The 66,001-nt window shown below is 41.4% G+C and overlaps 3 protein-coding genes across 4 annotated transcripts; 2 read left to right on the top strand and 1 right to left on the bottom strand.

Moving 5' to 3' along the window:
- Window positions 1–7,289: 7,289 nt before the first annotated feature.
- Window positions 7,290–27,033, bottom strand: LOC128701399 (uncharacterized). The gene is made up of 6 exons (XM_053795109.2): window positions 26,966–27,033; window positions 20,703–21,580; window positions 14,792–15,030; window positions 11,474–11,566; window positions 9,640–9,837; window positions 7,290–8,841 (listed from the first exon to the last, which is right to left on the bottom strand). Exons 1-6 carry the CDS (start codon window positions 27,031–27,033, stop codon window positions 7,891–7,893), a joined length of 2,427 nt encoding a protein of 808 aa, XP_053651084.2. The 3' UTR covers window positions 7,290–7,890.
- A 12,044-nt stretch (window positions 27,034–39,077) lies between these two features.
- Window positions 39,078–44,251, top strand: MED10 (mediator complex subunit 10). Its single transcript, XM_053794835.2, has 4 exons — window positions 39,078–39,310; window positions 41,154–41,237; window positions 42,007–42,082; window positions 43,284–44,251. The coding sequence occupies exons 1-4, from the start codon at window positions 39,189–39,191 to the stop codon at window positions 43,398–43,400; spliced, it is 399 nt and encodes a 132-aa protein (XP_053650810.1). The 5' UTR covers window positions 39,078–39,188; the 3' UTR covers window positions 43,401–44,251.
- Window positions 44,252–47,157: 2,906 nt separating this feature from the next.
- Window positions 47,158–64,009, top strand: Polr2C (RNA polymerase III subunit RpII33). Of its 2 annotated transcripts, XM_070100258.1 has the most exons (6): window positions 47,158–47,447; window positions 52,318–52,489; window positions 52,849–53,029; window positions 54,432–54,638; window positions 54,966–55,158; window positions 62,224–64,009. In XM_070100258.1, the coding sequence occupies exons 1-5, from the start codon at window positions 47,362–47,364 to the stop codon at window positions 55,145–55,147; spliced, it is 828 nt and encodes a 275-aa protein (XP_069956359.1). In that variant the 5' UTR covers window positions 47,158–47,361; the 3' UTR covers window positions 55,148–55,158; window positions 62,224–64,009. The 2 variants fall into 2 exon arrangements, with proteins under 2 accessions (XP_069956359.1, XP_053650805.1); XM_053794830.2 differs by lacking the exon at window positions 54,966–55,158 and having other exon boundaries at window positions 47,159–47,447.
- Window positions 64,010–66,001: the final 1,992 nt, after the last annotated feature.

The raw sequence follows: 66,001 nt of genomic DNA, 5'->3' as shown, positions 1-66,001 counted from the left end.
TAATAGCTTGTTTGGTCAGTAATGACCCACATAGAGACAGCAACGAGGGAAGCATATTTGGACCTCCTTCTGGGGTCCTCTTCAGCAGATGTATGACACACAAGTCTTCTTACTGGTTCACGAGGCAGACATAAGATCAGTCATCTTGCTAGAGTGTCAAACTTTTAACAGGCTTGTGTTTGTAGCACCTCCCTAGGTAGTTGTCCTCTGACAACCTCTGTACTCTACCGCCAGAGTGCAAAACGTTTAACAGGCTTCCGTATCGCATTCTTTACGGACCTACTGAAAGACTGTTTATTTTTTCCTCATCCCGCCTGACTAATTGAGACCAATTAGCAAGGGTAATTAAGGTGTTAATTAAATGGTTCTTGACCCAAGGCAAAGGAGGCCCGAGTCTCGTACCCCAGGTGATGTATGACTCTTGAGGGTTTAACGTTTTCTCAGGAATACACTACTAACACTGGTGTACAACGTCAGCATATTTTAATTACTATCACCGAGAAGCGCTAGACCCATATGGGCCAAACAGCACCTGTAGGGGAGGGTAGGATAGCCTTATGGAGGGGCGCTAAGCCCGTACGGATAATAGAGCACCAGTAGGGGGGATGGATGATGGAAGGTGTTCAGGGTCAATTCTGGGAAACTGGAGCACAGATCCAATTCCCTAGATCAAGAGCCCCCCCTCACCAGCGCAAGGAACCTCCCTTGAGGGGTGGGGGGGAGAGAGTAGGGAGGCAATGGGATTTGATGCGAGGATGAGGAGGTCGCTTCAACACCCCCCCCCCCAAGGCTGCAGATACACTTTACATAGTCAGCTAGATAAGGAGAGACAAGGTCAACGTGTGAGGGGTGGAAGTGGGGGAGGGGGGTTGGGGAGGGTTGGGGGAGGGGGTTGGGGAGGATAGGGGAAGGTGGGTTGGGGTAGATGGGGGTGAGGGGCTCCTGTTTTTACCTCGGCTCATTTTCCTTATTTATCAGGCGCCTTGTTTTAATTTACCAGAGTATCAACTGGTACTCCACCCTTGTATCCTGCCTTGTATCCTGCCTTGTATCCTGCCTTGTATCCTGCCTTGTATCCTGCTTCTCTAGCGATAAAGATACATAATAATATACACTTGGAAAATCCTAGAGAGATTAGTACCAAACTTGCACAAGAAAATCACTCCCTATGAAAGCAAAAGACTCGGCAGACGATGCAACATTCCCCCAATGGAAAGCTTAGAGACAACACAATAAGTGTCTGGGGCCCAAGACTGTTCAACTGCCTCACAGCACTACATAAGGGGGATTACCAATAGACCCCTGGCTGTCTTCAAGCAGGCACTAGACAGGCACCTAAAGTCAATACCTGACCATGGTTCATATGTCAGTTTGCATGGGACCAGCAGTAACAGCCTGGATGATCAGACCCTGATCCACCACGAGGCCTGGTTTCAGACCGAGCCGCAGGGGCGTTAACCCCAAAACTCTCTTCAGGTAAACTCCAGGTAAACCTGTAGTGTAAGGCAGGCCAGGCAGGCAAGCCAGACAGGCAGGCCAGACAGGCAGGCCAGGCAGGCAGGCCAGGCAGGCAGGCCAGGCAGGCATTCCAGGCAGGCATTCCAGGCAGGCAGGTAGGCCAGGCAGGTAGGCCAGGCAGGTAGGCCAGCCAGGCAGGCAGGCCAGGCAGGCAGGCCAGGCAGGCAGGCCAAGTAGGCAGGCCAGGCAGGCAGGCCAGGCAGGCAGGCCAGGCAGGCAGGCCAAGCAGGCAGGCCAGGCAGGCAGGCAGGCAGGCCAGGCAGGCAGGCAGGCAGGCAGGCAGGCAGGCAGGCCAGGCAGGCCAGGCAGGCAGGCAGGCAGGCCAGGCAGGCAGGCCAGGCAGGCAGGCCAGGCAGGCAGGCCTGCTCAAGGGTCATACAGCACTGCTCGAGGGTCATACAGCACTGCTTGAGGGTCATACAGCACTGCTCGAGGGTCATACAGCACTGCTCGAGGGTCATACAGCATTGCTCAAATCATACAGCACTGCTCGAGGGTCATACAGCACTGCTCGAGGGTCATACAGCACTGCTTGAGGGTCATACAGCATTGCTCGAATCATACAGCACTGCTCGAGGGTCATACAGCACTGCTCGAATCATACAGCACTGCTCGAGGGTCATACAGCACTGCTCGAATCATACAGCACTGCTCGAGGGTCATACAGCACTGCTTGAGGGTCATACAGCATTGCTCGAATCATACAGCACTGCTCGAGGGTCATACAGCACTGCTCGAATCATACAGCACTGCTCGAGGGTCATACAGCACTGCTTGAGGATCATACAGCACTGCTCGAATCACACAGCACTGCTCAAGGGTCATACAGCACTGCTTGAGGGTCATACAGCATTGCTCGAATCATACAGCACTGCTCGAGTCATACAGCACTGCTCGAGTCATACAGCACTGCTCGAGTCATACAGCACTGCTCCAGGGTCATACAGCACTGCTCAAGTCATACAGCACTGCTTGAGGGTCATACAGCACTGCTCGAGGGTCATACAGCACTGCTTGAGGGTCATACAGCACTGCTCGAGGGTCATACAGCACTGCTCGAGGGTCATACAGCACTGCTTGAGGGTCATACAGCACTGCTTGAGGGTCATACAGCACTGCTCGAGGGTCATACAGCACTGCTCAAGTGAGGGGGTCATACAGCACTGCTCGAGGGTCATACAGCACTGCTTGAGGGTCATACAGCACTGCTTGAGTCATACAGCACTGCTCGAGGGTCATACAGCACTGCTTGAGGGTCATACAGCACTGCTCGAGGGTCATACAGCACTGCTCGAGGGTCATACAGCACTGCTTGAGGGTCATACAGCACTGATTGAGGGTCATACAGCACTGCTCGAGGGTCATACAGCACTGCTCATACAGCACTGCTCGAGGGTCATACAGCACTGCTTGAGGGTCATACAGCACTGCTTGAGGGTCATACAGCACTGCTCGAGGGTCATACAGCACTGCTTGAGGGTCATACAGCACTGCTCGAGGGTCATACAGCACTGCTCGAGGGTCATACAGCACTGCTTGAGGGTCATACAGCACTGCTCGAGGGTCATACAGCACTGCTTGAGGGTCATACAGCACTGCTCGAGGGTCATACAGCACTGCTCGAGGGTCATACAGCACTGCTTGAGGGTCATACAGCACTGCTTGAGGGTCATACAGCACTGCTCGAGGGTCATACAGCACTGCTCAAGTCATACAGCACTGCTCGAGTCATATAGTACTGCTCGAGTCATACAGTACTGCTTGAGTCATACAGTACTGCTCGAGTCATACAGCACTGCTCGAGTCATACAGCATTGCTTGAGGGTCATACAGCACTGCTCAAGTCATACAGCACTGCTTGAGGGTCATACAGCACTGCTCGAGTCATACAGCACTGCTCGAGTTATACAGCACTGCTTAAGGGTCATACAGCACTGCTCGAGGGTCATACAGCACTGCTCAAGTCAAACAGCACTGCTCGAGTCATACAGCCCTGCTCGAGGGTCATACAGCACTGCTCGAGGGTCATACAGCACTGCTCGAGGGTCATACAGGGAGGGTCATACAGCACTGCTCGAGTCATACAGCACTGCTCAAGTCAGGGAGGGTCATACAGCACTGCTCGACGGTCATACAGCACTGCTCGAGGGTCATACAGCACTGCTCGAGGGTCATACAGCACTGCTCAAGTCATACAGCACTGCTCGAGGGTCATACAGCACTGCTCGAGGGTCATACAGCACTGCTCGACGGTCATACAGGACTGCTCAAGGGTCATACAGCACTGCTCGAGTCATACAGCACTGCTCGAGGGTCATACAGCACTGCTCGAGGGTCATACAGCACTGCTCGACGGTCATACAGGACTGCTCAAGGGTCATACAGCACTGCTCGAGTCATACAGCACTGCTCAAGGGTCATACAGCACTGCTCAAGGGTCATACAGCACTGCTCGAGTCGTACAGCACTGCTCGAGTCATACAGCACTGCTCGAGGATCATACAGCACTGCTCGAGGGTCATACAGCACTGCTCGAGGGTCATACAGCACTGCTCAAGTCATACAGCACTGCTCGAGGGTCATACAGCACTGCTCGAGGGTCATACAGCACTGCTCGAGGGTCATACAGCACTGCTCGAGGGTCATACAGCACTGCTCAAGTCATACAGCACTGCTCGAGGGTCATACAGCACTGCTCGAGGGTCATACAGCACTGCTCGAGGGTCATACAGCACTGCTCGAGGGTCATACAGCACTGCTCAAGTCATACAGCACTGCTCGAGGGTCATACAGCACTGCTCAAGTCATACAGCACTGCTCGAGGGTCATACAGCACTGCTCGAGGGTCATACAGCACTGCTCGAGGGTCATACAGCACTGCTCGAGGGTCATACAGCACTGCTCGAGGGTCATACAGCACTGCTCGAGGGTCATACAGCACTGCTCGAGGGTCATACAGCACTGCTCGAGGGTCATACAGCACTGCTCGAGGGTCATACAGCACTGCTCGAGTCATACAGCACTGCTCGAGGGTCATACAGCACTGCTCAAGTCATACAGCACTGCTCGAGGGTCATACAGCACTGCTCAAGTCATACAGCACTGCTCGAGGGTCATACAGCACTGCTCGAGGGTCATACAGCACTGCTCGAGGGTCATACAGCACTGCTCGAGGGTCATACAGCACTGCTCGAGTCATACAGCAAAGTTCAAGGGTCATAGAGTGCTGCTCAAAGATCATACATTATTATAATCATGGGAGAGTGCTAAACCCGTAGGATTGTACAGTGTATGGGGGGATGGAAGGCATTCAGGGAACTGGAGCACAGATCCAATTCCCTAGATCAAGATCCCTCCCTTGAGAGGAGGGTCATACAGCAAGTCAGTGAGAGTGTCTGAGTTAAAGGAGGGGTCCATCAGCAAGAAGGGAAGGTAAAGTAAGGGCAGTAGAGTGATGACAATGTTGGATCGAGTCTTACAGCACTGCTCGAGGGTCATACAGCATTGCTCGAGGATCATACAGTGCTGCTCGAGGGTCATACAGTGCTGTTCGAGGGTCATACAGTACTGCTCGAGTCATACAGAGCTGCTCGAGTCATACAGCACTACTCGAGGGTCATACAGCACTACTCGAGGTTCATACAGCATTGCTCAAGCGCCATACAGCGCTGCTCGAGGGTCATGCAGTGCTGTTCAAGGGTCATACAGTGCTGCTTGAGTCATACAGAGCTGCTCGAGTCATACAGCACTTCTCAAAGGTCATACAGCACTACTCGAGGGTCATACAGCATTGCTCATGCGTCATACAGCACTGCTCGAGGGTCATACAGTGCTGCTCGAGGGTCATACAGTGTTGCTCAAGGGTCATACAGTGTTGCTCAAGGGTCATACAGCACTGCTCGAGTCATACAGCACTGCTCAAAGGTCATACAGCACTACTTGAGGGTCATACAGCACTACTCAAGGGTCATACAGTGCTGCTCGAGGATTATACAACACTGCTCAAGGGTCATACAGCACTGCTAAAGGGTCATACAACACTGCTCGAGGCTCATACAGCACTGCTCGAGTAATACAGCGCTGCTCGAGTCGTACAGCATTGCTCTAGTCGTACAGCACTGCTCGAGTCGTACAGCACTGCTCAAGGGTTATATAGTGCTGCTCAAGGGTTGTACAGTGCTGTTTGAGTCGTACAGCACTGCTCGAGGGTTATATAGTGCTGCTCAAGGGTTGTACAGTGCTGTTTGAGTCGTACAGCACTGCTCGAGGGTTATATAGTGCTGCTCAAGGGTTGTACAGTGCTGTTTGAGTCGTACAGCACTGCTCGAGGGTTATATAGTGCTGCTCAAGGGTTGTACAGTGCTGCTTGAGTCGTACAGCGCTGCTCGAGGGTTATATAGTGCTGCTCAAGGGTTGTACAGTGCTGTTTGAGTCGTACAGCGCTGCTCGAGGTTCATAAAGCACTGAGATTTTCCACAATAGATCATTAAATATATTACAAGTGATATTGTCTTATAAACTCCTGTGCTAAACAAATATGCAAAAAAGGTATATATAAAAGAATAAAATCAAATTCATTATTATTATTACAACAATCAAAATAAACCACCAAACCCACAAGGGTCATAGTGCTGAAATCAAATTATTAATCACTGAAAACAAATGTTATAAGTAAATAACAAAAAAAGGCACAATACCGTGACTGGAACGATACACAAATAACCCGCACATAAAAGAGAGAAGCTTACGACGACGCTTCGGTCCGACTTGGACCATTTACAAAGTCATGGTACATGGTACGTTAATGTACTGTACGTATGTAGCAAAATACCTATGACATTCTGCCAATCAGTTGAAACTGTATCGTAATTAAGGACTCTTGAAGACCTCAGTGCAGTTTATATAGAACTGGGAAAAAGTCCAACATAAGCATGACTTGTTCTTTAGATAATTCCCTTCCACCACTTCCGAAGTGGTGACATTAATGCTGGTGAAGAGCTTTTAATCCAAGCTGCTGGAGCTACTCTCTCAGTCCTTGGGTAAAGCCTCATCACCTTCCATATTTCCCAGGTGTTGTAGTCTTCCTTAGTGAAAATAAATCAACTTCTTGAATATTAAACTCATATTATTCAACTTAACTTTGAATTCAACTCTTACTGATGCTAAGGGTTTAGCATTTTATTATAAAGCAAAATTATACCATGAGGTTGTATGATGTGCAAGAAAGGTATAAAATACTGACACTATGAAAGTAAAGACACATGTGCAACATCTGGATATCTTTATTGTAGATGTTTCGCCATCCAGTGGCTTTATCAATACAAATTCTAGGACATAATTGGAAGACTGTAGAACTATATACAAAAGATGAGGTAATCAGTCCCTCGGCCTTGGAGTTAGTGTTCACAGCATCGTGGTGGAGGAGAATCTGGAGCAAAGGCAAGAAGACTGGCGGTTATATAGGCGTCAGTGGATAAGGACATGCAGCAGACGAGGACACAGTCACTGGTAGGCGGGATTCCCCAGTGGAAGTAGGTCCTTCCCAAAGAGATGGGTTAGTAGCAGCAGCCGTGAAGAAGGTCTTGTAGATGTCCTCTGAACCAAGATTCCATGATGTTGCAGTAATCAGTCCCTCAGTTCAGAGGACATCTACAAGACCTTCACGGCTGCTGCTACTAACCCATCTCTTTGGGAAGGACCTACTTCCACTGGGGAATCCCGCCTACCAGTGACTATGCCCTCGTCTACTGCCCGTCCTTATCCACTGACACCTATATAACCGCCAGTCTTCTTGCCTTTGCTCCAGATTCTCCTCCACCACGATGCTGTGAACACTAACTCCAAGGCTGAGGGACTGATTACCTCATCTTTTGTATATAGTTCTACAGTCTTCCAATTATGTCCTAGAATTTGTATTGATAAAGCCACTGGATGGCGAAACATCTACAATAAAAATATCCAGATGTTGCACATGTGTCTTTACTTTCACAGGTTGTATGATGCTTTACATGCATGAGTAACCACTAAAACTCAAGGGGTCATACAATATCTGGGGAATGAAAAGCAATGAATCTTTTACTGATAGCAAGACAATCAACCTCCCTTGAAAGTTGACAGTAAAAACAACAAGACTAGCTGCTAAAATTTACAAAATGTGACAAAATGAAGAGATTAATGAGACAGATACTTATTTCATGAACAAATACTTATTTCATGACAAAATAAGAAAAATTCTAATGAGGATTTTCTTTCACTTTAGGAGTAACATGGTCTCAGCAAGTGCAGAAACTCTTATATAGTGTTAGAAACATATTCTTTATCTGTGTTTTCCTGCAATGTTCTTAACCTGGAGGAAACTTTAATCTAATTCACTTACAAAAAGTTCTTTAGTCTTCTTGTAACCTTCAATGTTTTCTGTTTTTCTTTGGCACAGTTTTTTTTATTTTCAGACTGTGAGCAGACAGTCTTTCTTTTAGAAGTATCTGTATTGTCATATGTAACTTCATCTGAGTCATCATCACTCAAATTTAAATAATGACTTTGATCACTCCCATGAGAGACAACATCTTGGAATGCATCTCTAACCATCTTTAACTGATTTGAATTCCATACAGCTAAGTGACTTTGGCCAGACTTATTGTCCTTGTCTTTAAATTTTTGCCACTCATCAATGTTTTCTTTGAACTGAAAAATTTTTTCCTTTAAACATTCAAGCAAAGATTCCAAATGTTTTATACAAATATTTAATTCATCATGGGACAAATTATTTGTGCCTCTTTCTGGTACAGGAACCTGTACAATTGTTAAAGTCAGTTTTTGTTCAGGCAGATAAGGTCTTGATGTAATCTGAGGGCCGACATCAGCAATAATTTCATATACTTTGCCTCTGTGAATTATAACTTCTAGTCCTTTAATTGGTGCAACAGCCTCTTCAGTATTAAGCTCAGGGCCCAAAGCATTATCTTGACTCGTATTAACTAAGAATTGGTTGGCATCTCTAGGTTCACCAACCTTCAATGTACTATGGAGGTATGCAGAGTCCCTCTTGACATTCCAGTACTTTCCCTTAAACTCCACAACATCAACAATGTCATCTAATTGACACTCTCCTCCTGCATCAGCAAACATGGCCTCTACATCTATATTCTCAAATGTTTCAGATTCATCATTTTGGAGCTTTCCAGCTTCCCCATTTATCTGCGTCTTTAACTTTATTTTTTCCATGACAGTTTTTAAGATTTCACTGAAGTCAGTCTCAGTTCTTTTAACTAAAGAATCTTGTATGCCACAAAAATCAAGTCCTACCTTTTCTTTTCTCATAATCTGAAATATAAATTAAATAAGTTTAGTTTGCTGTACAAATGCAATTTTGTCCATATTATCCATGATGTTATATGTGTTCAAAAAAAAGAGTATACATATATGTGTTGTTACTTGTTGCAGTTACAAGTGTTACAGCTACATGTGTGTTTGTCATGATTAATAATATTTCCTCACTGATATCTGATCATCATTTGTGAAGAAATATTTAATCAGAATTTTAGAATATTTGGTATCAAACATAAATGATAACACATTATGAACATGTATCTTGGACCTCTAGTTTCAGACAAGTGGTAAAACCCAAAGATGACAATGAAGCCAAAATATGAGACATTCTGAGATGGGTAAACATGTTAATGATGATTATGTCACAATGAGAATATAAAAGCAGAGTGGATGATGGGCTCAAACTGCAGTCTGTTAACTGACAAGTTAAGGTTAAGTAAGGTTTGTCAGGAAACATGACAAGCATTTCCCGATCCTTGTCTTAAGTCATATAATAACCCTCGGCTTTAGCTTTTGGTAATCTGACAGAGGCCTTTAGCTGGCTTACTAGTCAACCCCTTTAAAAATTATAGTTATGATTGTAAACATTAAGTGTTCTAATTGACAGTCTTGACACTTTACCATCTAGACTAACCCGGGCATTTATTAAGAGTCTGAGGTAAGTCCTGACGGTAGAGCACCAGGCTGTCAATTTACGGACCACAGTTTGAGCCCCTCATCCACCCTTCTGTTTATTTATTAACAGTTTATTATAATTAATTTGAGTTTATGTGAATATACATTTACTCTCACCTTTTCTAATTCTGTAATGGGAAAATACTGCCTGAAGATCTGTTGGAGGTCAGGCAGTAAGAACTGTAGTGACAGTTCCAGCTCCTGAGTAAAATCTTCATCCAGTTGTAAGGGGAAAGTTCCCTGCTCATGCAGAGTATTTATTATTGACTCAGCAGATTCAGCAAATGTGAAGTGTAGCAATCTGAAGCAGTCATCCTAAAGAACCACTTACTCTTATTTAAAGTTGGCAAACAAATTTGGCATTGTTCTAGCTACAATTACAGTACTATATGTAACCTATGAAAATAATAAATAGCAAAAATTTACATTTAGCAATGAGAAAAATTTTACATGAAACAGTTAAAAGTGCTGTAGTACTATCAGTATTACAATTAAGTCAGATACAAGAAAATTAGTTTTAATTCTTTCATGTCATTTCACCAGGTTAGCTACCAACATACGTCATTTCTGAACAAAAGTAAACATGCTCAAATGAGTTTCATTACTGTATTTCATTTTTCTTAGATAAAGTTCATAGTGTTTCCATATCCATAACTTATTGTCCATGAAAATGGAGACAAGCAGCTGTTAAAGGACATAATTATGATAGGAGTGAATGGAGACAAATGGTTTTTAATACTTGACGTGCTGTTGGAGTGTGAGCAACAGGGATTCAGGGAAACCGGTAGGCTGGACTTGAGTCCTGGAGATGGGAAGTACAGTGCCTGCACTCTGAAGGAGGGGTGTTAATGTTGCAGTTTAAAAACTGTAGTGTAAAGCACCCTTCTGGCAAGACAGTGATGGAGTGAATGATGGTGAAAGTTTTTATTTTTCGGGCCACCCTGCCTTGGTGGGAATCGGCCAGTGTGTTAATAATAATAATAAAACATATATACATACATAAAATATGCAATAATTTTAAAACATCTGAAATTTTGGAAAGTTTCCAAACATAGTCGAGAGATGTAGAACTCATGGAGGATGTAAAGAGAGTGGCATGCAGACGACATAATAGCAAATCAGGGAGCTGTATAAATACACATCAGCTTAAGCAGGGAATAGTTTTTACTTTGGCCACCAGAGGAAAAAGGTAGTGCTAAACACCTTCTTGCCTGAAAGATCTCAGAGAACAATGGAGATATTCAAAATGTTTTTAACCAGTAAAATTGCAACTTAGGTATGTACTTTAAAAACTAGACAAATCCTAGATTTTCAACCTATGGAGTTAAAGGGTTGTTATGTACAGTACTGTAGCTCATAAAACTTACTAATTCTTCACAGAGATCCTTGAAAGTGTAACTAAGAACCATTACCATGGGATATAACAAGTGAAATAATAAGAAAAATTTTAAGAGATTCAGCATTTTGAAATTAAAATGTAACTAGAAAAATAATGAAAAATGATTCTTGAATTCCTGCAAGCTAAATGCTGATACAACAGTTTAAGTGTAAAGTTATAAGATTTATAACTTTACACTTATTTGGAGACACTGTATAAAACTTTACTGTACTGTACTTTCCCACAACATCAGCATCTGCGGAGATTAAGCTCTAAATCCCCTCCTCCCTTGACACAAACTCAAACAGTACACAATAGCTGAACAAAAAAAAAATGTGTCTGTAAATTAACAGTCTACAGTGCCATTATTCGGTAATTGTAAAAAAGCAACCAATGACTCACAAAAATCATAACATTAATACAAACAAACGAGGGAACAAGCGTGGACGGAACTCACGACGAGCGATTGCTAAACTTTACACACTGATCTGGAGTTAGAGATCTCTTGCCATGGGTTCAATTCCCTCCTGTTCCCTGGTTTATTTAGAAAATTGAATGTTATTTTCTCATTACCTGATAATTAAACCGACGCTGAAATGCCTTCCAAATAAAATCTGGCAGATATTCAAGAACAATGTCTCCGTCAAAGTGTTCACTGTTCAAGTACTAAAACGAAAAGAAATAGTAAAATATATTACAACTGTGTGTGTAAAATGCATAATATTTATCAAAATGACTTTATAAATGTGTAAACACACTTCTACAAAAACATTCAACAGTAAATCTGTCTTGTCATTCAATGTGTGTTTACCTGGAGTTTACCTGGAGAGAGTTCCGGGGGTCAACGCCCCCGCGGCCCGGTCTGAGACCAGGCCTCCTGGTGGATCAGAGCCTGATCAACCAGGCTGTTGCTGCTGGCTGCACGCAAACCAACATACGAGCCACAGCCCGGCTGATCCGGAACTGACTTTAGGTGCTTGTCCAGTGCCAGCTTGAAGACTGCCAGGGGTCTGTTGGTAATCCCCCTTATGTGTGCTGGGAGGCAGTTGAACAGTCTCGGGCCCCTGACACTTATTGTATGGTCTCTTAACGTGCTAGTGACACCCCTGCTTTTCATTGGGGGGATGGTGCATCGTCTGCCAAGTCTTTTGCTTTCGTAATGAGTGATTTTCGTGTGCAAGTTCGGTACTAGTCCCTCTAGGATTTTCCAGGTGTATATAATCATGTATCTCTCCCTCCTGCGTTCCAGGAAATACAGGTTTAGGAACCTCAAGCGCTCCCAATAATTGAGGTGTTTTATCTCCGTTATGCGCGCCGTGAAAGTTCTCTGTACATTTTCTAGGTCGGCAATTTCACCTGCCTTGAAAGGTGCTGTTAGTGTGCAGCAATATTCCAGCCTAGATAGAACAAGTGACCTGAAGAGTGTCATCATGGGCTTGGCCTCCCTAGTTTTGAAGGTTCTCATTATCCATCCTGTCATTTTTCTAGCAGATGCGATTGATACAATGTTATGGTCCTTGAAGGTGAGATCCTCCGACATGATCACTCCCAGGTCTTTGACGTTGGTGTTTCGCTCTATTTTGTGGCCAGAATTTGTTTTGTACTCTGATAAAGATTTAATTTCCTCATGTTTACCATATCTGAGTAATTGAAATTTCTCATCGTTGAACTTCATATTGTTTTCTGCAGCCCACTGAAAGATTTGGTTGATGTCTGCCTGGAGCTTTGCAGTGTCTGCAATGGAAGACACTGTCATGCAGATTCGGGTGTCATCTGCAAAGGAAGACACGGTGCTGTGGCTGACATCCTTGTCTATGTCGGATATAAGGATGAGGAACAAGATGGGAGCGAGTACTGTGCCTTGTGGAACAGAGCTTTTCACCGTAGCTGCCTCGGACTTTACTCTGTTGACGACTACTCTCTGTGTTCTGTTAGTGAGGAAATTATAGATCCATCGACCGACTTTTCCTGTTATTCCTTTAGCACGCATTTTGTGTGCTATTACGCCATGGTCACACTTGTCGAAGGCTTTTGCAAAGTCTGTATATATTACATCTGCATTCTTTTTGTCTTCTAGTGCATTTAGGACCTTGTCGTAGTGGTCCAATAGTTGAGACAGACAGGAGCGACCTGTTCTAAACCCATGTTGCCCTGGGTTGTGTAACTGATGGGTTTCTAGATGCGTGGTGATCTTGCTTCTTAGGACCCTTTCAAAGATTTTTATGATATGGGATGTTAGTTAGTGCTATTGGTCTGTAGTTCTTTGCTGTTGCTTTACTGCCCCCTTTGTGGAGTGGGGCTATGTTGTTGTTGTGACTTGAGGCAGAACTTCCACTCTTGCCTTATAAAACAATAACTTCCACATAAGATTTTAAACTTAGTATTGCAATAACATTGACAAAAATCAGTTTAAATAAAATAAATTAAATAAATACATATATTTAATTTATGTTAAAAAATACCAAACACAATTAAGCAACCATTTATCATTAAAAACTCTTGCTCTTAATGTTCAAAAAATATCAAAGTATTTTATCCACAATGGTAAAGTACCAAACATTCTGAAAAAAACACCCTGACCTTGATCACTGTAAATACTGCGGAACCACTTAAACTTGTGTGTGTCAGACCTAATTCATGTCTGCATAAATAACTCACTATGATTATAAATAAATATAAACATGTAAATAGTTCATTACCATAGTAACTTATTCAGTTATCAAAACTTTGGGGCCCAGTCCCTGGATCCATTATGTATCTCTGTAATGTTGAGGTACAGTCCTTGGACCCATTATGTACTTTTGTAATCTTTTGACTACCATTTACAGGATGGGTACGAGGTGCATAATAAAGATATTAAGCTAACTTTCCCTCATTAAAATTATTGAAAACTTCACCTTATAATTTACAGTGGAACCCAGGTTTTTGTCTTTAATCCGTTCCAGAAGGTCGGCCGAAAACCGATTTGTACTAAAACTGAAGTAATATTTCCCATAAGAAATAATGTAAATCCAATTAATCCGTTCCAGACACCCAAAAATGTTAACAAAAAATACATTTTATGGAGAATAACTATAGTTTTACATACACTACCACCATCACAACCACTACCACCCTCTACCTCCATCATTACAACCCTCTACCACCATCACTACCACCTTCTACCACCATCACTACCAACCTCTACCACCATCACTATCAACCTCTACCACCATCACTACCACCCTCTACCACCATCACTACCACCCTCTACCACCATCACTACCACCCTCTACCACCATCACTACCACCCTCTACCACCATCACTACCACCCTCTACCACCATCACTACCACCCTCTACCACCATCACTACCACCCTCTACCACCATCACTACCACCCTCTACAAGTAACAAAGGCAGACTGAGTCATGACCACATGAACGGCCGCGTCCCGCCGGCAGGCGGACGTGTCTGGTATGGACGATTTCTGAGCGGGTGTACGAAAACTGGGGAAAAATTTCGCTGAAAAAAGTGGTCGAAAACTTAACTGTATGATAACCAGACCAGACAAAAACCAGGGTTCCACTGTTTATTATCAAACAAATTTGTCTCTTCATGGGTTGCCTTGAAGCTGCTGAAGGGCTTTTGGTCTAAGGAACTTGGAGTAACTCTCCCCTTTCATAAATCAAATCTGATAACCACTCTCCCCTCCCACACCCCAGGCATTGCATCACCTTCATGGATTCTAAGTAAGTTTATTTAGGTACAGATACACACAAATTATCATACATAGTAACATGTGTAAATTACCTAGGATAACACAAAAAAGCCAAGATAAAGTGACTTATTTCCATTCGGGTCCTTGCCTTGTACACGAATATTGTACAACAACAAATTGTTACATGACTTACCAGTAACTTTGCTGTCATGTAGAGTCTTACTGTTAATTCATGTTGCATATCATCTCGGTGTAATGGCTCAAACTGCACAAAACCTTCCAATACATCAACGAGTTTCTTCAAATAATCCTTGTCCTTTACATGACTCACCCTGAACTTAACAAGTTGAGAGTGTTGTCGTATGCTATTCATATACCTTGACACTGGAAGGTATGGCTCTTTATTTCTCGTCTTGAATACTTTTTCAATTTCTGCAAAAGTCAGTAATCAGTATTACATTCAATAACATAAAATAAACATAAATATGTACAGCATTATATTTGAAGGATGAAACACTTGTGAAACACTTGGGAGTCTTTACTGAGGAAACATTTTTGTCACTACTGGTTTCTTCAGTCCAATACAGAGAAGAACAGTGGAAGATGATGGAGATGATGGAACATTCCAGTAGATATTCCTTGATATTCACTTGAATGTTCCACTCAATTGGATATCTATGCCAGAAAAAATAGAGATCATTTATTGCCTACATAAAGGTAACAGAGCATTTAAACAACTAGGACTGCCTCACAGAATTTGGAATGTATTAACAGAAGCATAGAAGAGAGACACCTGATAACATATACAGTGGACCCCCGATTAACGATATTTTTTCATTCCAGAAGTATGTTCAGGTGCCAGTATTGACCGAATTTGTTCCCATAAGGAATATTGTGAAGTAGATTAGTCCATTTCAGACCCCCAAACATACACGTACAAACGCACTTATATAAATACACTTACATAATTGGTCACATTAGGAGGTGATCATTAAGCGGGGGTCCACTGTACTTCCAAATACTGGCCATAAGATACTGGAGTGAGAAAGATAGTGTAAAATAGTTTCAGTGAAAATAAGTACCATCGACACAATAAGAATAGTGTGTCTATATCCATAGACCAAGACTAGTCATCCAGTCACAAACAGAAATTAGAAACATTGCCAGAAAATGTATAGAAGTTTTCAAGAGGAAACTAGATGACCATCTCTGCCCAGTGCCACAGTAACAAGGAAGGTTAATATAATGTTTAGGGATCCACCGTGTTGGGTGATAATTTATAATATTTAACGTGTACAATATTAAGTGGGCTAAGATTACCGACTACTAGACACAACTTGGGTATTAGTTTAAATTTTACAATGCGTACAACTTGTGAATAACATAGAATAAATATTTCTTGTGCAAATTGTTATTTTGGGTTATGCTTTATTACATTAAAGTTAATTAATTTTGGTTGCACAGCACATCTGAACCAATCAATGCTTTTTAATAAGTAGAGCCTAAAATCAATATTAACTTCCATTCTTCTACAATACCATATGTTACTAAGTATGATAATTGTACTTCTTGTAACTGTACCTAAATAAACTCATTTGTAAAGAAAAATTTGTCCTTATCTCTTCAGTTCCAATTTTCTTATACTACTTATGTTTACCTGGAGTTTACCTGGAGAGAGAGCTCCAGGGGTCAACGCCCCCACAGCCCAGTCTGTGACTAGGCCTCATGGTGGATCAGGGCCTGATCAACCAGGCTGTTACTGCTGGCTGCACGCAATTCAACGTACAAGCCACAGCCCGGTTGGTCAGGTACCGATTTTAGGTGCTTGTCCAGTGCCTGCTTGAAGACAGCCAGGGGTCTATTGGTAATCCCCCTTATGTATGCTGGGAGGCAGTTGAACAGTCTTCGGTCCCTGACACTTACTGTGTTGTCTCTTAACGTGCTAGTGACACCCTTGCTTTTCATTGGGGGGATGTTGCATCGTCTGCCAAGTCTTTTGCTTTCGTAGGGAGTGATTTTCGTGTGCAAGTTTGGTACAAGCCCCTCTAGGATTTTCCGGGTGTATATAATCATGTATCTCTCCCGCCTGCGTTACAGGGAATACAGGTTCAGAAACCTCAAGCGCTCCCAGTAATTGAGGTGTTTTATCTCCGTTATGCGCGCCGTGAAGGTTCTCTGTACATTTTCTAGGTCAGCAATTTCACCTGCCTTGAAAGATGCTGTTAGTGTGCAGCAATATTCCAGCCTAGATAGAACAAGCGACCTGAAGAGTGTCATCATGGGCTTGGCATCCCTAGTTTTAAAGGTTCTCATTATCCATCCTGTCATTTTTCTAGCAGATGCGATTTATACAATGTTATGGTCCTTGAAGCTGAGATCCTCCGACATGATCACTCCCAGGCCACTATGTTACTCCTATTGAGGCTACACTGGAGTTTACCTGGAGAGAGTTTCGGGGGTCAACGCCCCTGCGGCCCGGTCTGTGACCAGGCCTCCTGGTGGATCAGCCCCTGATCAACCAGGCTGTTGCTGCTGGCTGCACGCAAACCAACGTACGAGCCACAGCCCGGCTGATCAGGAACTGACTTTAGGTGCTTGTCCAGTGCCAGCTTGAAGACTGCCAGGGGTCTGTTGGTAATCCCCCTTATGTGTGCTGGGAGGCAGTTGAACAGTCTCGGGCCCCTGACACTTATTGTATGGTTTCTTAACGTGCTAGTGACACCCCTGCTTTTCATTGGGGGGATGGTGCATCGTCTGCCAAGTCTTTTGCTTTCGTAGTGAGTGATTTTCGTGTGCAAGTTCGGTACTAGTCCCTCTAGGATTTTCCAGGTGTATATAATCATGTATCTCTTCCTCCTGCGTTCCAGGGAGTACAGGTTTAGAAACCTCAAGCGCTCCCAGTAATTGAGGTGTTTTATCTCCGTTATGCGCGCCGTGAAAGTTCTCTGTACATTTTCTAGGTCGGCAATTTCACCTGCCTTGAAAGGTGCTGTTAGAGTGCAGCAATATTCCAGCCTAGATAGAACAAGTGACCTGAAGAGTGTCATCATGGGCTTGGCCTCCCTAGTTTTGAAGGTTCTCATTATCCATCCTGTCATTTTTCTAGCAGATGCGATTGATACAATGTTATGGTCCTTGAAGGTGAGATCCTCCGACATAATCACTCCCAGGTCTTTGATGTTGGTGTTTCGTTCTATTTTGTGGCCAGAATTTGTTTTGTACTCTGATGAAGATTTAATTTCCTCATGTTTACCATATCTGAGTAATTGAAATTTCTCATCGTTGAACTTCATATTGTTTTTCGCAGCCCACTGAAAGATTTGGTTGATGTCCGCCTGGAGCCTTGCAGTGTCTGCAATGGAAGACACTGTCATGCAGATTCGGGTGTCATCTGCAAAGGAAGACACGGTGCTGTGGCTGACATCCTTGTCTATGTCGGATATGAGGATGAGGAACAAGATGGGAGCTAGTACTGTGCCTTGTGGAACAGAGCTTTTCACCGTAGCTGCCTCGGACTTTACTCTGTTGACGACTACTCTCTGTGTTCTGTTAGTGAGGAAATTATAGATCCATCGACCGACTTTTCCTGTTATTCCTTTAGCACGCATTTTGTGCGCTATTACGCCATGATCACACTTGTCGAAGGCTTTTGCAAAGTCTGTATATATTACATCTGCATTCTTTTTGTCTTCTAGTGCATTTAGGACCTTCTCGTAGTGATCCAATAGTTGAGACAGACAGGAGCGACCTGTTCTAAACCCATGTTGCCCTGGGTTGTGTAACTGATGGGTTTCTAGATGGGTGGTGATCTTGCTTCTTAGGACCCTTTCAAAGATTTTTATGATATGGGATGTTAGTGCTATTGGTCTGTAGTTCTTTGCTATTGCTTTACTGCCCCCTTTGTGGAGTGGGGCTATGTCTGTTGTTTTTAGTAACTGAGGGACGACCCCCGTGTCCATGCTCCCTCTCCATAGGATGGAAAAGGCTCGTGATAGGGGCTTCTTGCAGTTCTTGATGAACACAGAGTTCCATGAGTCTGGCCCTGGGGCAGAGTGCATGGGCATGTCATTTATCGCCTGTTCGAAGTCATTTGGCGTCAGGATAACATCGGATAGGCTTGTGTTAATCAAATTTTGTGGCTCTCTCATAAAAAATTCATTTTGATCTTCGACTCTCAGTCTGGTTAGCGGCTTGCTAAAAACTGAGTCATATTGGGACTTGAGTAGCTCACTCATTTCCTTGCTGTCATCTGTGTAGGACCCATCTTGTTTAAGTAGGGGCCCAATACTGGACGTTGTTCTCGATTTTGATTTGGCATAGGAGAAGAAATACTTTGGGTTTCTTTCGATTTCATTTATGGCTTTTAGTTCTTCACTGCTAAAGTTATTTTTATTTTTTCATATTCATCTATAATATTATAATGTCATCAGATCTCTCATCCTCCTAGCAGCCTACAAGGGCATCTTTAACATTTATAGCCTTTTATTCATAATTTTTTTAACTCTGGGACCTGAAGTTTAACCAAGACTCAAATCTACCAATGGCATAGTAAGGCTAAGTCACATTAAGATATATTGGATTAGATGTATTTCATTAGGTTATATTTTTTATTATTTTCACAAAATATTTCAACTGTAAAAACCACTTTAATACTGTATAGATCAAATTAATTATTGGCCGAAATCTACCGAGGAGCAGCATTTTATATTACCAAAATGAAATGACCTTTGTGGAATTAGTGCTTAGTTTTGATCATAATAATACTACCAAAATGAAAATAAAGGTTTAGTTGGGTGGAGACCCTAAACTAGACATAATCAGAAAAAAATAAATTCATGGAGAAAGTCAATATTACAACTACTGCAAATTTAAAAAAAAATATATATGAACCTAGCCATGAAGACAGGACCCAAATTGAAATGTTATTTTGATTGTTTTGGGGATTATCCAAGGTAATTTACACGTATGTTAAACTATGTTTGATAATTGTACCTATGTATATCTGTACCTAAATAATCTTACTAACCATGTTATTTTCATATATAGGGGAAGTGCTAAACCCATAAAATCTATGGGTCCTAATGGAAATGTCACTGATTTTTTTAGTTTATCCTTGATAAGTTTATTTAAGTAGAGTTACACATAAATAAAGTTACATAAATTATCATACATAGCAGCATATGTGTAGGTTAACCAGGATAACCAAAAAAAAGTCAAAGTGACTTATTTCCATTGGGTAATTTACACTTGTTATTATTTTTGATAACTGTTTTCAGTTAAATTTGCATAAATGTACTGTGTGTACCTGTACCTTAATCTCCTTAATTACTCTGAGATTAAGTAACTTTATTTAGGTAAACTCCAAGTAAACTCCAGTTACAGGTACACACAAGTACAAATATTTTACCTAGTAACATGTATGTAAATTAACCTTCAGGATAACCCCCCCCCCCCAAAAAAAAAAAAAAGTCAGTGACTTATCTCCACTGAGGTGCCTGGGATACGGGAAGTAATCAGGCTTAATCTAAGGGAAGGGCAGGTCTAATCCCTTGGATCAAGAGCTTTTCAATGTCATGGATGATTAGACTGTTTATGGGAAGCACTAAACCCATAGGAATCATACACTGCCCGGGCGATAATCAGCTTCCATGTAATGGATATTTTATTGAATCTGTAACAAAATTAAATGAATCTTTAATTGGAAGTTGAGGATAAGCCCATTTCCTTGGATCAAGAGCGTCTCACCAGGCTCAAGGAATATATTAAAAAAAGTGAAGGTGCCAGGGAGGCCCCTAGAGGTGACCCCCAGGATATTATTGTAATTATTACATTCTTGGGGGGAGCAGTAAACTCGTAGGGGGTCATAGTGCCTGGGAGAGTGGATTACAATCATGTTGAAGGCAAGAGAGATAATAAGCTCCAACACCGTGGATGAAGATCCCTTCACCGGCCACCCACATGGTGGACCACGTGCAGGATCTTGCAACAGCAGTTGCAACAATTAACTTTGACTGGTCTATAATCATAATTATAATTTTAAAGTAGTGGAAGAGTAAGCAAGAGTTATCTAACAGCCTCTAACAAGTCTGGCGGTGATAACTTACTTGAACACAAGTAATTATATTCATGTTTGATGGAGTATTCGTATATCCAAGACAACATACGTTCCTCCTCAGTCAGGCTGTCCATCCTGCTGACACTGTCGCTGTCAGGTCTCTGCTGCTGACACTGTTGCTGCCAGGCCACTGCTGATGACACTGTTGCTGCCAGGCCACTGCTGATGACACTGTCGCTGCCAGGCCACTGCTGCTGACACTGTCGCTGCCAGGCCACTGCTGATGACACTGTCGCTGCCAGGCCACTGCTGCTGACACTGTTGCTGCCAGGCCACTGCTGCTGACACTGTTGCTGCCAGGCCACTGCTGCTGACACTGTTGCTGCCAGGCCACTGCTGATGACACTGTTGCTCCCAGGCCACTGCTGATGACACTGTTGCTGCCAGGCCACTGCTGCTGACACTGTTGCTGCCAGGCCACTGCTGATGACACTGTTGCTGCCAGGCCACTGCTGATGACACTGTTGCTGCCAGGCCACTGCTGATGACACTGTTGCTGCCAGGCCACTGCTGATGACACTGTTGCTGCCAGGCCACTGCTGATGACACTGTTGCTGCCAGGCCACTGCTGATGACACTGTTGCTGCCAGGCCACTGCTGCTGACACTGTTGCTGCCAGGCCACTGCTGATGACACTGTTGCTGCCAGGCCACTGCTGATGACACTGTTGCTGCCAGGCCACTGCTGATGACACTGTTGCTGCCAGGCCACTGCTGCTGACACTGTTGCTCCCAGGCCACTGCTGATGACACTGTTGCTGCCAGGCCACTGCTGATGACACTGTTGCTGCCAGGCCACTGCTGATGACACTGTTGCCGCCAGGCCACTGCTGATGACACTGTTGCTGCCAGGCCACTGCTGATGACACTGTTCAAATTCAAATTCAAAGTTTATTCTCTATAAGGATTACAATGCTGAGTTTACAGAATTTGGTTATTGTGTGGTTTACATGTAGTTAAATAATGATTACAGAGTGTACCACTAGAGCACCTAGCATGGCTAGGCATTACAGAGTGTACCACTAGAACACCTAGCATGGCTAGGCATTACAGAGTGTACCACTAGAACGCCTAGCATGGCTAGGCATTACAGAGTGTACCACTAGAACGCCTAGCATGACTAGGCATTTCGGGCAGACTTAGTTTAATTCTTTATTTTAAAATATTACAAATTATGAGGTAAGTTGGTATTATGGCTAAGTGACTAAATACTAGTTTGTGAGTTTAGCAATGTGAATGCTTTTGTTTTGGCACAGTACATAGTTTCAGTATTGGAGTATCATAGGATTCATTATTTTAAGATTGAGATTAATATTTCTGTTTATGGTCAAAACTAAAACTGGTCAAATGGGTGAGTGAGTGTAAGTGTGAACCACCAGGTGGTATTTGTGTAGTTAGTTGATGGGGTGTATCAGGGAGATAAGATGTTTTCTAATGGTAGTTTTGAAGGTGATGAATGTGTCTGCAGTTCTAGAGTTCTCAGGTAGGGTGTTCCAGATTTTAGGGCCTTTGACATACATTGAATTTTTGTAAAGGTTTAGTCGGACATGGGGAATGTCGTAGAGAAGTTTGTGTCTGGTGTTATGCCTGTGGGTTCTGTCACAACTATCAAGAAAGCGTTTTAGGTCAAGGTTGATATTAGAGTTTAAGGCCATGTAGATGTAGATTGCATAGTAGTAAGTGTGGATGTACTGAACAGGGAGTAAGTTTAGGTCTTGTAGATGAATGGTTCAGAGAACCGACATGTTGATAAATTAGACACATGTACAACTCTTGGGTATCTTTATTGAGGAAACGTTTCCTCAATAAAGATACCCAAGAGTTGTACGTGTCTAATTTATCAACATGTCGGTTCTCTGAACCATTCATCTACAAACCTGTCAGACACTGCAACTTCTTGGGATCTTAATACTTGGGAATTCTTCGCTTGCCTAATTCTTGGGCACGACCTACTTCAACATTGAACAAATGTTACACGACCTATGACTGCTGCACCTCTCCTGCCAACGGTTTATAAGCTCCTTCTCAGCACGTATGCCGTATTCTATTCAAGATTGATGGACTGACCACATCGACTCAAGGTTGAGGGACTGATTACCTCATTCTCCTCCTGTTCTTCAAGATTCTCCTTTGTATGGACTGATGAAGCCACTGTGTGGCGAAACGTTTCCTCAATAAAAATACCCAAGAGTTGTACATGTGTCTAATTTATCAAGTTTAGGTCTATGAAGAGTGGGGGGGGGGGTTGCCAGGGATGGGATTTAGTGATTATTCTTACTGCAGCTTTTTGTTGGGTTTGCAGAGATTGGTGGATGAATTTGGTAGGGTGTGCAAAAGAAGAAAATTAAAGGTGAATACAGGAAAGAGTAAGGTTATGAGGATAGCAAAAAGATTAGGTGATGAAAGATTGAATATCAGATTGGAGGGAGAGAGTATGGAGGAGGTGAATGTATTCAGATATTTGGGAGTGGACGTGTCAGCGGATGGGTCTATGAAAGATGAGGTGAATCATAGAATTGATGAGGGAAAAAGAGTGAGTGGTGCACTTAGGAGTCTGTGGAGACAAAGAACTTTGTCCTTGGAGGCAAAGAGGGGAATGTATGAGAGCATAGTTTTACCAACGCTCTTATATGGGTGTGAAGCGTGGGTGATGAATGTTGCAGCGAGGAGAAGGCTGGAGGCAGTGGAGATGTCATGTCTGAGGGCAATGTGTGGTGTGAATATAATGCAGAGAATTCGTAGTTTGGAAGTTAGGAGGAGGTGCGGGATTACCAAAACTGTTGTCCAGAGGGCTGAGGAAGGGTTGTTGAGGTGGTTCGGACATGTAGAGAGAATGGAGCGAAACAGAATGACTTCAAGAGTGTATCAGTCTGTAGTGGAAGGAAGGCGGGGTAGGGGTCGGCCTAGGAAAGGTTGGAGAGAGGGGGTAAAGGAGGTTTTGTGTGCGAGGGGCTTGGACTTCCAGCAGGTATGCATGAGCGTGTTTGATAGGAGTGAATGGAGACAAATGGTTTTTAATACTTGACGTGCTGTTGGAGTGTGAGCAAAGTAACATTTATGAAGGGGTTCAGGGAAACCGGCAGGCCGGACTTGAGTCCTGGAGATGGGAAGTACAGTGCCTGCACTCTGAAGGAGGGGTGTTAATGTTGCAGTTTAAAAACTGTAGTGTAAAGCACCCTTCTGGCAAGACAGTGATGGAGTGAATGATGGTGAAAGTTTTTCTTTTTCGGGCCACCCTGCCTTGGTGGGAATCGGCCAGTGTGATAATAATAATAATAAAAATTATTGGCTTTAGGTGTGTTGCTGCAGTTGATCCCCAAGCACAAATAGCATAGGTGAGGTATGGATAAATAAGTGAGTGGTACAGTGTGAGAAGGGCATTTTGCGGCACGTAGTATCGTATCTTGGAGAGGATCCCAACCGTTTTGGATACTTTTTTGGTTATATGCTGGATATGGGTGCTGAAATTCAGGTTGTTGTCAAGGTATAAGCCTAGGAATTTGTTGCCAGGCCACTGCTGCTGACACTGTTACTGCCAGGCCACTGCTGATGACACTGTTGCTGCCAGGCCACTGTTGCTGCCAGGCCACTGCTGATGACACTGTCGCTGTTGTCAGGTCACTGATACTGCTGCTGACACTTGCCGCCAGGTCACTGCTGCTGACACTGTTGCTGTTGTCAAGCCAATGACACTTGCTGCCAGGTCACTGCTGCTGACACTGTCCCTCTTGTCAGGTCACTGACACTTCTGTTGACACTGTTGCTGTCATGTCACCGCTGCTGACACTGTTGCTGTTGTCAAGCCACTGACACTTGCTGCCAGGTCACTGCTGCTGACACTGTCCCTCTTGTCAGGTCACTGACACTTCTGTTGACACTGTTGCTGTCATGTCACCGCTGCTGACACTGTTGCTGTCAGGTTACTGCTGTTCCTGACACTTATTATTCACAAGTAACAACTTAACAAACTCTTAAACGTTAGATTACGTGAGGCCAGCAGTAACAGCCTGGTTGATCAGGCCCTGATCCACCATGAGGCCTGGTCACAGACCGGGCCGCGGGGGCGTTGACCCCCAGGTATACTCCAGGTATACCGAACTTGAGGTTTATACATGATATAAATACAACCTGACTAATTATACACAACTTTTGTCAGTTGTATAAATAAACCAGATACACAACTATCACTTGTAATGTTGATAAATGTTGATAAATGTTGATAAATGTTGATACAGACGAGACGCTGAAAAACACACTTCAAAAATTGGAATTTAAATGTATTAGCGGAAATTTGTCGCCACGTGATCAATCCTGAAGAAGCCAGTAATAATAATAATAATAATAATAATAATAATAATAATAATAATAATAATACAGACCATAGCTGACACCCATGATATACTACTATATAAAAAGCCGCTTGTTATTACCTGGAGTTTACCTGGAGAGAGTTTCGGGGGTCAACGCCCCCGCGGCCCGGTCTGTGACCAGGCCTCCTGGTGGATCAGCGCCTGATCAACCAGGCTGTTGCTGCTGGCTGCACGCAAACCAACGTACGAGCCACAGCCCGGCTGATCAGGAACTGACTTTAGGTGCTTGTCCAGTGCCAGCTTGAAGACTGCCAGGGGTCTGTTGGTAATCCCCCTTATGTGTGCTGGGAGGCAGTTGAACAGTCTCGGGCCCCTGACACTTATTGTATGGTCTCTTAACGTGCTAGTGACACCCCTGCTTTTCATTGGGGGGATGGTGCATCGTCTGCCAAGTCTTTTGCTTTCGTAGTGAGTGATTTTCGTGTGCAAGTTCGGTACTAGTCCCTCTAGGATTTTCCAGGTGTATATAATCATGTATCTCTCCCTCCTGCGTTCCAGGGAATACAGGTTTAGAAACCTCAAGCGCTCCCAGTAATTGAGGTGTTTTATCTCCGTTATGCGCACCGTGAAGGTTCTCTGTACATTTTCTAGGTCGGCAATTTCACCTGCCTTGAAAGGTGCTGTTAGAGTGCTGCAATATTCCAGCCTAGATAGAACAAGTGACCTGAAGAGTGTCATCATGGGCTTGGCCTCCCTAGTTTTGAAGGTTCTCATTATTCATCCTGTCATTTTTCTAGCAGATGCGATTGATACAATGTTATGGTCCTTGAAGGTGAGATCCTCCGACATAATCACTCCCAGGTCTTTGACGTTGGTGTTTCGCTCTATTTTTGTGGCCAGAATTTGTTTTGTACTCTGATGAAGATTTAATTTCCTCATGTTTACCATATCTGAGTAATTGAAATTTCTCATCGTTGAACTTCATATTGCTTTCTGCAGCCCACTGAAAGATTTGGTTGATGTCCGCCTGGAGCCTTGCAGTGTCTGCAATGGAAGACACTGTCATGCAGATTCGGGTGTCATCTGCAAAGGAAGACACGGTGCTGTGGCTGACATCCTTGTCTATGTCGGATATGAGGATGAGGAACAAGATGGGAGCTAGTACTGTGCCTTGTGGAACAGAGCTTTTCACCGTAGCTGCCTCGGACTTTACTCTGTTGACGACTACTCTCTGTGTTCTGTTAGTGAGGAAATTAGGTTAGTTTTGTCCCAGGATGCGACCCACACCAGTCCACTAACACCCAGGTACCTATTATTACTGATAGGTGAACATAGACAATCGGTGTAAGGAAACACGCCCAATGTTTCTACCCTTGTTGGGAATCGAACCCGGAACCTCACCGTGTGAAGCGATAGCTTTATTAGACATTTATTACAAGGCACCGTAATAAATGTCCTGAACTGTACATAAGACTCTCTTTTCCACAACTTGCATAGCTATTTATCCTCTACTTTGATTATTACTAATAAAACAAAAATTAATATACCGTGTACAGTACATGAAATGATATAGGACAGCACAGGTTCGGTAACAGTTGTGGATGAGTGGAATAAACTCCCGAGTAATGTTATTGAAGCTAAAACCTTATGCTTTAAAAATAGACAAATACATGAGTAGGTGTGAGTTAGACCTGCCTAGCATGGGTCAGTATGCCCCCTGCAGTGCTCCTCTCATGTGTCCATGTGCAAAACAACCATATAGGGGGAGCTGAATAATAGCTCTAGAGCTCTTGTGTTGTAGTCAACACATCATCACGAGCTTGCAATTTTCCAGAAAAAAATGAGAAATTCCAAGAAAATACGTTTAGAGGATGGAACAATATTGTTCCAGGCCATGGAACTGAACTCTTCTCCACCCATAGTACCCATGGTACCTTCCGTACCCATCGTTCCAGATCATGGAACTGAACTCTTCTCCACCCATGGTACCCATGGTACCTTCCGTACCCATCGTTCAAGACCATGGAACTGAACTCTTCTCGAAATTCAATTTCATTAACAAAAACATACAGTGGGGTCAAGTAAACCATGTCCTAAATGAAACAAGCTGAGAAGATATTCTAAACAACACGGATCTGAACATTTGCCTTGAGAAAAAATGAATTCTGTGGTTCTTGAGATTTGCTAAAGACACATTCCATTAAGAAAAAGAAAGAGAAGATGTAAACTAGAAAGAGAGAGACATTCCCTATACAGACGAAGGCGAAGAGTCACAGAGCTGCTGAGTGGGGGGTCAATATATCTGAAATACGAAGGGAGGCACTAGTCATTGAAATTGCAAATATTGAACTTAAGCTGAAGGAATCTTATAGGAGACAAGAATCACAGGAAGAACTAAAAACCATAAAGGAAATTGAAAAAAAAATACATCTTCTCTTATGCCAAATCTAAGGTAAAAACAACATCCAGTATTGGGTCCCTGCTTAGGCGGGATGGAACATACACAGATGATAGCCAAGAAATGAGTGAGATACTAAAGTCCCAATATGACTCAGTGTTTAGCGAGCCACTGCCCAGACTAAGAGTAGATAATCCAAATGAATTCTTTATGAACGAAACCCAAAATTTGGTCATCTCAAAAATCTCGGATATTATTCAAACTCCACAAGACTTTGAAGAGGCAATTAATGACATGCCCATGCACTCTGCCCCAGGCCCAGACTCGTGGAACTCCATGTTCATCAACTGCAAGAAGTCCCTATCACGTGCCTTCAGCATGGACACAGGGGTCATACCGCACACACTAAAATAAAAAGACATAGCCCCACTCCATAAAGGTGGCAGTAAAGCAATTGCAAAGAACTACAGACCGATAGCACTAACATCCCATATCATATAACTCTTTGAGAGGCTTCTAAGAAGCAAGATCGCCAGCCACCTAGATACCCATCAGTTACACAACCCAGAACAACACGGGTTTAGAGCAGGTCCCTCCTGCCTGTCCCAGCTACTGGACCACTATGACAAAGTCCTGGATGCTGTAGAGTGTAGAGGATAAACAAAATACAGATGTAGTATACACAGACTTTGCAAAATCTTTCTACAAGTGTGACCATGGTGTAATAGCACACAAAATGCGGGATAAAGGAATAACGGGAAAAGTTGGTAGATGAATCTACAACTTCCTGACAAATAGAACACAAAGAGTAATAGTAAACAGAATAAAGTCTGAGGCAGCCACGGTAAAAAGCTCTGTTCCACAAGGCACAGTACTCGCTCCCATTCTATTCCTCATCCTCATTTCTGACATAGACAGAGATGTAAGCCGTAGCTCCGTGTCTTCCTTTGTGGATGACACCCGGATCACCATGACAGTGACCTCCATCAAAGACACTGCGAGACTCCTGGAGTTTACCTGGAGAGAGTTCCGGGGGTCAACGCCCCCGCGGCCCGGTCTGAGACCAGGCCTCCTGGTGGATCAGAGCCTGATCAACCAGGCTGTTGCTGCTGGCTGCACGCAAACCAACATACGAGCCACAGCCCGGCTGATCCGGAACTGACTTTAGGTGCTTGTCCAGTGCCAGCTTGAAGACTGCCAGGGGTCTGTTGGTAATCCCCCTTATGTGTGCTGGGAGGCAGTTGAACAGTCTCGGGCCCCTGACACTTATTGTATGGTCTCTTAACGTGCTAGTGACACCCCTGCTTTTCATTGGGGGGATGGTGCATCGTCTGCCAAGTCTTTTGCTTTCGTAGTGGACATCAACCAAATCTTCGAATGGGCCACTCAAAATAATATGAAGTTCAACGAAGAGAAATTTCGACTACTCAGATATGGGAAACTTGAAGGAATTAAAAATGTGTCAGGGTATACAACAAATTCTAACCATACAATAGAGCAGAAAAGTATTGTGAAGGACCTGGGAGTGATAATGTCAGAGGATCTTGCCTTCAAAGACCACAACTATGTATCTACCTGATCCGCTAGATGGATAATGAGAACCTTCAAAACTAGGGACGCCAAGCCCATGATGATTCTCTTCAAATCGCATGTGCTTTCTAGACTGGAATACTGCTGTACACTAACGGCCGCTTTCAAGGCAGGTGACACTGCAGACCCGTAGTGTACAGAGAACTTTCACGGCACACATAAGTACGATAAGGCACCTAAATTACTGGGAAATGTTGAAGGTCCTTGATCTGTATTCCCTGGAACGCATGATAATATACACTTGGAAGGTCCTGGAGGGATTGGTGCCAAACCTGCACACGAAAATCACTCCATATAAAAGCAAAAGACTCGGCAGGAGATGCAACATTCCCCCAATGAAAAGCAGGGGCGCCACGAGTACATTGAGAGACAACACAGTAAGTGTCAGGGGCCCAAGACTGTTCAATTGCCTCCCAGCATACATAAGGGGGATTACCAATAGACCCCTGGCTGTCTTCAAGAAGGCACTGGACAGGCACCTAAAGTCAGTACCTGACCAACCGGTCTGTGGTTCGTACGTCAGCTTGCGTGCGACCAGCAGTAACAGCCTGGTTGATCAGACCCTGATCCACCATGAGGCCTGGTCTCAGACCGGGCCACGTGGGCGTTGACCCCCGAAATTCTCTCCAGGTAAACTCCAGGTAACCCATGGTGCCTTCCGTACCCATCGTTCCAGACCATGGACCTGAACCCTTCTCCACCCATGGTACCTTCTGTACCCGTGGTACCTTTTGTACCCTGTTACAAAAAACGCGATTCTAAAAGCTTAGAGATCTCCAGTGAATACTAGAAAGGACTGCCCTTCTAGCATCCAGCTTGTTACTGGGTTTTCGTAACAAGTAGTCAGTATCCTTGTCCAATTATCCATTAATATTCAGTATTATTCAATAGTGCTTCAGGATTACAACTGGTAGGCTACTAACTAGAGAAATTAAAATTTAATAAATTTATTAATCATTAAGTTGTCTAGAGGTATATTATCAAATTAAATTAAACACAGCAATGAAAATAAAATCAATCTCTCGAGTACAATATTATTGTGCTGAAAGCACATATCACATTTATAATTCTTAAGTACCGTCTGGTACATTAACATTTAATAAGATATTACAAATATGTACAAGTAAGTTTGTGTAATATATACAGACTTTGCAAAAGCCTTCGACAAGTGTGACCATGGCGTAATAGCGCACAAAATGCGTGCTAAAGGAATAACAGGAAAAGTCGGTCGATGGATCTATAATTTCCTCACTAACAGAACACAGAGAGTAGTCGTCAACAGAGTAAAGTCCGAGGCAGCTACGGTGAAAAGCTCTGTTCCACAAGGCACAGTACTCGCTCCCATCTTGTTCCTCATCCTCATATCCGACATAGACAAGGATGTCAGCCACAGCACCGTGTCTTCCTTTGCAGATGACACCCGAATCTGCATGACAGTGTCTTCCATTGCAGACACTGCAAGGCTCCAGGCGGACATCAACCAAATCTTTCAGTGGGCTGCGGAAAACAATATGAAGTTCAACGACGAGAAATTTCAATTACTCAGATATGGTAAACATGAGGAAATTAAATCTTCATCAGAGTACAAAACAAATTCTGGCCACAAAATAGAGCGAAACACCAACGTCAAAGACCTGGGAGTGATTATGTCGGAGGATCTCACCTTCAAGGACCATAACATTGTATCAATCGCATCTGCTAGAAAAATGACAGGATGGATAATGAGAACCTTCAAAACTAGGGAGGCCAAGCCCATGATGACACTCTTCAGGTCACTTGTTCTATCTAGGCTGGAATATTGCTGCACTCTAACAGCACCTTTCAAGGCAGGTGAAATTGCCGACCTAGAAAATGTACAGAGAACTTTCACGGCGCGCATAACGGAGATAAAACACCTCAATTATTGGGAGCGCTTGAGGTTTCTAAACCTGTATTCCCTGGAACGCAGGAGGGAGAGATACATGATTATATACACCTGGAAAATCCTAGAGGGACTAGTACCGAACTTGCACACGAAAATCACTCACTACGAAAGCAAAAGACTTGGCAGACGATGCACCATCCCCCCAATGAAAAGCAGGGGTGTCACTAGCACGTTAAGAGACCATACAATAAGTGTCAGGGGCCCGAGACTGTTCAACTGCCTCCCAGCACACATAAGGGGGATTACCAACAGACCCCTGGCAGTCTTCAAGCTGGCACTGGACAAGCACCTAAAGTCAGTTCCTGATCAGCCGGGCTGTGGCTCGTACGTTGGTTTGCGTGCAGCCAGCAGCAACAGCCTGGTTGATCAGGGGCTGATCCACCAGGAGGCCTGGTCACAGACCGGGCCGCAGGGGCGTTGACCCCCAAAACTCTCTCCAGGTAAACTCCAGGTATGCGTGTAAGTGCTCTAAGTAGTTCACTATGTCTCACGACTCGACTAGACTTAAACAAGTGACTGACAAAGTCCTCTAATAAACTAACTTCTTGACCGACTGGCAACCAGAACAGTCTGCTTGAACAATGAAAAGAATGCTAAGCCCAATAGCCATATAACAAGCGACTGCAACACAATCAGTATTAAGGAGATAATATAACGACACTAAGTAGGGACCATCAGCAGATCCTCCACAAAAGTTACAAAACTCCCATACTACTGAATCTAAGTTCAGCATAGGAAAAACCCTGACTGTGACAATACACAGAAACCAGTACAAAATTAGGTCAGAAGCTATAGCTAAGGACCTGAGATGTTCAGAGTGTCTAAGCGACACACAACCTCAGTACAACGTCGAAAATCACTAAGTCTATACAATGTTCTGTGAACAGAGTTCTACAGAACTAACAAGAATAATGAGACAGACAATCTGTCCAACCACCAAGCGAGTCTAGAGCAGACTGAATACTTCACGAGAGGTGAGGACACCCCCCCTCGATCACGTGATAGCCCCGTGGACAGCACAGCTCAGAAGCCGGCAGTATAACGAGCGGCAAGCGATAATTACAGTAGTTTGACAATCAAGACTTGAACTGAGCACATATTATGTACATCCTAACAACATAAGTCAAATAACAATAGATTAGATTTTGCCACCGAAGTGGCTAGTTTATTGTGCACTCCATATCCATCCTGTGGACGGTAGCGCGAGAGCATATGGATACACAAAAGGCCTAGGAACTAGGCCCCAAAGGGTTAACAGGAATACATATGGATTTATATCTACATATCTATAGTTCACTTATCTGTTACAAGCAAATTTAGGAAATTTGCTTAGTATATCTGGTATCTTATTTTCATTAATAAGATATCTTGACATGTCACATAGGTTATTATACTGTCTGTCTCTGTATTCCTCAATAAGTGGACAATTAAGCACATAGTGTTCAAGAGAGTGACCATATGCCTGATCACATAATTTACATTTAGTTTGATCATCATCTGTGTGTCTCCCAAACTGCCAGAAGTACTTGTAACCAAGCCTAAGCCTGGCCACTACAACATCAGTCAGTCTGTTCACATTGCAAGTTGCTCCATAAACATACTTATCTACGTTCATGTTATCATAGTGGGTTATAGATCTACTCAGGCTTCTAACTGCATTCCTATAACAATCATCTTCATTATTTACTTCTCTCCTAATATTATTCCTAATGCTAGACACAGTTATACCAAAGTTATATTCTACGTTCTCCTTCTGGATACTCTTCTTGGCTAACATATCAACTTTATCATGAAGGAGTAATCCAATGTGTGATGGGATCCATAGCAATTGTACATTAATTCCTTTGTCCCTAATTTTTGAGTATCTATACCTGGCTTCTCCAATGAGCATGTTGTTGGAGTCATTATATGAGCCAAGAGCCTTCAATGATGACATAGAATCAGTAATGATGATAGAGTCAAGCTCAGTGTCATAGGTTAGCTTTAGCGCCATTAGGATTGCAAACAATTCAGTTTGCAGTGTAGACGTCCAGTTGTTAATTCTTATGGGCCCAGTCCCTGGACCCATTACGTACCTCTGTAATCTGTAAATACCTTTGTAACTTGTCATGATTGTGACCAGACTTACCTGGAGTTCATTACCTTTGTAAATTGTGAGTTCATTACCTTTGTAAATTGTGAGTTCATTACCTCTGTAACTTGCTCAGCTATCAAAACTTTGGAGTCCAGTCCCTGGACCAATTATGTACCTCTGTAATCTTTTGACTACCGCCCAAAGGATGGGTATGGGGTGCATAATAAACATATTAAACTAACTAACTAACTAACTCAACAAATAACAATATAACAGTCAAATAATAATATAAAGTCATACATTTACGATTTAGCTATTATCGCAAATATAAGCAATATAAAATTATATGAAAAGGTAATATACATTATATATATACATAATAATCATTGTAACCCATTCAGGGGTTGCAACATACCCATGGTACCTTCTGTACCCGTGGTACCTTCTGTACCCGTGGTACTTTCTGTACCCGTGGTACCTTCTATACCCATGGTATGTTAGGTAAAAGGACACAAGTGCAACTAATATAACATTTTACTGTGGCAACGTTTCTCTCTCTAGGAGCTTTATAGAGCTCTTATAAACAATACATGAAACGAACGAACGAACAAGTTCAGATGAGCGGGGAAGATGGGACAGACGAATAATAGCGAAGGAGAGGAGTGTTCCTAGTTGTAGAAATAGAGCCAGGGCCTTAATATGTTCCTAGTTGTAGAAATAGAGCCAGGGCCTTAATATGTTCCTAGTTGTAGAAATAGAGCCAGGGCTTAATATGTTCCTAGTTGTAGAAATAGAGCCAGGGCTTAATATGTTCCTAGTTGTAGAAATAGAGCCAGGGCTTAATATGTTCTTAGTTGTAGAAATAGAGCCAGGGATTAATATGTTCCTAGTTGTAGAAATAGAGCCAGGGCTTAATATGTTCCTAGTTGTAGAAATAGAGCCAGGGCTTAATATGTTCCTAGTTGTAGAAATAGAGCCAGGGCTTAATATGTTCCTAGTTGTAGAAATAGAGCCAGGGATTAATATGTTCCTAGTTGTAGAAATAGAGCCAGGGCTTAATATGTTCCTAGTTGTAGAAATAGAGCCAGGGATTAATATGTTCCTAGTTGTAGAAATAGAGCCAGGGCTTAATATGTTCCTAGTTGTAGAAATAGAGCCAGGGATTAATATGTTCCTAGTTGTAGAAATAGAGCCAGGGATTAATATGTTCCTAGTTGTAGAAATAGAGCCAGGGATTAATATGTTCCTAGTTGTAGAAATAGAGCCAGGGCTTAATATGTACCTAGTTGTAGAAATAGAGCCAGGGCTTAATATGTTCCTAGTTGTAGAAATAGAGCCAGGGATTAATATGTTCCTAGTTGTAGAAATAGAGCCAGGGATTAATATGTTCCTAGTTGTAGAAATAGAGCCAGGGCTTAATATGCTCCTAGTTGTAGAAATAGAGCCAGGGCTTAATATGTTCCTAGTTGTAGAAATAGAGCCAGGGCTTAATATGTTCCTAGTTGTAGAAACAGAACCAGGGATTAATATGTTCCTAGTTGTAGAAATAGAGCCAGGGATTAATATGTTCCTAGTTGTAGAAATAGAGCCAGGGCTTAATATGCTCCTAGTTGAAGAAATAGAGCCAGGGCTTAATATGTTCCTAGTTGTAGAAATAGAGCCATGGATTAATATGTTCCTAGTTGTAGAAATAGAGCCAGGGATTAATATGTTCCTAGTTGTAGAAATAGAGCCAGGGATTAATATGTTCCTAGTTGTAGAAATAGAGCCAGGGCTTAATATGTTCCTAGTTGTAGAAATAGAGCCAGGGCTTAATATGTTCCTAGTTGTAGAAATAGAGCCAGGGATTAATATGTTCCTAGTTGTAGAAATAGAGCCAGGGATTAATATGTTCCTAGTTGTAGAAATAGAGCCAGGGATTAATATGTTCCTAGTTGTAGAAATAGAGCCAGGGCTTAATATGTTCCTAGTTGTAGAAATAGAGCCAGGGATTAATATGTTCCTAGTTGTAGAAATAGAGCCAGGGATTAATATGTTCCTAGTTGTAGAAATAGAGCCAGGGCTTAATATGTTCCTAGTTGTAGAAATAGAGCCAGGGATTAATATGTTCCTAGTTGTAGAAACAGAGCCAGGGATTAATATGTTCCTAGTTGTAGAAATAGAGCCAGGGATTAATATGTTCCTAGTTGTAGAAATAGAGCCAGGGCTTAATATGTTCCTAGTTGTAGAAATAGAGCCAGGGCTTAATATGTTCCTAGTTGTAGAAATAGAGCCAGGGATTAATATGTTCCTAGTTGTAGAAATAGAGCCAGGGATTAATATGTTCCTAGTTGTAGAAATAGAGCCAGGGCTTAATATGCTCCTAGTTGTAGAAATAGAGCCAGGGCTTAATATGTTCCTAGTTGTAGAAATAGAGCCAGGGCTTAATATGTTCCTAGTTGTAGAAACAGAGCCAGGGATTAATATGTTCCTAGTTGTAGAAATAGAGCCAGGGATTAATATGTTCCTAGTTGTAGAAATAGAGCCAGGGCTTAATATGCTCCTAGTTGTAGAAATAGAGCCAGGGCTTAATATGTTCCTAGTTGTAGAAATAGAGCCAGGGATTAATATGTTCCTAGTTGTAGAAATAGAGCCAGGGCTTAATATGTTCCTAGTTGTAGAAATAGAGCCAGGGCTTAATATGTTCCTAATTGTAGAAACAGAGCCAGGGCTTAATGTGTTCCTAGTTGTAGAAATAGAGCCAGGGCTTAATATTTACCTGGAGTTTACCTGGAGAGAGTTCCGGGGGTCAACGCCCCCGCGGCCCGGTCTGAGACCAGGCCTCCTGGTGGATCAGAGCCTGATCAACCAGGCTGTTGCTGCTGGCTGCACGCAAACCAACATACGAGCCACAGCCCGGCTGATCCGGAACTGACTTTAGGTGCTTGTCCAGTGCCAGCTTGAAGACTGCCAGGGGTCTGTTGGTAATCCCCCTTATGTGTGCTGGGAGGCAGTTGAACAGTCTCAGGCCCCTGACACTTATTGTATGGTCTCTTAACGTGCTAGTGACACCCCTGCTTTTCATTGGGGGGATGGTGCATCGTCTGCCAAGTCTTTTGCTTTCGTAATGAGTGATTTTCGTGTGCAAGTTCGGTACTAGTCCCTCTAGGATTTTCCAGGTGTATATAATCATGTATCTCTCCCTCCTGCGTTCCAGGGAATACAGGTTTAGGAACCTCAAGCGCTCCCAATAATTGAGGTGTTTTATCTCCGTTATGCGCGCCGTGAAAGTTCTCTGTACATTTTCTAGGTCAGCAATTTCACCTGCCTTGAAAGGTGCTGTTAGTGTGCAGCAATATTCCAGCCTAGATAGAACAAGTGACCTGAAGAGTGTCATCATGGGCTTGGCCTCCCTAGTTTTGAAGGTTCTCATTATCCATCCTGTCATTTTTCTAGCAGATGCGATTGATACAATGTTATGGTCCTTGAAGGTGAGATCCTCCGACATGATCACTCCCAGGTCTTTGACGTTGGTGTTTCGCTCTATTTCGTGGCCAGAATTTGTTTTGTACTCTGATGAAGATTTAATTTCCTCATGTTTACCATATCTGAGTAATTGAAATTTCTCATCGTTGAACTTCATATTGTTTTCTGCAGCCCACTGAAAGATTTGGTTGATGTCTGCCTGGAGCTTTGCAGTGTCTGCAATGGAAGACACTGTCATGCAGATTCGGGTGTCATCTGCAAAGGAAGACACGGTGCTGTGGCTGACATCCTTGTCTATGTCGGATATAAGGATGAGGAACAAGATGGGAGCGAGTACTGTGCCTTGTGGAACAGAGCTTTTCACCGTAGCTGCCTCGGACTTTACTCTGTTGACGACTACTCTCTGTGTTCTGTTAGTGAGGAAATTATAAATCCATCGACCGACTTTTCCTGTTATTCCTTTAGCACGCATTTTGTGCGCTATTACGCCATGGTCACACTTGTCGAAGGCTTTTGCAAAGTCTGTATATATTACATCTGCATTCTTTTTGTCTTCTAGTGCATTTAGGACCTTGTCGTAGTGGTCCAATAGTTGAGACAGACAGGAGCGACCTGTTCTAAACCCATGTTGCCCTGGGTTGTGTAACTGATGGGTTTCTAGATGCGTGGTGATCTTGCTTCTTTGGACCCTTTCAAAGATTTTTATGATATGGGATGTTAGTGCTATTGGTCTGTAGTTCTTTGCTGTTGCTTTACTGCCCCCTTTGTGGAGTGGGGCTATGTCTGTTGTTTTTAGTAACTGGGACGACCCCCGTGTCCATTCTCCCTCTCCATAGGATGGAAAAGGCTCGTGATAGGGGCTTCTTTCAGTTCTTGATGAACACAGAGTTCCATGAGTCTGGCCCTGGGGCAGAGTGCATGGGCATGTCATTTATCGCCTGTTCGAAGTCATTTGGCGTCAGGATAACATCGGATAGGCTTGTGTTAATCAAATTTTGTGGCTCTCTCATAAAAAATTCATTTTGATCTTCGACTCTCAGTCTGGTTAGCGGCTTGCTAAAAACTGAGTCATATTGGGACTTGAGTAGCTCACTCATTTCCTTGCTGTCATCTGTGTAGGACCCATCTTGTTTAAGTAGGGGCCCAATACTGGACGTTGTTCTCGATTTTGATTTGGCATAGGAGAAGAAATACTTTGGGTTTCTTTCGATTTCATTTATGGCTTTTAGTTCTTCCCGCGATTCCTGACTCCTAAAGGATTCTTTTAGCTTAAGTTCGATGCTTGCTATTTCTCTGACCAGTGTCTCCCTACGCATTTCAGATATATTGACCTCTTTTAGCCGCTCTGTTATTCTTTTCCGTCGCCTGTAAAGGGAGCGCCTGTCTCTTTCTGTTTTACATCTACTCCTCCTTTTTCTTAGAGGAATAAGCCTTGTGCATACATCGAGTGCCACCGAGTTAATCTGTTCTAGGCATAAGTTGGGGTCTGTGTTGCTTAGTATATCTTCCCAGCTTATATCGGTTAGGACTTGGTTTACTTGGTCCCACTTTATGTTTTTGTTATTGAAGTTGAATTTGGTGAATGCTCCCTCGTGACTAATCTCATTATGTCGGTCTGGGGCTCCGCGCATACATGACTGAACCTCAATTATGTTGTGATCTGAGTATATTATTTTTGATATGGTGATATTTCTTATCAGATCATCATTGTTAGTGAAGATGAGGTCTAGTGTATTCTCCAGTCTAGTAGGCTCTATTATTTGCTGGTTTAAATTGAATTTTGTGCAGAGATTTAAAAGCCAGGGCTTAAGGAAAGATCCCAGACTTTACCTTACCAAACAAAGTTTATGTGATGGTTGTGGAAAATACTGTATATATTTTCCGGAAATACGATAATTTATAGGTAAATAGATGCCCTATATTGTATTTTTAAAAGAGGTATGTTATCGAAAAAAAAAATAGAGACTCGCCATCTTGGTTTTGAATTTTGTACAAACGTTGGTGTAATGGGAAGAATTTTTCGTGCTCTAGAGGTTAAAATTGTGCTGACACCTCTCAAATAGGAGACGAAATTGGTGGATGTGCATTCCTGCATAACTTGCGATATCAGACGACTGGACAAGACAGCTCCAGGAACCTCAGATAAGCGCTCTAGATTTGTGTGTAATTCTGGCCAGCATTATTTTCATAGATTTAGTTAGTGAGGTTTTCTGAGTATGATACACATTAATCTCCAGTCAAATTGGTGAGTGATATTAAGATATATCTTCCTTCTGTTATGTAATTGTGTATATATATAACCATTTATTATTTTTAATATACAGTCCACAAATTTATATATTTACCAGTATTCCTGGTGTATGTATATTTCATTTAATTAATAGGTCCAGAGCAACTTGTGGTTATGACAGTGGTAGGTATCGAAGGGGGACATTTTTTGCGACCTAGGTGTCCCAAATTCCTACTTGTCTATGTAATATTGATAAATAATAATTATCTTTGTTATCATTTACTGTTATGTACATAATTAGTTACATTCAGATAAATGCAATTTTCCACAATAGTAATTATGGACAAGGTTAGATTATAGTGGATAAATAAGCACATTATTCGCAGAGAAGGGAACATACGTGTTCCCTTAACAACCCAACAACAGCAGCAACAGTAACAACAGTAACAACAGCAACAGTAACAACAGCAGCAGCTGCAACAATCATGTCATCATCTCTAGAACAGTTGGAGAACCAACTTGAGACATTTATTGAAAATGTTCGTCAAATTGGAATCCTGGTTAGTGACTTCCAGCCCCAGGGACAACAAGTTCTTAACCAGAAGTTGTAAGTAACCTCAACTTGGTCTTAATATTCTGACTTATGTACTGTTATACCACCATTATTATTATTAGGATATTTAACACCCCCCTTACAGGGACCTTCCTTCACGTTGGTGACGGGCTCTTGATCTAGGGGATTGGATCTGTGCTCCAGTTCCCTGAAGCCTGAATACCTTCCATCTCACACACACATAGGCGCTGTATAGTCCCTACGGGTTTAGCGCTCCCCCGCGATTATAATAACAGTACAGTATAATCTGTTTTAACTGAAAGATATTCCTCCTGTTAAACATCATTTTATATTTTGATACCCATAAGTTATCTATATCACTGAAAAAAACAGTCATTCAAGGACCCCAATGGAAATATTTCACTTTAAATTTTTATTTGAGTTGTTCTAGGTAATTTACATTATATATGATAATTGTACTTGTGTGTATTAGTGCACAAATAAACTTACATTGGGCAAATTGCTGTTTTGGGACATAATGAAAATAATACATTTTTTGGCAGGAACGGCACGTCGGAGCCAATCAATGGAAGCAAGTTACATTTACTGACTTTTTTGGGTTAACTTAGGTAATTTACACATATGTTACTATGTAAGAAAATTGTAATCACCTAAAACTTGTGTAACTGTACTTGCATGTAGTTGTACTTAAATAAATTTACTAATGAAGCCTGGCCAGTTGCAGAGACCATAAGAAAGACATAGCAGACTTAAAACAAAGATGCAGTGGGTGGAAATAAAGACCATTGGGGGAGTAAGGTTAAGTTATGTTGAACTTTTTACAATCTTTGTTGTGTTAACATCTTCCTCATTACTGAGCATCAGTCATAAATTTCCTTCGTACTCTACAATAATAAAAATAATTATATAATTTTGTTTCTACAAGTACATGTACAAGGTATACAGACCATAGCTGACATCAATGACATACTGCTATGTAGAGAGCTGCTTGTTATACAGAGCATTTCGAGCAAATTAGGTCAGTTTTGTCCCAGGATGCGACCCACACCCGTTGACTAATACCCAGGTACCTGTTTTACTGATGGGTGAACATAGACAACCGGCATAAGGAAACACGCCCAAGGTTTCCACCCTCACCAGGAATTGAACCCAGACTCTCACCGTGCGAAGCGAGAGCTTTGCCTCCCAGGCCGTGAACCACCCCGTGGGAAACTTGTCCTTAAATTATTTTGCTTACTTGCTACATCATAAGACTGGCACCATTCATCAGCTCCATTTTTTCCACTGAAGATATTTCATGATTTTTGTGGGAAGCTAATTAGTGAACTCAGGTGAGGGTGAAGGTATCCTGCTCTACTGCGGTTTAGGCAAGAAGGCCCACCTGACTTAATTGGGAACTTTGTGTTCCTGTTTCTATTCACAAAGGGAACTCTTGTTCACCAGTCATACACATGTGCACAGATCACCAGCCATACACAGGTGCACAGGTCACCAGCCATACACAGGTCACCAACCATACACATATGCACAGGTCACCAGCCATATACATGTGCATAGGTCACAACCATACTCAGGTGCACAGGTCACTAGCTATACACATGTGCACAGGTCACCAGCCATATACATGTGCATAGGTCATAACCATACTCAGGTGCACAGGTAACTAGTTATACACGGGTGCACAGGTCACCATCCATACACAAACACACAGAATTATCAGGCAGGCCTTGTTACTGGTAAAGGCTGCTTGATGTGAGGAATGACCCCAGTGGATTTATCACTTATTCATGATTATAATAATTTGTTTTTTATTTAATTAACTTTGTATATCATGTTAACCAGTAAATTTATATATTCTTTTATCTCTTTTGTTCAGACAGAACATGATAACAAACATGCAAGACATTGACAAACTTCGCTCTGCTGTCCAAGATGTACATGTTCCTCTGGAAGTTTTTGAGTAAGTCTTTGCAATTTTTTGCTTTAGATATCCAATTTATATTGCATGCATTATCTTGTAATATTGGTTGATAGTTTTGCTATTCAAGCATGCTTGCTTATTTAGTACTGCAATAGTACTTTTGAGTATTTTCTTGGTATTTCTCGTATTTGATTCGTAAAGGATTGATATAACGGAGTAATATGAAGGGTATGACTCACGAAATGAGGGGTATCCAAGTATCTATTAAATCAGAGTAATGTAAAAAAACAGAAAAGCACCATGCTGTTACATTCCAATAAACTTTGGAAATAAAGGAGATAAAAGTACAATTCACTGTTGTTTGATCAAGGTCCATTATATTGAGGGTTTACTGTACAACATTAAAAGCTACACAAGTGCAACTAATGTGACATATTATTGTGGCAATGTTTCGCTCTCCAAGAACTTTGTTAAGCTGGCTTGACAAAGCTCCTGGAGAACGAAACGTTGCCACAATAATATGTCACATTAGTTGCACTTGTGTCCTTTTACTTTACATATTGTCGGTAATTCTACCAACATTATTACAACGTTAAAAGCAAGTCTAGAATGATTTGCTACTTTGAGAACTTGTTTTAAAAAGGACCCACACAGACTTAGTGCTTCATATAAGTATTTTTAAAAATTTGATAATTTAAATTTTGAGTGAATGCTAGTGAATATATTTATTTTGGGTCACCCTATCTTGGTTGGTTAAAGAAAGATTCTCAGAATTACCAAACAAAATCAATCAATTTTATTTTTCCAGGTACATAGATGGAGGGAGAAACCCTCAGTTATATACTAAGGATTGCATGGAGAAAGCTCTTACAAAGAATGAACAGGTGAGGCAGTCTTGTTCATAACAAAAAAAATGAAACAATGAATATACATAATAATTTTTTTTTTTTTTCAGTACACGTACTATAATTTAGGACTAGCATACATATATTTCTAGAAGTATTTTGATTTGTACTTTCACCTTCATAGCATTTCAAGTGTAAAAATCAACAGAGCTTCAAGTATTACAGTACTGTACTTTATAATTTGCTAACATATTTTTGTTAGCTATACAGTATGAAAATAAATGGTATAAAATACCGACACAATGGAAACATAAACACATATGCAGTTTAATGTGATTGTTTATTGACAATGTTTCGCCCACACAGTGGGCTTTTTCAAGTCACAAACAGATCTACCTGGGGTGGAAGGTATGTGAGTATTTATAGTCATGTTCAGAATGTTCAAATTTAGCTTATCTCTATAACCAACAATTTCAACCAGAACAATGGCTTCTATAACATAGCTGAACCACTTGCCAAGAAACTTCTTCATCGCTATCCCACATAAGGACATAGAACACTGCAGAAAGTCTGCTCACAACTTATCCAATACCCCTTCCAAGCTACCCAAGATTCTAGACTCTATATCCCCACCCAGTAGATCATCAGATGCAGCATGCTCCACCTGACCTCAACATTCTGAACCTGACTATAAATACTCACGTACCTTCCACCCCAGGTAGATCTGTTTGTGACTTGAAAAAGCCCACTGTGTGGGCGAAACGTTGTCAATAAAGGTTCACATTAAACTGCATATGTGTTTATGTTTCCAGCTATACAGTATTTTTATCCTACAAAATAAATATCTCTGATGTATGCATTTCTTTAAATAGAATTATAGATAATGAAATGGGTTAGTTTACAATTTAACTGACATCCTTAATTACCTGGACTAATTAATTAATGAGTTATTAAATGGACTTTTTGTCTGAATTGCCACTCTTGGACTCTAACCTTTAATAATAAGATTTAAGCTACCCTCCCCTTCTTTGGATCCAGCCTAATTGGCTACCATTCCCAGGTGCTGTATGACCCCTACTGGCTCATCACTTTCTATGAATATAATAACCTAGAGGTATTGTAGGTTGTTGTAAAGAAAAAGGTCTAATAACTTTAGCATTTCTCTTATAGAATTCATTGTAGTCCTGAAAGTGCTGATGTATGTAGCATTTTCTAATTAGGTATTTCATCTCCATTTCAGGTTAATGGGAGAATTGATTCATATAAGAGGTTCAAGGCAATGCTGTTAGTTGAACTGTCTCATGTGTTTCCAAATGAGATGACACGATATCGCGCAGTCAGGGAAGAACTAAGCTGAAGACAGTCATGCTCAACCTCTTTGGAAATTGCCAAGGATAACCCATGGCAGTTTCAGGGTCAACCCATTCAAATGACTGAAAAGTGCCTGAGAATAAAAGTGTCTCTCGGAAGAATTGGGTATAAAACTTGAGAGTGTTGTATCTAGTATGTCTGAGATCTTAATTTGTGTATCCATGTTAATTCTTTAGTCTGGATGGAAATTGTTCATAAAACTGAAAATTATATTTATAGCACTCCTCCAAACTAAGTACAGTACATAAAATCAAAAGTATTTTACACACAGAAAAACTTAACTCCCACTGTAGTTGTCCTTTTCCAAATATATACATATGTAAAACATTTAATCATCATTGAGGGTAGAAAGTGGCCTATGATCTTCAGACTTACAGATTAATACATGTTTCCATGAATGACAGAAGCTGTACCACGTGTTAACAGTTATGTTTGACTGAATAACTATGCAGATCTGCATGTAATCTCCCAACAGTTTTGATGTAGGTTATGTTTCATCTGGGATGGAAGTAGTATGGGAGACTATTATTACGTAACATATGCTGGTCAAAATCCAAGCGGAAGGTCTACAACTGGCATTATTTACACCAGTTATGTTATGCTAAAAATATTCTTATTTCCTCCTGTTTTTAAACAAGTGTTGTACATGATCTGAGGCATCATTTGAGTTTTAGGAAATTTTGAGAACTGTGTTCATTTTCAAATTGCATCGCACCAAGGTATAATATTTTTTATAATGTGTATGCAGTGTCCTGGGGTCAGCCATGAAATGTTGTATAGTGTGTTTTTATGCTACAGTCCCTTGCCATTTTTTTCTCATTTACTCTGTTTTGCTCATTAATAGTGACTAGTATGTAGACAAGGCATAAAAGTATGATTCTGAGTAGACATCGCTGTAATTTGGAATTTTCTTTATTCTTCTGTCTTTCACAATTCTGGCAGTTTCTGTGATCATTGACTCGAGGATTGTGGTTAATGACTCTCTCTCTCTCCCTCCCCTCTCTCTCTCTCTCTCCCTCCCCCTCTCTCTCTCTCTCTCTCCCTCCCCCTCTCTCTCTCTCTCTCCCTCCCCTCTCTCTCTCTCCTCCCCTCTCTCTCTCTCTCTCTCTCTCTCTCTCTCTCTCTCTCTCTCTCTCTCTCTCTATCTCTCTCTCTCCCCCTCCCCCCTCTCTCTCTCTCTCTCTCTCTCTCTCTCAGGACCCATGGAGAGCAATGTTTGGATTCTATGTTGTGTTTGTGTGGTCTTTAATCCGTGTTCCATGTATTGGAGTAATCTTGACTGATAGTAAACAGGTTACATATACATGTATCTTTAATGACCCCAGTGTAATTGATAGGCTTACTAATTGGATTCAAAAAACCCACTGGATAGCAAACCATTTCTTGAATAAAATGTGTTATTACCCAAAATGTTTTTCTTGTATACTTGTCAGTATTAATCACCATTTGTAACTTTAAACCGTGTAATAAAAAATTTCTTGAGTTGGATGGTATAATTCAATCCTCATATGTCTACATGAAGGAACTAAGCATCATCTAGAGACCCAGGAGCTTTATCCCCCCCGGTACCTGGATGCAAATGACTCTTGATCCCAGGCCCCCTTAAGGGAAGTTCCTTGATGCTGGTGAGAGGCTCTTGAGCTAAGGAATTGGATCTGTGCTCCAGTTCCCTGAATTGAGCCTGAATACCTTGCCTCCACCTCCCCCACCCCTCAAGGAAGGTTCCTGGATGTTGGTGAGGGGCTCTTGATTTAGGGAATTGGATCTGTGCTCCAGTTCCCCGAATTAAGCCTGAATGCCTTCCACATCCCCCCCAGGCGCTGTATAATCCTCCGGGTTTAGCGCTTCCCTTGATTATAATAATAATAATCCACCTCCCCCACACAGGCACTCTATATTCCCTATGGGTTTAGCCCTCCTCCATAATAATCTTGATCCTAGGACCTGGACCTATCCCTTTCCCAGGCTCTGTATGACCCTTCTAATGCTACCCGTGGCATTGAAGCAAAAGCTCTTGCTTTGCACAGTGAGTTCCGGGTTCGATTCCTGGCGAGGGTAGAAACATTGGGGGGTGTTTCTTTACACCGGTTGTCTATGTTCACCTTTCGGTAATAATAGGTACTTGGGTGTTAGTCGACTGATACATGTAGAAATAGATATTATTACTGACAACTGGTCAAGGCATCATATATCAACTCTTATCTCTCTCTTATCTAACTCGTAGGTTTGAAGACAGCCTGTTGCTATTGACTCATATGCCTACAAATAGGTTCATTTAGGTAAAATTATACACTATTCTGGATAACTATTATTGTCTTACATAACAGCATAAGGGTAAATTACCTAGGATAATCCCAAATAGGTAGGATGACTTAGTCTAATGTGTATTGGTGTCTAACTGCCGGGTTTTAGGCCAGGGTTCACCTGACTAATTTGAAAACTGCTTTTTCTTCTCTCTCTCTCTCTCTCTCTCTCTCTCTCTCTCTCTCTCTCTCTCTCTCTCTCTTTTACATAGGGTTTGACAAGGTTAGGTTAAGGATCCCTAGCTTTATTGACAAGCTAAGAGTTGTTACCTACATCAGCTCATTTGAAAGCATTTTTATTGTTATGAGACATACAAGTAGGGAACAGGATGAAGTTGGAGCCATTTGTGGGCCAGCTGTGAGCCATCTCTGGGCCAGCTGTGAGCCATCTCTGGGCCAGCATTAACATTTGATCAACTGACTTTATCTCGTTGACATCATTATGCTGTACGAACGTGTTCCATACTCGAGTCATCCTGGGGATAAATGATCTCAGATATAGTGATGTTCTGGAGAAGGGTACAGCCAGAGTGAAGTTGCTACTGGCTGCCCGTCTTGTGGTGTACAAGCTTGTTTCACGCTGTCCTGGAAGTGGAGCCAAGAGTGGTACTTTAACAATACTGGCCTTGTACATAACAGTAAGGCCACCCACATCTCTCTAACTCCTCTATCTCTCTGGAGGAAACTTTTGTTTCCTTTATAATTCCCTCCAATATTTGTTTGATATATCATTGTTGGACTCCCGGGAAGGATCCCAGTGGAAATAACTTCAAAATAAGTCACTTCATCTGACTTTCTCGGTTATCGTGAGTAATTTACACACGTTACTATATATGATAATTGTAGTCACCCAAATTTGTGTAACTGTACTTGTGTACCTGTGTCTAAATAAAGTTCCTTAAGGAAGACAGGCTGTATGCCCCTGTGGGTTTAGTGCATAATAAACTGGTTAGCCGGACTCGAGTCCTAGAGATGGAAAGTATAGTGTCTACACTCTGAAGGAGAGGTGTTAGTGTTGTAGTTTTATAACTATAGTGTGAGCACACCTCTAGCAAGACAATGATGGAGTGAATGATGATGAAAGTTTTTCTGTTTTTTGGGCCACCCTGCCTTGGTGGGAATCGGCCAGCCAGGCCCCGTGGCCTGGCTGGCAAAGCTCTCGCTTCTCATGCTGAGTGTCCGGGTTCGATTCCCGGTGAGGTGAAAACATTTCGACACATTTCTTTACACCTATTATCCTGTTCACCTAGTAAGTAGGTACCTGGGTGTTAGTCGATTGGTGTGGGTCACATCCTGGGGGACAAGATTGAGGACCCCAATGAAAATAAGACAGAGTTTCTCGATGACACACTGCCTTTCTTGGGTGGCTAACCCTCCGGAGTTAAAAATCCGAACAAAATCTTATCTCTTAAATAAGGAATGCTAAATAAGGGATAAGTTTAAGTGGCCCTTAAAACCTGGTAAACAACAGGCCCCCAGAAACATCTCGGTTCAGCGCACAAAATTTTGTCACTTGTTAATAAGCAAACTGTACATTTCCTGGAGGTGCGAGACATACTACAAGTGTCCTGAAGAAGACACAGGTTGTGTAGTGTTCACCTGACACATAATTCATCGTGAAGTGTCATCAAGAAGACATTAGTGATGCCATACGCCAACCAACCTTCCCTCAACCTCATGGAACTCTCAGAGGAGAACATTAAATTTTTTATAGAAGACACAGACCTAAGGTGTGTGGTGCCTTGATGCTTGTGACAAACTCAGATCCAAGGAATCGGAGCTTCCCTCTCCTTGGATCAAACCTCATTACCTCCCAATATGTATAACCCGTACAATTTTTGCCCTTCTCTCTGAATATTTAATTAATAATACCATTTCCAATTATTTTTTCACAGCAAGATGTGTTTTTCATGGTTAAGATATTACTGAGGCTGCTGTATGACCCTTGTGGGTTGAGCGTTTACTTTTCAGGGGGATGATTTTCTATTTTTTAGCTAACATACGTGTAAATTTTACCTTATTCCTAGTAATGACTCTCGTATTGTAGATAGTCTTAATGACCCTCGTGTAGTAGATAGTCTTTTTAGTATGATAATAAGATGTTATCTTCATTATAGAATAATAAGAAAATATTATAACCTTTATATTATAATAGTAGGTTGGTAGACAGCAACCACCCAGGGAAGTACTACCGTCCTGCCAGATGACTGTGAAACAAAAACCTGTAACTGTTTTGCATGATGGTAGGATTGCTGGTTTCTTTTTCTGTCTCATAAACACGCTAAGATAACAGGGATATCTTGCTACTCCTACTTACACTTTGGTCACACTTCACAGACACGCACATGCATATATATATATACATACATCTAGGTTTTTCTCCTTTTTCTAAATAGCTCTTGTTCTTTTTTATTTCTTCTATTGTCCATGGGGAAGTGGAAAAGAATCTTTCCTCCGTAAGCCATGCGTGTCGTATGAGGCGACTAAAATGCCGGGAGCAATGGGCTAGTAACCCCTTCTCCTGTATACAATTACTAAAAAAGAGAAGAAGAAAAACTTTATAAAACTGGGTTGCTTAAATGTGCGTGGATGTAGTGCGGATGACAAGAAACAGATGATTGCTGATGTTATGAATGAAAAGAAGTTGGATGTCCTGGCCCTAAGCGAAACAAAGCTGAAGGGGGTAGGAGAGTTTCAGTGGGGGGAAATAAATGGGATTAAATCTGGAGTATCTGAGAGAGTTAGAGCAAAGGAAGGGGTAGCAGTAATGTTAAATGATCAGTTATGGAAGGAGAAAAGAGAATATGAATGTGTAAATTCAAGAATTATGTGGATTAAAGTAAAGGTTGGATGCGAGAAGTGGGTCATAATAAGCGTGTATGCACCTGGAGAAGAGAGGAATGCAGAGGAGAGAGAGAGATTTTGGGAGATGTTAAGTGAATGTATAGGAGCCTTTGAACCAAGTGAGAGAGTAATTGTGGTAGGGGACTTGAATGCTAAAGTAGGAGAAACTTTTAGAGAGGGTGTGGTAGGTAAGTTTGGGGTGCCAGGTGTAAATGATAATGGGAGCCCTTTGATTGAACTTTGTATAGAAAGGGGTTTAGTTATAGGTAATACATATTTTAAGAAAAAGAGGATAAATAAGTATACACGATATGATGTAGGGCGAAATGACAGTAGTTTGTTGGATTATGTATTGGTAGATAAAAGACTGTTGAGTAGACTTCAGGATGTACATGTTTATAGAGGGGCCACAGATATATCAGATCACTTTCTAGTTGTAGCTACACTGAGAGTAAAAGGTAGATGGGATACAAGGAGAATAGAAGCATCAGGGAAGAGAGAGGTGAAGGTTTATAAACTAAAAGAGGAGGCAGTTAGGGTAAGATATAAACAGCTATTGGAGGATAGATGGGCTAATGAGAGCATAGGCAATGGGGTCGAAGAGGTATGGGGTAGGTTTAAAAATGTAGTGTTAGAGTGTTCAGCAGAAGTTTGTGGTTACAGGAAAGTGGGTGCAGGAGGGAAGAGGAGCGATTGGTGGAATGATGATGTAAAGAGAGTAGTAAGGGAGAAAAAGTTAGCATATGAGAAGTTTTTACAAAGTAGAAGTGATGCAAGGAGGGAAGAGTATATGGAGAAAAAGAGAGAAGTTAAGAGAGTGGTGAAGCAATGTAAAAAGAGAGCAAATGAGAGAGTGGGTGAGATGTTATCAACAAATTTTGTTGAAAATAAGAAAAAGTTTTGGAGTGAGATTAACAAGTTAAGAAAGCCTAGAGAACAAATGGATTTGTCAGTTAAAAATAGGAGAGGAGAGTTATTAAATGGAGAGTTAGAGGTATTGGGAAGATGGAAGGAATATTTTGAGGAATTGTTAAATGTTGATGAAGATAGGGAAGCTGTGATTTCGTGTATAGGGCAAGGAGGAATAACATCTTGTAGGAGTGAGGAAGAGCCAGTTGTGAGTGTGGGGGAAGTTCGTGAGGCAGTAGGTAAAATGAAAGGGGGTAAGGCAGCCGGGATTGATGGGATAAAGATAGAAATGTTAAAAGCAGGTGGGGATATAGTTTTGGAGTGGTTGGTGCAATTATTTAATAAATGTATGGAAGAAGGTAAGGTACCTAGGGATTGGCAGAGAGCATGCATAGTTCCTTTGTATAAAGGCAAAGGGGATAAAAGAGAGTGCAAAAATTATAGGGGGATAAGTCTGTTGAGTGTACCTGGTAAAGTGTATGGTAGAGTTATAATTGAAAGAATTAAGAGTAAGACGGAGAATAGGATAGCAGATGAACAAGGAGGCTTTAGGAAAGGTAGGGGGTGTGTGGACCAGGTGTTTACAGTGAAACATATAAGTGAACAGTATTTAGATAAGGCTAAAGAGGTCTTTGTGGCATTTATGGATTTGGAAAAGGCGTATGACAGGGTGGATAGGGGGGCAATGTGGCAGATGTTGCAAGTGTATGGTGTAGGAGGTAGGTTACTGAAAGCAGTGAAGAGTTTTTACGAGGATAGTGAGGCTCAAGTTAGAGTATGTAGGAAAGAGGGAAATTTTTTCCCAGTAAAAGTAGGCCTTAGACAAGGATGTGTGATGTCACCGTGGTTGTTTAATATATTTATAGATGGGGTTGTAAGAGAAGTAAATGCGAGGGTCTTGGCAAGAGGCGTGGAGTTAAAAGATAAAGAATCACACACAAAGTGGGAGTTGTCACAGCTGCTCTTTGCTGATGACACTGTGCTCTTGGGAGATTCTGAAGAGAAGTTGCAGAGATTGGTGGATGAATTTGGTAGGGTGTGCAAAAGAAGAAAATTAAAGGTGAATACAGGAAAGAGTAAGGTTATGAGGATAACAAAAAGATTAGGTGATGAAAGATTGAATATCAGATTGGAGGGAGAGAGTATGGAGGAGGTGAACGTATTCAGATATTTGGGAGTGGACGTGTCAGCAGATGGGTCTATGAAAGATGAGGTGAATCATAGAATTGATGAGGGAAAAAGAGTGAGTGGTGCACTTAGGAGTCTGTGGAGACAAAGAACTTTGTCCTTGGAGGCAAAGAGGGGAATGTATGAGAGTATAGTTTTACCAACGCTCTTATATGGGTGTGAAGCGTGGGTGATGAATGTTGCAGCGAGGAGAAGGCTGGAGGCAGTGGAGATGTCATGTCTGAGGGCAATGTGTGGTGTGAATATAATGCAGAGAATTCGTAGTTTGGAAGTTAGGAGGAGGTGCGGGATTACCAAAACTGTTGTCCAGAGGGCTGAGGAAGGGTTGTTGAGGTGGTTCGGACATGTAGAGAGAATGGAGCGAAACAGAATGACTTCAAGAGTGTATCAGTCTGTAGTGGAAGGAAGGCGGGGTAGGGGTCGGCCTAGGAAGGGTTGGAGGGAGGGGGTAAAGGAGGTTTTGTGTGCGAGGGGCTTGGACTTCCAGCAGGCATGCGTGAGCGTGTTTGATAGGAGTGAATGGAGACAAATGGTTTTTAATACTTGACGTGCTGTTGGAGTGTGAGCAAAGTAACATTTATGAAGGGATTCAGGGAAACCGGCAGGCCGGACTTGAGTCCTGGAGATGGGAAGTACAGTGCCTGCACTCTGAAGGAGGGGTGTTAATGTTGCAGTTTAAAAACTGTAGTGTAAAGCACCCTTCTGGCAAGACAGTGATGGAGTGAATGATGGTGAAAGTTTTTCTTTTTCGGGCCACCCTGCCTTGGTGGGAATCGGCCGGTGTGATAATAATAATAAAAAAATAATAAGGTAAAAGGACCCCAATGGAAATAAGTCACTGTCTGACTTTTTTGGGTTATCCCAGGTTCTCTACATGTATTCTGCTATGTATGATAATTCTATGTAACTGTATTTGTGTATACCTGAATAAACTTACTTACTTACTAATAATATTACAGGTAATTTAGCATATTTCGCAGTTTATTAGATGCATTTTTTCCATAAACTGTCTTCAAAAACCACCCTGTATTCTATAAACTGAAGGTCAGTGACGGGAGCCATTGAAACTAAAACAAATCTTATAAGCTACATCTTATAAGCCGCTTATTTTGACTATTTAAATTTTTGTTGATGACAGCATGGTTAAATATACATAAGGCACTTCTGTGTGCCAGTAACATTCCCTAAATACCATAGAAAAAATTCTGTGTATGTAAAGTTTAAATAAAAGGTATAAAGTAAATATATTCTCTATAAACTGGTCGCTACTCTACTGCCACGTCAGTAGCTTTTAACCAATTGTTCATCGTGACTGCGGAACCAGTACACACATCCTCCTGGTCCCATTGTTAACCCCAGAGGATTAGTAACCCAGGATAATCTAAGAAAGCAAATCAGCTTGGCTTATTTCTTATCAGGCACCTGTTTAGTGTTAGGTGAAATTTTTCTGCTTCCTGGCACACACTGAAATCATTGACGAATGAAATGACACTGTAATCTCCCTTCATAGTATCTTCATTTTTTCCAACAAATATTTACTGCTGTGTATGTTTGTACTATATGTAGCTCACATGTGTAATACAGTATTTTTTCTATTTCTGGCAAAGCATAATGTAATATTTTTAGCATAAAATTGGTTTAAATATGTTGTGATTGCAGCGTGGCTAACAGTATTCGTCGAATCTTTATGGCGGAAACCCCCACCATTGCAATTGATTGGATACAACTTGAGGAGAATTCTACTGTCCTGAGTGATGAGTTCATTGCGCATCGCATTGGTCTCATTCCTTTCACGTCTGATGAACGTATTGAACAGATGCAGTACTCAAGGGTTTGTGAGCTCTATACTGTTCTCTGAAAGTGTTTGTTTAGTTAAGTGTATTCTGATGTAACTGCACTGCTATTTCATAATTTTCCTAATTTTAATTAAAAAATAATTAATATTTACAATTTAACAGCTTTGAGCCACAATTATTGTTTGCTTATATATATTGATTCATAAAAAAAGTAACTGCGCAGTTTATTGGGTTTCATAATTCACCTGCTTCTAGGTGTGTGTAAATAATGTCAGACAAAAGTAGCTTTGAGAGTAAAGGTAAATTTTACATTGAAAAGCATAACTTAATATGCTTAGTGAAGTGCAACTTGGAAAGAATGTTGTATATTTAGGAGTCTGTCAAATTGTTGTAGGACTGCTCATGCACCGACTACTGCCCAGAATGTTCGGTGGAGTTTACACTGGATGTAAAATGTCAGGATGACCACACACGACAGATCACCACTGCAGATCTTAAGTCCTCGGATGCTAGAGTTATACCAGTCACCTCACGTCACCGTGAAGACGAAGCCAGTGAATATGGAGAATCTGATGGTGAGTGTGTATTTGGAAATAGATTTTGGTATAGGGTTGAATAATTACATATAAAGTACCAGATGTTGTTTACAACATGGTCATGGGCCAAAGCCCTATTTATAAATGATTTTAAATATTCTTAGTTTTTTTTTTTACCATGTCAGCTGTTTCCCACCAAGGCAGGGTGACCCATAAAGAAAGAAAAACCCAAAAAGAAAGAAAAAAAAAATCACCATTCAACCAGCAGTAACAGCCTGGTTGATCAGACCTTGATCCACCATAAGGCCTGGTCTCAGACCGGGCAGTGGGGGCATTGACCCCTGAAACTTTCTCCAGGTAAATTCTCCAGGTTATACCATCACTCATAATCACTGTCTTTGCAGAGGTGCTCAGATATGACGGTTAAGATATCCCTCCAAACTGCCAATATCCCACACCCTCCTTTAAAGTGCAGGCATTGTACTTCTCATTTCCAGGACTCAAGTCCAGCTAACTGGTTTCTCTGAATCCCATCACAAAATATTACTGTCTTGTAAGGCACATTTTGAAAGAAGTTGCCATCTAGAGTTTACATCAGCAAGCAAGAGAAAAGTACACCTGGATTTAGGGCAATGAAGGATTGTTTTATCCTGCCTCAGTGTGCTAATATGTCAGGTGATTAAAAATGGCAGGTATCTGGCACCTCAAAATCCTTCAAATAAACAGTGTTATGTTGTAACTCTTGAGAGGTAAATCATTACTGGCTCACTGGCATGTTGTAGGCACATGTTTGAATGCTAGTATAGAGGATACTCAACTTGTGACCTCACATACAAACTTTCTATAGTGATTCAGACAGTGCTGTGTGACCCTTGTGAGTTTAGTGCTTAGTTATGATTGTAATAATAATACAGTGATTCAGAAAAAAATTGACACGGCTAATTCAGTAGGTTGAAAATTGAAGTTTGATCAGTATTCCTATATTTTATCACTTATTCTATTAAGTGCCAATAAGTAGATGTGAGAGAACAGCAGTGCTCAGTGGGGGCGTTGTATGCCCCAAATTCGTTATATATCTATTCTGATTGCACAAGACCAGCCATAGGTAATACAACCATCTTTGAGAGCTGTAAGCAAAAGAAATCAGAGCCATCTAGAGATGGAAGATCACCCTAGAGCTTGACTTTTCCATCCTCTATGAGTTAGTTGTGCCTAGGAGACTTAAAAGAGTGCATTAAGAGGAAAAGTAATCCTATAAAATACTAGTTTAAGTTAAACTAGTATTTCATATTTTATTTCTAAAGCAGTAGTTCATGGTGAGAGATATCATTTTATCTGTATGTAATATGTTTACAATTCTTACTGTGTATCTCGTGTGAAAATGGCATGAAATTTAAAAAGTTGTTGGATGTTCATGCTATTGGCCTGAATTTTTTTTCAGATATCCTTATAGTTAAACTTCGCAAGGGTCAGTCATTGAGACTCCGAGCATATGCCGTTAAAGGATTTGGCAAGGAGCATGCCAAGTGGAACCCCACATGCAGTGTAGCTTTTGAGTATGACCCAGACAATGCTCAGAGGCACACACTTCTCCCAAAACCAGAAGAGTGGCCCAAGAGTGAATACTCAACTCTAGATGAAAATACACGTATGTAACATGGCTATTTATTTAGTGACTTAATTTTAGAGTGGGGATTTGTAGAAGGGTTTCATGAAAATTCTAATGTTTAAAAAGTTTTTATTCTTATACTAGTATGAATACAATATATATATTTTTTATTTAATTGTTATTTAACTGCACATCCAGTTGAACAATCCTGTCAAAAACACTGATGATCATGGTCTAATGGTCAATAGTTAAAAAATACAAACTTGTCCCCAGACTTGACTTTCTTTGATCTTAGCAGCGTTCTTAGGCTTCAACTAGTCTGTGAGCTCTTGAATCTTTCACAGTTCCTTCCATACTCTCATGCAGCTCAGGCTCCTTTTGATCCTACTGGAAAACCAAACAAGTTTTTCTTCAACGTTGAGGCCTCTGGGGCCCTCAAACCTGAAAACGTTGTGCTAATGGGTATAGCCATCCTAAAAAAGAAGCTGTCAGATATCCAGAACCAGCTCACCATGGAGGCTCAGACAGATGCACTGGCCATCAACTGAGTGCAAATAAGGTTTTAGTTTGAATTTCCAGAATGAGTGATAATTATTGATGATAATATGCATATGCAAAATATTTGGTTAGTGCCCTTATTTACTCAGGCCTATTTTTTATTGAGATATTAAGAATTAATATTGCATGCAGAGCTTCTGATAGTTTTATAAATTGGCAGAAGGAAGTACCTATTGAGAGGATAAATGAAAGGTCAGTTTTCAGAGCCAACATTGCATAAACGTATAAAATTATCATTGAACTCAGTACTAGAAAAATGGCATCAAACTAGGGGTCATTAAAATAAAGCCCTAGTTGAGTAAGGGACTTCACCACTGTTTTACTCCTGCCTCCCTCCCTCCCTCTTTGATCATACCTCCTTCTTTCTTTCCTTCTATCTGCTTCCCTCTCCCCACCCACCTTAACCCTAAAAAAATGGAAGAATATAGCAAACTCTGATAGTGGAGAAAAATCCCAGCAGGTACTGAAGATTCATGAGAGCTTCTAAATTTACAGAGAAATAGAATGCTTTTTATGCCATTTCACAAGAGATTAAAAATAATTAAAATTGACAAGATATACACTGCAGATTTGAAGCTCTGTGCATCTTCCCTCTTTTCTCCCTTTTGATTTTCCTTCTCAATATTAGGTTGACTGGAACAAATGTTGGTGCTGTGGGTTTGGATCCCAACCCTGTTCCAACTCCTGATGTTGAAGCTTGCTATCATGCATGGTATGACTCAAAACTTGCTAGGCTCTAAGACAAGCAAACAGCCCCCTGGAACTGGAAATGTCAGTGGTTTATCATACTAATAACTTTTTTTTTTTTTCACTTGGCATGACATATTTTGCTGATGGTTTTCATGATCTAACATTGTTGACTGTTAGTTTTAATATTATGTATTTTGTTTCCTAACACTACTACAATGTAAGACTTAAATGCTCCAATATTGCAGTGTTGTTTTTATTTAATGAATAGTGAAGGTTCTTGTATCTGATGTTCAGTTTTCCAAATTTTGCCTTGGTGTGCCCTAGTCAGATTTCTTAATGATTGTCTTGAATTTAGTAAGGTGCAAGTCTGTCACCAGAGGAGTCTATTCTCACTACTAGTCGACTATTTTTCCTAACAGAAATCACCCCAAAATACTATATCCTTAAATTATAACTGCTGACAAAAATTACCCAAGGTTATAAAAAATTGGAGAAAATTATGTGTAGTAATCCCCACTTAATGACAGGGATTGTTCTGCAGGGAAGTATTCTTAGTAAAAAAGTTCATTATATAATCAGAAATTCTTTTCTTAAAAAATACTGTATTCTTTTAATATCAGTACCACATTTTTGGGAGGCATCATAGAGGAATCTATGACATAACAAACCATGGTATGATTTTGTGAATTGTACAACCTGTAAACAAGGCATGAATCTGATAAATGTATCTTATGTAAAGTAAAAGGACACCAGCGCAACTAATGTGACATTTTTATTATAGCAACGTTTCACTCTCCAGGAGCTTTGTCAAGCGAAACATTGCCACAATAAAAATGTCACATTAGTTGCACTTGTGTCCTCTTACTTTACATATTGTCGGTAATTCTGCCAACTTTATTACAAATGTATCTTAGTTGCCAAAAAAAAAAAAAATACTTCAGTGAAGAATAAACATATATCAGTGATAGTTGGCTCCTTAAGTTGATGACTTGGATATGTGTGGATGGTTTGTATCTCATTGACACCCCTCACACAGCTGCTACATCTACATCTAAAAAAAAAAGAATTGATTGCATTATGTATTTGTGGAATTTTACTTGAAAGTACTGTACGTACTTTTGTTATAGAAAAGATAGGATACAATGGCTAGCCATTTTTCTTATTTTTTTTTTTTTTTTTTTTTTTTAGTTTTTTGTTTATTTTTTGTTTGGGTAACTGGAAACTAGGCCTAATTGCTTTAATAAAAATTAATTAGGCAGAGAGTGATGGTGTATATCTGTTCTGGGTCACCCTAAGCTTTGTTGGAAAATGACATGCAGGAGGGAGGAACTTAATTATTAAGGGGCAATGGGTAAGGCAGCCGGGATTGATGGGATAAAGATAGAAATGTTAAAAGCAGGTGGGGATATAGTTTTGGAGTGGTTGGTGCAATTATTTAATAAATGTGTGGAAGAGGGTAAGGTACCTAGGGATTGGCAGAGAGCATGCATAGTTCCTTTGTATAAAGGCAAAGGGGACAAAAGAGAGTGCAAAAATTATAGGGGGATAAGTTTGTTGAGTATACCTGGTAAAGTGTATGGTAGAGTTATTATTGAAAGAATTAAGAGTAAGACAGAGAATAGGATAGCAGATGAACAAGGAGGCTTTAGGAAAGGTAGGGGGTGTGTGGACCAGGTGTTTACAGTGAAACATATAAGTGAACAGTATTTAGATAAGGCTAAAGAGGTCTTTGTGGCATTTATGGATTTGGAAAAGGCGTATGACAGGGTGGATAGGGGGGCAATGTGGCAGATGTTGCAGGTGTATGGTGTAGGAGGTAGGTTACTGAAAGCAGTGAAGAGTTTTTACGAGGATAGTGAGGCTCAAGTTAGAGTATGTAGGAAAGAGGGAAATTATTTCCCAGTAAAAGTAGGCCTTAGACAAGGATGTGTGATGTCACCATGGTTGTTTAATATATTTATAGATGGGGTTGTAAGAGAAGTAAATGCGAGGGTCTTGGCAAAAGGCATGGAGTTAAAAGATAAAGAATCACACATAAAGTGGGAGTTGTCACAGTTGCTCTTTGCTGATGACACTGTGCTCTTGGGAGATTCTGAAGAGAAGTTGCACAGATTGGTGGATGAATTTGGTAGGGTGTGCAAAAGAAGAAAATTAAAAGTGAATACAGGAAAGAGTAAGGTTATGAGGATAACAAAAAGATTAGGTGATGAAAGATTGGATATCAGATTGGAGGGAGAGAGTATGGAGGAGGTGAATGTATTCAGATATTTGGGAGTGGACGTGTCAGCGGATGGGTCTATGAAAGATGAGGTGAATCATAGAATTGATGAGGGGAAAAGGGTGAGTGGTGCACTTAGGAGTCTGTGGAGACAAAGAACTTTGTCCTTGGATGCAAAGAGGGGAATGTATGAGAGCATAGTTTTACCAACGCTCTTATATGGGTGTGAAGCATGGGTGATGAATGTTGCAGCGAGGAGAAGGCTGGAAGCAGTGGAGATGTCATGTCTGAGGGCAATGTGTGGTGTGAATATAATGCAGAGAATTCATAGTTTGGAAGTTAGGAGGAGGTGCGGGATTACCAAAACTGTTGTCCAGAGGGCTGAGGAAGGGTTGTTGAGGTGGTTCGGACATGTAGAGAGAATGGAGCGAAACAGAGTGACTTCAAGAGTGTATCAGTCTGTAGTGGAAGGAAGGCGGGGTAGGGATCGGCCTAGGAAAGGTTGGAGGGAGGGGGTAAAGGAGGTTTTGTGTGCGAGGGGCTTGGACTTCCAGCAGGCATGCGTGAGCGTGTTTGATAGGAGTGAATGGAGACAAATGGTTTTTAATACTTGACGTGCTGTTGGAGTGTGAGCAAAGTAACATTTATGAAGGGGTTCAGGGAAACCGGCAGGCTGGACTTGAGTCCTGGAGATGGGAAGTACAGTGCCTGCACTCTGAAGGAGGGGTGTTAATGTTGCAGTTTAAAAACTGTAGTGTAAAGCACCCTTCTGGCAAGACAGTGATGGAGTGAATGATGGTGAAAGTTTTTCTTTTTCAGGCCACCCTGCCTTGGTGGGAATCGGCCAGTGTGATAATAAAAAAAAAATAATAATAGAAAGACTTTAATCGTCAACAACCAGCAGCACCTCCAGTGACCATCACCAGCTACTGCTGCAACCATAGTATGACAGGTGGTTGCTGAAGTAGCTCCTGTAAGCTGTCACTAGTATTGTCCCTCTAACTGTAGGAGGTCATGCATTTTTACCTCCCATTGGGGGGAATTTTGGGAAAAAAAAGTAGTTTGAAGGTATATATATATTTTTCTAAGTAGAACTATGAAAAGAAAAGTGGAATCAAAACGGAATTTGGTTTCATGGGGTTTGAAGTTAGCAAAAAATAATCAGAGGCAACAGCAGCATAAATGTGCATATCAGTACTCATGGTTTACAATTTGTTGATAGCAAATTATGATTTTTTTTCATTGTCTAATACTATGTTTGCTACCTTCTTATGATATTAGATATGTTTAAGTACTCAGAACATGGACAGATTTGGTGGTATTGTCATGGCAGCTGCTGGTGGCACCTGTGCTGTTGGCACAGCAGTTGCTGGTGGCACCTGTGCTGTTGGCACAGCAGTTGCTGGTGGCACCTGTGCTGTTGGCACAGCAGTTGCTGGTGGCACCTGTGCTGTTGGCACAGCAGTTGCTGGTGGCACCTGTGCTGTTGGCACAGCAGTTGCTGGTGGCACCTGTGCTGTTGGCACAGCAGTTGCCGGTGGCACCTATGCTGTTGGCACAGCAGTTGCTGGTGGCACCTGTGCTGTTGGCACAGCAGTTGCTGGTGGCATCTGTGCTGTTGGCACAGCAGTTGCTGGTGGCACCTGTGCTGTTGGCACAGCAGTTGCCAGTGGCACCTGTGCTGTTGGCACAGCAGTTGCTGGTGGCATCTGTGCTGTTGGCACAGCAGTTGCTGGTGGCATCTGTGCTGTTGGCACAGCAGTTGCTGGTGGCATCTGTGCTGTTGGCACAGCAGTTGCTGGTGGCACCTGTGCTGTTGGCACAGCAGTTGCTGGTGGCACCTGTGCTGTTGGCACAGCAGTTGCTGGTGGCACCTGTGCTGTTGGCACAGCAGTTGCTGGTGGCACCTGTGCTGTTGGCACAGCAGTTGCTGGTGGCACCTGTGCTGTTGGCACAGCAGTTGCTGGTGGCACCTGTGCTGTTGGCACAGCAGTTGCTGGTGGCACCTGTGCTGTTGGCACAGCAGTTGCTGGTGGCACCTGTGCTGTTGGCACAGCAGTTGCTGGTGGCACCTGTGCTGTTGGCACAGCAGTTGCTGGTGGCACCTGTGCTGTTGGCACAGCAGTTGCTGGTGGCACCTGTGCTGTTGGCACAGCAGTTGCTGGTGGCACCTGTGCTGTTGGCACAGCAGTTGCTGGTGGCACCTGTGCTGTTGGCACAGCAGTTGCTGGTGGCACCTGTGCTGTTGGCACAGCAGTTGCTGGTGGCACCTGTGCTGTTGGCACAGCAGTTGCTGGTGGCACCTGTGCTGTTGGCACAGCAGTTGCTGGTGGCACCTGTGCTGTTGGCACAGCAGTTGCTGGTGGCATCTGTGCTTGTTACTTGTAGCTACAGACATTGATTTTAGTAATGCATACTGTATAAGTGCAGTATGTCAGATTCTTAATTATAATTGACTTCAGTTTGGTGGCATTTTTGGCACAGCAGTTGCCTTAATTGCTGGTGGCATATATAAGCAGTTGCTTACGTGTGATTATATTAGTTAATAGTTGATGCTGCGCTAGTTGTTACTATAATTTTCCTAACTCGTGTTTTTGCTGAGGGCCAATTATGTTTTATATCATTAATGCTTAAAAGTTGCTGGTGGCATCTAATGAAAAGTTGCTGCCATAATGCTGTAATATTTTAAATAGTTTGTAAAAGTTGCTTAGTATACCTGTGCTGTTGGCACAGCAGTTGCTGGTGGCATCTGTGCTTGTTACTTGTAGCTACAGACATTGATTTTAGTAATGCATACTGTATAAGTACAGTATGTCAGATTCTTAATTATAATTGACTTCAGTTTATTTTTTCCTTAATTTATATATAAACTTACGTGTGATTATATTAGTTAATAGTTGATGCTGCGCTAGTTGTTACTATAATTTTCCTAACTCGTGTTTTTGCTGAGGGCCAATTATGTTTTATATCATTAATGCTTAAAAACTAATGAAAACTGCCATAATGCTGTAATATTTTAAATAGTTTGTAAAATTGCTTAGTATAAGCTTTAAAGATCACTATCCTGAGCATTTAAAGTTGGGTGATTATTAATCGATTAAAGTACTGTGTTTTTATATAGTATTTGTCTGTGTAATGTATTTAGGTATGTAATTGGGAAGAGATGTGTTGGCAGCTCTATGTATGAAAGATGAGGTGGATCATAGAATAGACAAGTGAGAAAAGGGTAGGTGGCATGTTGAGGCATCTGTGTAAAATAAGCATCTTCTCAGTGTGGTAAAAAGGGAAATGTACCTGTATAGTGGTGATGCATTTTTAATGAGTGTGAGTTATAGTCTTTAAATGTTGCAGTGAGGAGAAGACTGGAGTCTCCGTTGATATCTTCTTTGAGATCAATCTGTGGTGTGAATATTATGCTGAGATTGAAGGAGCAGTGTAATTCAGAGTGGAGGAGTTGCTCAGATATTTTGTCCATTTATAAAAAATGAAGTAAGATTCAATGACCAAAGGAGTAAATTTAAATGGGATAGATGGAAAGTAGTGTATTGATATACCAGGGACGGTTGGGAAGTGTGTGAAGGAAATTTTGAGTGGTAGACGCTTCATCATTTAGCAGTCAGGTGTGAGCTTGTTAGATCAGAATCAGTGGAGGTATTTGATGTGCTATTGGAATGTAAGGAAGGAAACGCTTGGTGGGATTCAGGAAAACAAGTTAGCCGGACTTAAATTTGAAAGTGAGCTATTGGAGTGTGAGCAAGTTAACAGTTATGAAGGAATTCAGGGAAATTGGTTAATCTGACCTGAGTCCTGGAGGTGATGAGAAATACAGTGCTTGCACTTCAAAGAAGGGTTAAAGATATTGCAGTTTGCAGGGGCATCTGAGCTGTAATATTGGCACATCTCTGACGAGACAGTGATAGTATGAGAGCATTTCTTCTTTTCGGGTCACACTACCTCGGTGGGAGATGGTTAGTGTGTTAAAAAACTAAATTTTGATGTCTGTGTACTTCTTACTGAAGCAGTGAATGTGTTATCTTCTTTGGGTCTCCTCTCTTGGGAAATGACCAATGTAAAAAAAAGCATGCATTGAATGTATGTATGTACTGTACTGTATTATATTTATCTTATTATTTTAGTGACCAGTTTATTTCCTTTCAGCCCAGGCAGAGTTTGACCCAACAGCCAAACCTAACAAGTTCTATTACAATGTAGAGAGTGCAGGAGCTCTCAAACCTGAGAATATCATTCTCATGGGCATTGCAGCTCTGAAGAAAAAGCTCTCTGATTTGCAGAACCAGTTAAGCATGGAAGCCCAGTCAGATGCACTGGCTATCAACTGAATATCCATTCTCACCTGTAACTGGAGGTTAAGTCAGATACCCTGGCCATCAACTGAACGTTTCATCATACTTGGCTGGAGTCTCTCTGATGCACTCGCACACCCAGCCATTGATTCTTTCATACCTACATAATTTTAGAAAACTTGTTTGAGTATTTGCTTTAAGTATTTTCTGGTTTAGGTGTCCAAGGAATAATTGGTAGTTATGGAATATGATACAAGTGTTTCTTCATGTATGATTTTTTTATTTTATTTTCAGTTGTCCATCAAATGTAATAACACTGGTACTTGCTGTATAAGGCAAATAATGTATATACTGTACAAAAAATTAGAAATCATTCAGGTGTATGGTTGTAATGGGTTAATTACAGATAAGTAAGTGCAGTTTTGTGGGCGAGGGGCTTGGACTTCCAGCAAGCGTGCATGAGCATGTTAGATAGGAGTGAATGGAGGCGAATGATACTTGGGACCTGACGATCTGTTGGAGTGTGAGCAGGGTAATATTTAGTGAAGGGATTCAGGGAAACCGGTTATGTTCATATAGTCGGACTTGAGTCCTGGAAATGGGAGGTACAATGCCTGCACTTTAAAGGAGGGGTTTGGGATATTGGCAGTTTGGAGGGATATGTTGTGTATCTTTATATGTATATGCTTCTAAACTGTAGTATTCTGAGCACCTCTGCAAAAACAGTGATAATGTGTGAGTGAGGTGAAAGTGTTGAATGATGATGAAAGTATTTTCTTTTTGGGGATTTTCTTTCTTTTTTGGGTCACCCTGCCTCGGTGGGAGACGGCCGACTTGTTGAAAAAAAAAAAAAGTGCAGTTTTAAACCAAAATATATTTATTAATTAAAAATAACATTAATAAGCTAACAAAAGCCTTTACATTAAATTCTTGTGGAAGCCATTGCGTATACAGTGTTTCAAATGTTTTGTGAAACTAAAGTAAAATACAGTACTTAAGTATGACATAAGAGGTTTAATATTATTGTTAACATTGGCAAAATAAGATGTTAATGTAGAAACTGACATTAATGGTGTGCAAAAAATGAAACATTAAAAAATATCCAATTTTGTATCATTTGATATCCTCCTATTAAATGTTGATTTTTGAATATGACATATACAATCATCTGTTATTTATTTTTTCTAAGATAGTAATACAGTGTTAGTAAGAAGATATCAAGTTACAACAGTATTTTTGCAGTGTGCAATGAAATTAAAAATTATTAGGTACAGGTATTTGAATACAGTACAGATCTAAAACAGAAATAGGGAAGGACCTTCAGAATGGGATTCTATAATAGTAATTTTACAAAGCCTTAAATTTGCTTATATTAGTGACTAAATACTGTATATTAATGCACAATACTGTATGTTGATGACAAGTACCTGAGAATGCTGCTTGTTTTTGCTTCAATTTAATGCACTTGTACGTACATATGAATAGCTTCTGGTGTATATACAGCTAAAATACCTGGAAAAAAGTTCTGTGGTTGGCTGTCATAAACAGTTTATACAATGATGTAAGCTGTATGTAATATCACCAATCACTGAGATGTATCAGAAAGATACTGGCATTTATAATAAAACACTTAAAAATAATTAGCATTTATTTATTTGCACCCTTAATGTTATATTTATTGTTACATGTCAGAAATCTATGGCAGTAGTTTGTATTGGTTTCTAACATGGGACCGGATTAAATGACTACTTTCCACGAGTTAAAACATTTAAAGTAGCTTGGCAACAACTTGTAAGGCTTTGTCTCCAAGGCTCAGTTGGCCTAAAGTGGCTTAAGGAAACTATTCCTTATGATTAAAGGCCCATTAAAGGAATGGAGGGATGCCTTGATGCTGGGGAAGAACTCTTGATCAAAGATAGTGTAACTACTTACCACTTCTTTGGCCCCTTAAAAGAGGTGCCTTGAAGCTGGCGAGGTGCTTCTGATCCAAGGAAATTGGCCTGTCCTCTAACTTGAATTGAACCAAAGTGCCACCCATTCTTCATTTCCAGTTTAGTGCTTCCCCACGAATATGAATATGTTTAATATTTATCCTCCTCTATGGCTTAGCACTTCTTTTTGATTATAATAATAACATCCTCCTCTAGATCAAACCTGATTACTTCCCATTACTGGGTGCTGCATGATCCCATGAATGTAATATTGTATTTCACTGCTTATTAGAGGCATTTTTTTTTTCCATAAAATGTCTCCTATAAACTGAAAGTCAGTGATAGGAGCTGTAAGTTTGGGGTGGGCTGTAGCTCTCCCAGTTACGTCCAATGCCGAGCCATTGAAACTAAAACTAAGTCTTACAAGCCGCGTCTTATAAGCCACAGCTGTATAGCCCTTGTGGCTTAGCACTTCTTTTTTATTATAATAATTATAAGCCACAAAATACGGTAATTATGATCAGTGTTGGCTATGTACACAGATTTACAGTACACCTCTCTGTATAGTATATTCTGCAGTGTACCAGGATGATTTGGATTACAAATGTTGAAGGAGAAACAATGGTCACAACCTGACTTGTTCTCCCACCACAAGTGATAATTGTATAAATATAAAAGTTTCCTACTCATGCTTAGTTATCTCTGCTATCTATTACTAAAAAAAAATTTTTTTCAACACAACTGCCATCTCCCTCCGAGGCAGGGACTGCATGACCCTTGTTAGTTAAGCACTTTCTTTGATTATAATAACCCGAGGCAAGTTGACCCAAAAAAGAAACACTTTCATCATCATTCACACGTAATCACTGTCTTTGCAGAGACGCCCACATATGACAGTTTAGATGTCGCTCCAAACAGCCAATATCCTGGATCCCTCCTTTAAAGTGCAGGCATTGTACTTCCCACCTCCAGGATTCAAATCCAGCTACCAGTTTCCCTGAATCCCTTCACAAAATATTTGGTTTAGCACTTGTTTTTTATTATATTAATAATAACAATAGAGTGTGTAGAACTAGGGAGATTACTTCCTGGTAAAAGTAGGTCTTAGACAGGGATGTGTAATGTCACCATGGTTGTTTAATATATTTATAGATGGGATTGTAAAAGAAGTAAATGCTAGGGTGTTCAGGAAAGGGGTGGGATTAAGTTATGGGGAATCAAATACAAAATGGGGATTGACACAGTTACTTTTTGCTGATGATACTGTGCTTATGGGAGATTCTAAAGAAAAATTGCAAAGGTTAGTGGACGAGTTTAGGAGAGTGTGTAAAGGTAGAAAGCTGAAAGTGAACATAGAAAAGAGTAAGGTGATGAGGGTATCAAATGATTTAGATAAAGAAAAATTGGAGAGGCGGAGTATGGAAGAAGTGAATGTTTTCAGATATTTGGGAGTTGACGTGTCAGCGGATGGATTTATGAAGGATGAGATTAATCATAGAATTGATGAAGGAAAAAAGGTGAGTGGTGCATTGAGGTATATATGGAGACAAAAAATGTTGTCTATGGAGGCAAAGAAGGGAATGTATGAAAGTATAGTGGTACCAACACTCTTATATGGGTGTGAAGCTTGGGTTGTAAATGCTGCAGTGAGGAGATGGTTGGAGGCAGTTTAGATGTCCTGTCTAAGGGCAATGTGTGGTG

The sequence above is a fragment of the Cherax quadricarinatus genome, chromosome 72 (genome assembly GCF_038502225.1).
Source record: "Cherax quadricarinatus isolate ZL_2023a chromosome 72, ASM3850222v1, whole genome shotgun sequence".
NCBI classification, from domain to species: Eukaryota; Metazoa; Arthropoda; class Malacostraca; order Decapoda; family Parastacidae; genus Cherax; species Cherax quadricarinatus.
Note: the sequence above shows the minus strand (reverse complement) of the source record. Positions and strands in the feature narration are given on the sequence as shown.

Coding starts and splice junctions, on each gene's coding strand:
- MED10 (XM_053794835.2), top strand. CDS start 39,189: ATGTCATCATCTCTAGAACAGTTGGAGAACCAACTTGAGACATTTATT. Junction 39,311..41,153: donor CAAGTTCTTAACCAGAAGTT/GTAAGTAACCTC, acceptor TCTTTTGTTCAG/ACAGAACATGATAACAAACA. Junction 42,083..43,283: donor CTCTTACAAAGAATGAACAG/GTGAGGCAGTCT, acceptor TCTCCATTTCAG/GTTAATGGGAGAATTGATTC.
- LOC128701399 (XM_053795109.2), bottom strand. CDS start 27,033: ATGGGTACGGAAGGTACCATGGGTACCATGGGTGGAGAAGAGTTCAGT. Junction 15,031..20,702: donor ATATAATTACTTGTGTTCAA/GTAAGTTATCAC, acceptor TGACTTTTGCAG/AAATTGAAAAAGTATTCAAG. Junction 8,842..9,639: donor CCATTACAGAATTAGAAAAG/GTGAGAGTAAAT, acceptor TTTATATTTCAG/ATTATGAGAAAAGAAAAGGT.
- Polr2C (XM_070100258.1), top strand. CDS start 47,362: ATGCCATACGCCAACCAACCTTCCCTCAACCTCATGGAACTCTCAGAG. Junction 52,490..52,848: donor AACAGATGCAGTACTCAAGG/GTTTGTGAGCTC, acceptor AAATTGTTGTAG/GACTGCTCATGCACCGACTA. Junction 54,639..54,965: donor AACTCTAGATGAAAATACAC/GTATGTAACATG, acceptor ACTCTCATGCAG/CTCAGGCTCCTTTTGATCCT.